At 39.7% G+C, this 55,000-nt stretch overlaps 1 protein-coding gene and 1 pseudogene across 3 annotated transcripts; both read right to left on the bottom strand.

Annotated features, from left to right (window-relative positions):
- Positions 1-13,222: 13,222 nt before the first annotated feature.
- Positions 13,223-36,835, bottom strand: LOC129096511 (bromodomain-containing protein 4-like; annotated as a pseudogene).
- A 2,864-nt stretch (positions 36,836-39,699) lies between these two features.
- Positions 39,700-51,628, bottom strand: akap8l (A kinase (PRKA) anchor protein 8-like). Of its 3 annotated transcripts, none has more exons than XM_054605315.1 (13): positions 51,537-51,628; positions 49,144-49,182; positions 48,468-48,717; positions 45,913-46,540; positions 45,339-45,450; positions 45,160-45,200; positions 44,438-44,468; positions 44,231-44,360; positions 43,404-43,545; positions 42,531-42,636; positions 42,312-42,442; positions 41,300-41,395; positions 39,700-40,983 (listed from the first exon to the last, which is right to left on the bottom strand). In XM_054605315.1, the coding sequence occupies exons 1-13, from the start codon at positions 51,559-51,561 to the stop codon at positions 40,561-40,563; spliced, it is 2,154 nt and encodes a 717-aa protein (XP_054461290.1). In that variant the 5' UTR covers positions 51,562-51,628; the 3' UTR covers positions 39,700-40,560. The 3 variants fall into 3 exon arrangements, with proteins under 3 accessions (XP_054461290.1, XP_054461291.1, XP_054461289.1); XM_054605316.1 differs by having other exon boundaries at positions 44,231-44,339; positions 45,339-45,453; XM_054605314.1 differs by having other exon boundaries at positions 45,339-45,453.
- Positions 51,629-55,000: the final 3,372 nt, after the last annotated feature.

The following is a 55,000-nucleotide window of genomic DNA, read 5'->3' on the forward strand; positions in this document are numbered from 1 at the left end:
TCAGGATAATTTTTAGTTGTAATATTCATGTTGGCCACTAGAGCACGTTCCAAATAGAACTAAGAGCATTGTTAACACACTTTATACCCAGAAGACCGTTGATCAACACTGTGGTCGGGTTCTACGGTCGGGGTTCTGTGGTCGGGGTTCTGTGGTGAGGGGGTTCTGTGGTGAGGGTTCTGTGGTCGGGGTTCTGTGGTGAGGGTTCTGTGGTGAGGGTTCTGTGGTGAGGGTTCTACGGTCGGGGTTCTGTGGTCGGGGTTCTGTGGTGGGGTTCTGTGGTGAGGGTTCTGTGGTGGGGTTCTGTGGTGAGGGTTCTGTGGTGAGGGTTCTGTGGTGGGGGTTCTATGGTGGGGGTTCTGTGGTGGGGTTCTGTGGTGAGGGTTCTGTGGTCGGGGTTCTGTGGTGAGGGTTCTGTGGTGAGGGTTCTACGGTCGGGGTTCTGTGGTGGGGGTTCTGTGGTGGGGTTCTGTGGTGAGGGTTCTGTGGTGGGGTTCTGTGGTCGGGGTTCTGTGGTGGGGGTTCTGTGGTGGGGGTTCTGTGGTGGGGGTTCTGTGGTCGGGGTTCTGTGGTGGGGTTCTGTGGTGGGGGTTCTGTGGTGAGGGTTCTACGGTCGGGGTTCTTCTGTGGTGGGGGTTCTGTGGTGAGGGTTCTGTGGTGAGGGTTCTACGGTCGGGGTTCTGTGGTGGGGGTTCTATGGTGAGGGTTCTGTGGTGAGGGTTCTACGGTCGGGGTTCGTGGTGGGGTTCTGTGGTGGGGGTTCTGTGGTGGGGGTTCTACGGTCGGGGTTCTGGTGGGGTTCTGTGGTCTGTGGTGAGGGTTCTGTGGTGTTCTGGGGGTTCTGTGGTGAGGGTTCTGTGGTGAGGGTTCTACGGTCGGGGTTCTGTGGTGGGGTTCTGTGGTGGGGTTCTGTGGTGGGGTTCTGTGGTGAGGGTTCTGTGGTCGGGGTTCTGTGGTGAGGGTTCTGTGGTGGGGTTCTGTGGTGGGGTTCTGTGGGGGGTTCTGTGGTGGGGGTTCTACGGTCGGGGTTCTGTGGTGGGGGTTCTGTGGTCGGGGTTCTGTGGTGAGGGTTCTGTGGTGAGGGTTCTACGGTCGGGGTTCTGTGGTGGGGGTTCTGTGGTGGGGTTCTGTGGTGAGGGTTCTACGGTCGGGGTTCTGTGGTGGGGGTTCTATGGTGAGGGTTCTGTGGTGGGGTTCTACGGTGGGGTTCTGTGGTTTCTGTGGTGGGGTTCTGTGGTGAGGGTTCTGTGGTGAGGGTTCTACGGTCGGGGTTCTGTGGTGGGGGTTCTGTGGTCTGTGGTCGGGGTTCTGTGGTGGGGTTCTGTGGTGAGGGTTCTGTGGTGGGGTTCTGTGGTCGGGGTTCTGTGGTGGGGGTTCTATGGTGAGGGTTCTACGGTCGGGGTTCTGTGGTCTGTTGCCTTAATTTAACATTTGTTTTAAAAGTTAGTTCCAGAGAGAACAGTCTGTGTTCTAAAGAGTTTAGAGAACATGAATGATTTTAGTCCTTTTAAAAACGGGGGTGCTGCCTCGTGTGGCTGAAACGAGTATTACAACAACAAACAGTTTTTACTGAAATAACAGGAAGGAAAAGATGTAGAAGCTTCATCTTCATCATCTCCTCCATATGAAAGGATCATCTTCATCATCTCCTCCGTATGAAAGGATCATCTTCATCATCTCCTCCGTATGAAAGGATCATCTTCATCATCTCCTCCGTATGAAAGGATCATCTTCATCATCTCCTCCGTATGAAAGGATCATCTTCATCATCTCCTCCGTATGAAAGGATCATCTTCATCATCTCCTCCGTATGAAAGGATCATCTTCATCATCTCCTCCGTATGAAAGGATCATCTTCATCATCTCCTCCGTATGAAAGGATCATCTTCATCATCTCCTCCGTATGAAAGGATCATCTTCATCATCTCCTCCGTATGAAAGGATCATCTTCATCATCTCCTCCGTATGAAAGGATCATCTTCATCATCTCCTCCGTATGAAAGGATCATCTTCATCATCTCCTCCGTATGAAAGGATCATCTTCATCATCTCCTCCGTATGAAAGGAGTCTGTTGTTGTTTGTATTTGTTCAGCGGTTGTTTTAAATCTACCAACGTTTAAAAAAAAATCAAATCAAACAAGAATCTCAGTTTTTGGTGGACATGTTTTCTCTCTCTGCTGTGTAATCTCACCTGAAGAGGAGTGTGTATTCCCTCGTCTTCATGTCGGCCTCCTCCTCTTCCTCACCTGATAGACTCAGAGGCCTGCTGAGTTGACCTTTGACCTCCATCTGAACACAAAGCAGCTTTCTGAGGATTCGTTTTAATGCAAAACCACAGAGAGGCTCATTTGAAAGTCAAAGCTTTCTGCAGCTTTCATCAGCGTGTGTGTGTGTGTGTGTGTGTGTGTGTGTGTGTGTGTGTGTGTGTGTGTGTGTCTGTGTGTGTGTGTGTGTGTGTGTGTGTGTGTGTGTGTGTGTGTGTGTGTTGAGTCCTAAAGCAGTGATGTCTGAACTTGCTCTCGATCTGTTTCAGTCATGTGACCTGTTGCTCGTTTGAACTGGTCTCAACCACAACATCCTCTGTTGTAAAGAACATCCTGCAGACTCCTCCTCCTCCTCCTCCACCTCCTGCTCCCTCTCTTCCTCCCTCTCTTCCTCTTCCTCCTCCTCATATCTTCCTCCTCCTCCTCCTCTTCCTCCTCCTCTTCTTCCTCCCTTCGCTGGAGTTCATCGTTCCTCCAACATTTATTGTCTAATATTAATAAAAGCACGCTGAAAAAGGTACTCACATCCTTTACTGCAGTAAAAGTACTAATACACAACGTGGAAATACTCACCTTACTGAAGTATATAGATATAAAAGTATTGATTGATCAGTGAAATGTTATATCTGATGTTTCTGCTGCATTAATGTTTATGTTGCATGTTGACTGTTTACTAGTTTAATCTACAGCAATGCAGTACAAGTACAATATGTACCTCTGAGATGTAGTGGAGAAGATGAAATTACTCAAGTAAAGTACAAGTATCTACAAATTGTACAGTATTTGTGCAGTACTTTAGTAAATATATTTAGTTACTTTCCACAACTGATTATTCAATTCAATTCAATTCAGTTTATTTTGTATCCTCTGTCCTTACTCCCTCACATCCTCTGTCCTTACACCCTCACCTCCTCTGTCCTTACACCCTCACATCCTCTGTCCTTAGACCCTCACATCCTCTGTCCTTAGACCCTCACATCCTCTGTCCTTACCTCACATCCTCTGTCCTTCCCTCACATCGGCACAGGAAAAACTCCCCTAAAAAACCCCTTTAACAGGGAGAAAAAAGGAGGAAACGACAGAGGAGGGATCCTTCTCCCAGGATGGACAGAATGCAATAGATGTCATGTGACCAGAATGAGCAGCATAACAGATACAACACATTCAATGTATATGACATAAATGATTCATATAATAAGACTACTTATAATAACAGCAGCAATTATTACAGTAGAATTATAGCCATGAAAATAGGGATAGTAATGTGACTAATAATAATAATGGAAGTAGCAGTGGGTGTCAGTCGGCTCACAGCAGGAGGCACGACTACGGTCCAGGTACCACAACGATTCATGGAAACCTGCAGAGCGAGAAAGCAAAAGGGCTTCAGGGTGGAAGTAAAGCTAAAATGCTTAATGGTACAGGTAATAGTAATAGTAATGTGACTAGTAATAATAATAATGGTGGTAGCAGTCGGTGTCAGCAGGGCCGTAGCAGTCTATAGTTAGAAGGTCTATAGTTAGATATAGGTCTATAGTTAGATATAAGTCTATAGTTAGATATAGTCTATAGTTAGATATAGGTCTATAGTTAGATATAGTCTATAGTTAGATATAGTCTATAGTTAGATATAGTCTATAGTTAGATATAGGTCTATAGTTAGATATAGTCTATAGTTAGATATAGGTCTATAGTTAGATATAGTCTATAGTTAGATATAGGTCTATAGTTAGATATAGGTCTATAGTTAGATATAGTCTATAGTTAGATATAGGTCTATAGTTAGATATAGTCTATAGTTAGATATAGGTCTATAGTTAGATATAGTCTATAGTTAGATATAGTCTATAGTTAGATATAGTCTATAGTTAGATATAGGTCTATAGTTAGATATAGGTCTATAGTTAGATATAGTCTATAGTTAGATATAGGTCTATAGTTAGATATAGGTCTATAGTTAGATATAGGTCTATAGTTAGATATAGTCTATAGTTAGATATAGGTCTATAGTTAGATATAGGTCTATAGTTAGATATAGTCTATAGTTAGATATAGTCTATAGTTAGATATAGTCTATAGTTAGATATAGGTCTATAGTTAGATATAGGTCTATAGTTAGATATAGTCTATAGTTAGATATAGTCTATAGTTAGATATAGTCTATAGTTAGATATAGTTCTATAGTTAGATAGTCTATAGTTAGATATAGTCTATAGTTAGATATAGGTCTATAGTTAGATATAGGTCTATAGTTAGATATAGTCTATAGTTAGATATAGTCTATAGTTAGATATAGGTCTATAGTTAGATATAGTCTATAGTTAGATATAGTCTATAGTTAGATATAGTCTATAGTTAGATATAGTCTATAGTTAGATATAGGTCTATAGTTAGATATAGTCTATAGTTAGATATAGGTCTATAGTTAGATATAGTCTATAGTTAGATATAGGTCTAAGGTTAGATATAGGTCTATAGTTAGATATAGTCTATAGTTAGATATAGGTCTATAGTTAGATATAGGTCTATAGTTAGATATAGTCTATAGTTAGATATAGTCTATAGTTAGATATAGTCTATAGTTAGATATAGTCTATAGTTAGATATAGGTCTATAGTTAGATATAGTCTATAGTTAGATATAGGTCTATAGTTAGATATAGGTCTATAGTTAGATATAGGTCTATAGTTATATATAGTCTATAGTTAGATATAGGTCTATAGTTAGATATAGGTCTATAGTTAGATATAGTCTATAGTTATATATAGTCTATAGTTAGATATAGTCTATAGTTAGATATAGTCTATAGTTAGATATAGGTCTATAGTTAGATATAGTCTATAGTTAGATATAGTCTATAGTTAGATATAGTCTATAGTTAGATATAGTCTATAGTTAGATATAGGTCTATAGTTAGATATAGTCTATAGTTAGATATAGTCTATAGTTAGATATAGGTCTATAGTTAGATATAGGTCTATAGTTAGATATAGTCTATAGTTAGATATAGTCTATAGTTAGATATAGGTCTATAGTTAGATATAGTCTATAGTTAGATATAGTCTATAGTTAGATATAGGTCTATAGTTAGATATAGTCTATAGTTAGATATAGTCTATAGTTAGATATAGGTCTATAGTTAGATATAGTCTATAGTTAGATATAGGTCTATAGTTAGATATAGGTCTATAGTTAGATATAGTCTATAGTTAGATATAGGTCTATAGTTAGATATAGTCTATAGTTAGATATAGTCTATAGTTAGATATAGTCTATAGTTAGATATAGGTCTATAGTTAGATATAGTCTATAGTTAGATATAGTCTATAGTTAGATATAGGTCTATAGTTAGATATAGTCTATAGTTAGATATAGTCTATAGTTAGATATAGGTCTATAGTTAGATATAGTCTATAGTTAGATATAGTCTATAGTTAGCCAACACCTCTGGATCTAGAGTAGGTTTCTTAAGAAGAGGTTTAATTACAGCTAGTTTGAAGGCCTGTGCTACATGGCCCGTTAGTAAAGACAGATTGATCATTTCTAATAAAGAATTGCTAATTAAAGGTAAAACTTCCTTAAGCAGCCTAGTCGGAATCGGGTCTAAGAGACAGGTGGAAGGTTTAGACTTAGAAATAGTTAAAGTCAATTGTTGAAGGTCGATGGGAGAAAAGCCATCTAAATATATTTCAGGTTCTACAGCTGTGGATCGATGGGTACTGGTTGAGGGCAGTAGATTATACATTTTTTCTCTAATAGTTAGAATCTTATCATTAAAGAAGTTCATGAAGTCACTACTACTGAGGTTTATAAAATGATTTAATTTATAATCAGTAAGAATAATTGAAAGTTTTCTCTCATCTCTGATTATAAATGTTATGAAACTGTCAAATATCTTCATCACAATATTAGAAAAACAAACTTTATTCTGTATTTTATTTTCCTGCGTTTGAATTATTTTTTATAATATGAATTATTGTTACACTGAATTCTCTTATTTTTATTCCTGTGGAAGTTTTAAAAAAGACTACTAAACACTTTTACTATCATTATTATCAATATTATGATGATTATTGTAATTTCTGTATTATTACTAATATTGTTCATCGTATTATTATTTTATAATCAATATTATTATTTTTATTATAATTATCATCATCTTCATTATTTGTTATCATAGTTATTATTTTATTTTTTTTATTACTAATATTACCAGCCTGCTTCTACCAGCTTCCTTTCTTTGTAGATCACTCCGATGACGACTCTTTAGAACTATTCATGTGTACTCTACTCTGTGGCCACATCCGGCCGTGAATGAATTATCTTTGGCCCGCATGATAAAATCTATTGACTATTAGAGCTGGCCCGCCGGTATATCGCATGCACCACCAAAATACTACAAATCCCACAATGCACTGTCTGTGTGTCGGCACGTCAACGCGCCTCACAGTCTGTATTACAAACCAACTTTAACTATCACTATCCCCCAAACAATGGCTAAACCAAAGGGGAATTTGAAAACAGGAGTTTTCAAGACAGGTGGGAGGCACAGTATATATATATTGTCACAAACTGGCTCAGCATATGTGACAAGGAGGGAGACAAGTCAGGTTGAAAGTGATAAATGAAAGGATTTATTATCACTTAAACAATCATATTTACCAATAGCATGAGGTGTGGAGAGTAGTGGCATCAGTGGTGAATGTAGTGCATGGATGAGTTGAGATGTGTGTGTTGCTGTTGAGTGTAAAAGGAAGCCATCAAAAGAACCAAGAACCAACAACCTGTAGCAGCGTGGAGCCTAGGGGAGAGAGAGAGAGACAATGAGACCAGGCTGGCTTATATCACCTTGGGTAGAGGCCTAGCCAGGTGTGAGCAACTTGCCCTAACGACCCTCGCTTTCAGCCAACTCCTGCAGGAAGTAATCAGCTGCCGAAAGGGAGGGGTCGTAACACCCCCCTCCATAAGAACGAGGTTCCACCTCGTGTTATACATCAAACAAAGTGTCAATATGTCCCAAACTGTCATGGTTCATACGTTACCAATAACTGACAGTCAGTACCGCACTCCTCCAGGCTGCATCCTCCAACACATCCCTCCATCCTCACCAACCCAGCAGCCTTGGTACCAAAGGAGCATTTTAAGGGAATGAAGAGCCGAGAGATGAGCAGAGGAGAGCATGGAAATGAGAGACAGCATGAATAAATAGACTAAGGGTCCACAGGTGCCCGAGACAGGGCATCTGCAATTACATTGTCAGTCCCCTTAATGTGTCGGATGTCTAGGTTATATGGCTGCAACCACTAACATAATCCTTAAGTTTTGGAGGTGGATCCTCTGGCAAACAACCATCTTGCAAAACTGCAAGTGGGCCACGCACTTTATGGCCAAACACCAGCTCATTCGGGCTGAATCCAGTACTTTCCTGGATAACCGCACCTGAGCTGCTAACAGCAACCAGGGCAGCCCACCCCCAGTCACCCGACAGTTCTGTACAATAAGCTCGCAACAGTGATTTCAACGTTTGGTGGAAACGTTCAAGTGCACCCTGACTTTGCGCATGGTAGGCTGTTGATTTGTTATGCTTGATGTGTAATTGTTTAAGCACCTGAGCAAACAGATGGGATGTGAAGTTGGAACCTTGGTCAGACTGTATGACTTTGGGGATACCAAACACTGAAATGAACTGAGTCAAAGCGCCAACCACAGCTTTTGCTGTAATGCTGCGAAGTGGGTAAGCAGCAGGATACCTGGTAACCTGACACATTACAGTCAGCAAATATGTGTGTCCAGATTTGGACCGAGGTAGGGGCCCCACACAATCAATAATCAAATGCTCAAATGGCTGTCCAATGGCGGGGATCGGCTGTAGAGGAGCAGGTTTAACAACCTGGTTTGGCTTGCCAGTGATCTGACAGGTATGACACGTCTTAACGAAAAGAGCAACGTCTCTCTTTAAGCGTGGCCAGAAGAAATGTTGCAATATACGGTGGTAAGTTTTACGGACGCCAAGATGACCTGCCACGTCACCATGTGACGTCTGGAGCACTTTATTGCGACTTTTTGTAGGGACAACAACTTGGAAGATTGGCTCTCCTACAGATGCATCACCATGTGACAGCCACTTCCGAACCAATAGCCCATTTAGGAGGAAATAGCACTGGGCAGTATCCCTCACCTCTGATGCTGGCACAACTTGGTCAAACAGCTCCATTAAAGAGGAATCAGCCTTCTGTTCTGCCACTAGCTCAGCCTGAGAACCCGCTAACTGGTCAACCAGCAAAGAATCTGGCAACTCCAAACACTCTGGCTCCACCATCCTCTGGGCATCACGACTGGCAGCACGAGTGACGGCACAGGCTGGGAAAATGTCACCTAAGGGCAGTGGTGTCACAGAGGGCTCTACTGCAGTGGGGAACGTAGGGGGCTGCACTACATTAGGCTGACCATCGGCCCACACCTTGTCACCAGCCAAATCATTCCCCAGAATCATATGCAAACCCTCAATAGGCAACTGGGGACGAATACCCACTGACACCTCCCCCTGAACAAGACCACAATTTAGAGCCAACCGATGCAATGGGACCGAGAATGGAACCATACCCATCCCCTGTGTGATTACACATCCACCAGTATCAGTCCTGGATGAAAATGGTAACACAGACTCAAGAATGAAAGAATCTAGTGCTCCAGTATCTCTTAGTATTTTAATGGGAACCTGCACCCCACCTCCTACCAAAGAGACCCATCCATCTGAAATGAAAGCAGAGTAGTCAACCTGAGGAGCTACCGGCTTAGTACAAGCCTGCACTTGACCTAACGCCCTGCTCTCAGATGTTATAACTGGAGCAGCCATAACAGCAGGTTTCACCTGACCAAAGGACCTCCTGGCTTTCAGCGCTGGACACTCCTTTTTCCAGTGCCCCCGTGCCTGACAGTACCTACAAGTGTCAGAATTTACTACTGAACTCCTCCCACCCTGAGTAAACTTTTGCCGATCTGCCTCGTTAGCTGTTTTTATCTTAACTGGCCTAGAATAAATGTCACTTCTATGACCAGCTGCTCCCGTTGTGTCACAGAAACTTCTGTGTGTTAGAACATACTCATCAGCCAAGACTGCAGCATCTCTCGGGGTTTTTACCTTATGTTCAGTAATGTAGGTAGCCACCCGCTCAGGTACAGAGTTTTTAAGTTGTTCCAGTACCACCAGGTTGCAGAGATCATCAAATGTAACAACTTCAGATGCTGCACACCAGCGGCTAAACTGGGAAGTCAAATCACGGGCCAATTCAGTGTAGGTTTGATTATCCCGCCTCTTCCTAGATCTAAAATGCTGGCGATATGCTTCTGGCACAAGTTCATACACTTTTAACACTGCTGCCTTCACTGTGTCATAAACCTTACTTTCTGATACACTTAAAGCAGAGTAAGCCTCCTGGGCCTTTCCAGTCAGAACACACTGTAACAGCATCGTTCTGTCTATGTCTGGCCAGTCTCGAGCATCTGCTATCCTCTCAAACAGAGAAAAAAATGAATCTGGATCAGACTCACTAAACCTGGGAAGCAGGCGGAGATTATTAACCAGGTCACCCTGGGAAGACTTGCCCCTGAGGCCTCAAAACTATCCGCTCTCCCCATATCTGAAAGTTTACCCTCTCTTACCAGCTGTAGTTGATGCTGTTGCATTTCCAACTTGGCACACTCAGTTTTATGCTTTATAGTTTCCAACTCTACTTCCTTTTCAAATTTCAACCTCTCCAACTCTAACTGCTGTTTTAACTGCAACTGCAGCAACTCCTTCTGTTGTTCAAATGTTAGAGCTCCAGGATTAGGCACTACACTAGTCACTGGACTGCTAACTGGCTGCCAGCACAAAACTCCAGCCTCAAACAGACCATCCCTTAAGCAGGTCTTCACACTCTCCTTTAACTTCTTATCTGGAATGTCAACTTCATAGTGCTCTGCTAACCTAAGAAGTTGTTCTTTAGTGCACTGCTCTAGCAAAGCCTAAAATGATTTAATTTATAATCAGTAAGAATAATTGAAAGTTTTCTCTCATCTCTGATTATAAATGTTATGAAACTGTCAAATATCTTCATCACAATATTAGAAAAACAAACTTTATTCTGTATTTTATTTTCCTGCGTTTGAATTATTTTTTATAATATGAATTATTGTTACACTGAATTCTCTTATTTTTATTCCTGTGGAAGTTTTAAAAAGACTACTAAACACTTTTACTATCATTATTATCAATATTATGATGATTATTGTAATTTCTGTATTATTACTAATATTGTTCATCGTATTATTATTTTATAATCAATATTATTATTTTTATTATAATTATCATCATCTTCATTATTTGTTATCATAGTTATTATTTTATTTTTTTATTACTAATATTACCAGCCTGCTTCTACCAGCTTCCTTTCTTTGTAGATCACTCCGATGACGACTCTTTAGAACTATTCATGTGTACTCTACTCTGTGGCCACATCCGGCCGTGAATGAATTATCTTTGGCCCGCATGATAAAATCTATTGACTATTAGAGCTGGCCCGCCGGTATATCGCATGCACCACCAAAATACTACAAATCCCACAATGCACTGTCTGTGTGTCGGCACGTCAACGCCCTCACAGTCTGTATTACATACCAACTTTAACTATCACTATCCCCAAACAATGGCTAAACCAAAGGTGGAATTTGAAAACAGGAGTTTTCAAGACAGGTGGGAGGCACAGTATATGTATATATATATATGTATATATATGTATATATATATATGTATACACATATACATATATATGTCTTCTGTGCGGAGACAGTGTGGCTGTAATGAAAGAATACAACATAAGAAGACACTATGAAATGAAGCACCAAGACAGATACAAGCATCTGGACACGACACCAAGGCTCCAGAAGGTAGAGGAGCTAAAGAGAAGTCTGGTGTCAGCAGGCTATGTTCACTAAAGCCACATCACAAAGCGAGGCTGCTGTTAAGGACAGGTTTATTGTGGCAGCAGAGGTCAACCCGGCCCTTTACCGAGGGGGGGTAAGTCAAAAACTGCATGATTAAAGTTTGCGACGCCGTGAGCATTTTAAATGTGAGCCTAAGCAGAAACACCTGCTGACCGTGTGCGTCACCTGCTGACAATCTCAACAACAGCTTGTGGAAAGGAACAGACTCCATCCATCCTCCCTGCTGCGGATGAGAGACAGACACTTCTGATACTGCCCAGCTGTCAATCATCCGTGGAGTGGACTCAAGCCTGTGCGTAACAGAAGAGTTGTTGGGATTACACTAATGCATGGCAGAACTACGGGAAAGATCTCTTTGAAGAGGGGTCCAGATGTGTAGATAACACGGGGCTGCCGTGGGATGAACCTGAGGGACTGACCACAGATGGAGCGCCTGTGATGTGCGGTCAGAAGAGTGGATTGGTGGGGAGGATCCGAGAAAAGATGAAGGAGGAAAACGTCACAAGTGAGTTGACAGCTTATCACTGCGTCATACAGCAGGAGTCGTTGTGTGGCAAAGCCTTGACAATGGAACATGTGATGAGCATCGTAACTTTATCAGAGCCAAAGGTTTAAATCACCGCCAGTTCAAGTCTTTTCTGGAGGAGTTCAGTACAGAATGTGGTGACTTGCCCTGTCACACAGAGGAGCGATGGCTAAGCCAGGGAAAGGTGCTGGAAAGATTGTTCCAGTTGCGTGAGGAGATCTGTGAGTTCATGGAAAGGGAAAGGCACAACAGAGCTCCCAAATAAAATGGGTGTCACCGGGAGGAAATGACAAGACCAGCTGGGTGTCATCGGCATAACAATGGTAAGAGAAGTCATGCGAGCGAATAACAGAACCCTCAATTTTAAGAAAGCAAAAAACAATATACTTAGTCTATCCTAGCAGAATCAAGTAGTTCAGTATCCCTCCAGAGTCAAAATACACTGGAGAAAGGTTTGTGTGGTCTGAGTATATATATCCTTGAGATGTGTAAGCCACTCCCCCTAGCAGTTAAGAGGACAATTGACCTATTGAAGCTAAAGCACACCTCTCAGAGCAGTTCCTGATTACAGGGACAGCAGAACAACAGAATCAGCATCAGACACTAACCCTTTTAAGCAGGCTTGGTACAGTTTAAGATCAATTTTAAGAAAGCAAAAAACCATATACTTAGTCTATCCTAGCAGAATCAAGTAGTTCAGTATCCCTCCAGAAGTCAAATACACGTCGTTCATCCCGACACAACGCCCCAGCTGCTCCCAGGCTGCTCACACGCTCTCTATGTTTGGCAGCACATACTTGTGTGAACAACTGTTCTCTCTGATGAAGATAAACAGAAGTTCACACAGGACTCGTCTCACTGAGGAGCACCTTCACTCAGTCCTGAGGATGTCCTCGCTCAGAGCCTGACCAGACACTGATGAACTTGTATCCAAGATGAGACACCGAGTGTCATCACAGAGCAGCAAACGGTGCTTTGACGCATTTTCAGTTTTTAATGTAGTTTCATTTTCTTTCTCTTGCTACTACAGGACATTTTACTTTTCTTTGAAGTAAATTATTTTTGGCTGTTGTTTGCCTGTAGAAAATGTTTTCACTTGAAATTACTCTGGAAAAATTGCAGATAGAGCCATAAGCAATTAATGAAACTGATTCTATTACTTATTTATAATCTTTATTTCATAATTAATGTTGTTTTATAGGCAATACTCTATAGGCCTTGTTAGTTCCAGGTTCAATATGTGCACTAAGGTTCTTTCAATAAGTTTTCAATAAACCTTGAACCCATCTGGCCCTTGACTTGTATCAGTTTCTTTATTTCGGCCCACTGTGTGTTTGAGTTTGACAGCCCTGCTGTGGAGAGATGAGGACGGGTACAGCAGCGCCCCCTCTGGTTGAAACTGGAGCTGCAACATTTAGAACTCAGACACAAACACAAAGTATTTTTTAAATATTATTTTAATACTTTTCTTAAAAAACGATGTACTCCATAATCTGAACAGGATGAATCTATTGACCTCGCTCACCGACAGACCGACAGCTTGTTCTGGTAAAATGAATCAAGAGGGGAAAGAAAAACAAAAGAAACTCATAAAGGAAAAGAAATAAAAGAAATGAAACATTTAAAAAGAATCAAACACTCACAGATCTCTGAAAAACCGGTAAAACCTCAATGGCACACGACATCCCAAAAAAACAGTTACCATGACGATGAGAACTCTAGAAATGAAAACTTAAAAGACAGGAAGACGAGGATAAGATGACGACGTGTTTTCTACACCAACATGATGAGAGGAAACAAAAAACATGATAAAAAAAGAACGCTTCTTCAAACTATCAGAGCTTTAAAACGCAGATAAAGGGAAATTAAATAGCAATAAAAACATAGCCTTTAATATAAAGTGAAAAGAAGATGCATTTTACATGTAAAAAAAAAAATGTGAATGAACCATCAGCACTCAATAGATTTGTTTTGGCATCGAGTCGAGAAGAAAGAGAACGGATCGAGAACCAATCATAAAAAAGGAGCTTTTCTTCTTTACAGTAAATTCTACAAAATCAAACCAGAGACGAACACAAACCACATCCCTCTCGTGTTCTTTATCGTTGACTTCTTGGTCGTATATAATATATATATAGATATATATATATTCATGTATCTATTTCTGTATATAATATGTATAATTTGCGGGGTACGATTGTTAGTTTACAGCGCTAAGGCAGAGGACTCACTCTGAGGAGAGACGAGTGGAGGAGGACAGACGTCTTATAGAACCGTGTGGATGAGTCCGGAGGAAAACACCCGCTGGAACCCCCCCCCCCACCCCACACACACACACACACACACACACACACACACACTTTAAATCCACTTAAAGGGATAGTTCACCACCAAAATAAAACACACTCCTCTCACCTGCAGTGTTTTTGATCACTCTGGGTGGTTTTGATGGAGGCATGAAGACAGTTACTGCACAGATGTCTGTCTTTTCTTTAACATAATGGAACTAGAAATATATATTTTCAATAAATATACTTTTGTTTGTATTGTTATGCCGTCTTGAATAAAAGTTGTTCAACAGTTGTTCTAGATGCAGATCGTGTTTGGAGACTATTTCCTGACGTTACACTTTGTTGTAAACGCAGCTCCTTTTAGAGACTTTAAAATCCATCTGCACTTGCAAGCTGTAAACTCCTGAATGAGCTTCTTCCTGTGAAGAACGACGGCCGACATGAACCCAGGTCAGTACTCAAGTTTGGTCTTTTCTCTCTGGGTTGAAGGGTAGAATATTTATAAACCAAGTATTCTGTGGCTTTAATACAACAGTGTGACATTGGTCAGCATGTTAATGACTTCAGTAGAGCCGAATCGATGCAGAGAGGATTTGTATAACCGGTTACGTTTTAGGAGTGCCAGCTTCTCAAAGTGAATATTTTCTAACTACATTTGAAGACGAACCACTTTGGACTCTGGGAACTTGGGTCAAGATGAGAGTCTTTCTTAAAAACGTTTAAGAGAAGACAGACATCCGTACAGTAAATATCTCAGAAAACAACCAAAACCATCTACACCAATAAATAACATTAAAGCTGAGAGGAGGAATGTGTGTTTCTGATTTTTGGACAAACTGTCCCTTCAAAATAAAAGTACAAATAGAGACGAGATCAGAAGAAAAAAAAAAAAAAAAAGAACTGATCTGTCCGTTTGTGATTTGTTCAACTGATCCTTTCCGGAAAAAAAGGTTAATTTCTTAAATTAAATCTTCACCGTCATTATTTCTTTAAATGTTCATGTCTCTCTGTCTCACCATGGTTCATGTCTCTGTCTCACCATGGTTCATGTCTCTGTCTCACCATGGTCCATGTCTCTGTCTCACCATGGTTCATGTCTCTCTGTCTCACCATGGTCCATGTCTCTGTCTCACCATGGTTCATGTCTGTGTTTCACCATGATCCATGTCTCTGTCTCACCATGGTCCATGTCTCTGTCTCACCATGGTTCATGTCTCTCTGTCTCACCATGGTTCATGTCTGTGTTTCACCATGATCCATGTCTCTGTCTCACCATGGTTCATGTCTCTCTGTCTCACCATGGTTCATGTCTCTTTGTCTCACCATGTTCATGTCTCTTTGTCTCACCATGGTTCATGTCTCTGTCTCACCATGGTTCATGTCTCTTTGTCTCACCATGTTCATGTCTCTTTGTCTCACCATGGTTCATGTCTCTGTCTCACCATGGTTCATGTCTCTTTGTCTCACCATGGTTCATGTCTCTGTCTCACCATGAACAAAGACACCAAAACGTTTCCACCGTCGGAGAAAAAACATGGTTGCCTTTTTTGTTTTTCCACTTCTCTCGTTCACATGACACAAGCCAGCTGTTTCAACTACTGAGAGACAGGGACAGTTACTATCAACAGTGTGTGTGTGTGTGTGTGTGTGTGTGTGTGTGTGTGTGTGTGTGTGTGTGTGTGTGTGTGTGTGTGTGTCAGAGCATTGTGGGTAATATATCTGTGTCCAGAGGTCCTTCTCTCACTCCCTTCAGAACAGATTCTCCTCAAAAATGGCCATCAGGTCGCTCTGGAAGTTGATGTCGATGGTGTCGGCCATCTGCAGAGGAGAAGAGGCGTTAAAGGGACAGTGATGGTGACGTAGAGTATGTGTGTTTTATGAGGTACTTCTGTGTATTACTACAGTAGAGACAGACAGGAGTACCAGCAACGTAATGTACTGTATTTTAGACATTTAAAGAATCAATATTTTTGGGTGAATCAAAACCAAAATTAAAGCGGTGGTTCCAAACCTTTTCATCTTGTATCTAAGAAAAGCTGAGTCTGATTTTATTGAATAAACTTCCTTTAATGAGTATAATTCGTCAGTTTCATCAACATAAATAAAGTGATTTTACTTCTGCACTACAACTCTGTAATTATTGGAAATGTTTGGATTCCACGAGTCAGAAACAAACAGCCACCTCTGTAATCTAACTCTAGACATCATAAAATACTGATTTTGCACAAATCCGACACTGTGCACAAATAGCAGGTTTAAACACAACATGGACTATTGTTTTTCACTGAGGACGAATAAAAGATGAATTTTAAAATAGTTTTATGTACTGACTTTTTGTTTAAATTATCCGGCAGGAGACCAGAAACTGTTTTTGTAGAGAGCATAAATAACAGCTTCTGTTCACTGTCATAAACATAAAGAGGTGAGTATATATTCTAAATATAGCTGATATTGATTCTTTTAGGCGTCTTAAATACGTCCACAGCAGTACTTTGCTGGTACTCCTGTCCGTTTCTACTGCAGTAATACACAGACTATGGAGAAGTACCACATACAAACACTAAATCTGTGTATTTGAACATTTGACACTTATTTTATTGGTATTGCGTACCGCCTCTCTCCGGCGCCTCTCCTGCTCACGGCGGCGCGCCATCTCCCGCTGGTCGATCGCGGCTGCAGAGGATGGGGGCGTGGCCTGTGGCTGTGTGGGCGGGGCCTGTGGGGAGTGAGTGGGCGGGGTGGAAGCTGGAGGTGTTGGGGCCAGCGGTGGCTGTTGCTCCTGGCGACGGCGGGCGTCTTCTTGCAATCGGCGAGCCTGCTCCACGGTGTCATCGTCGTCACGGTTACTGAATAAATACAAAAAGTGGGCATAGTCTCCTGTGATATTTTTCTATAACTCTGATAAAACGTATATAAACACTTAAAATATTATTTCATATATCAGCTGACAAAAACACAAACTTTTCAATGTTGAATGTTTATATTCCAGATACTTAATACAATACTTGCGTCACGATACGATGTTATCACGATACTTAAGTCACGATACGATGTTATCACGATACGATGTTATCACGATACGATGTTATCACGATACGATAGTCACGATACGATGTTATCACGATACGATGTTATCACGATACGATGTTATCACGATACGATGTTATCACGATACGATGTTATCACGATACTTAAGTCACGATACGATGTTATCACGATACGATAGTCACGATACGATGTTATCACGATACGATGTTATCACGATACGATAGTCACGATACGATGTTATCACGATACGATGTTATCACGATACGATGTTATCACGATACTTAAGTCACGATACGATGTTATCACGATACGATGTTATCACGCTACTTAAGTCACGATAAGATGTTATCACGATACGATGTTATCACGATACTTAAGTCACGATAAGATGTTATCACGATACGATGTTATCACGATACTTAAGTCACGATAAGATCTTATCACGTTATTTAGGTCACAATACGATATTAGCACAATACTTAGGACAGGATACGATATGATCCTGATATGATGTTATCACGATACTAGGGTCAAAATAAGATATCACAATAATTAAGCCATGATAAGATATCATCATGATACTTTGGTCGCGATACGATATTATCACGATACCCAATAGTATCGTATTATGTCACAATACGATATTATTCCCATCCTACCGTAGCTTCTCCTGCTCCCTCCTGATCTGCTCGGCCTGAGCTTTCAGCTGCTTCTCTCTCTCCTCCTTCTCCCTGGCGGCTCGTCTGAACTGTTCGAAGCTGTCGCTGGAGGAGCGAACGGAGGAGGCCGGCGTGGACTGTGACCTCTGAGCCAGGCTGGCCCAGGAACCCATGTTCTTTAACTTCACATCCTGGGACAAGACGGACAGTTGGATTGGAAGGAGATAAAAAAAACAATACTGAAGCTGTAATGTGATCGCACACGCACGCGCACGCGCACGCGCACGCACACGCACACGCACACACACGCACACGCACACGCACACACACACACCTGTGTCTTCTTGGGCGCAATGGGAGTTTTGGGCTCTTGCTTGATTTTGATGTCTTGCTGGGAGCAAAGTGGTGCTGGGGAGTCTGGGAGGCGATGACCAGGGCGAGAGCCGTCCAACAGCTTCAGGTCTAATCCTGAGGGGGAAATAATGAGGGTTAACTTAAGATATATGAACCTTAAAGGGCCGGTGTGTTCGATCTGACACCAATTTAGTGGTGAGGTTGAAGATTACAACCAACTGAAACTCCTCCTGTTTGCCAACCGTGTAGGAGAGCTACAGTGGCCAACGGGAAAACATGAAAACATTAGTGTTCCTCTCTGGAGACAGAGTTCGGTTTGTCCTTTCTGGGCTACGGTAGAAACATGACGGTCGGCTCCTTATGTAGATATAACCGGCTCATTCTAAGGTAACGAAAACACTTCCCTTTTTCAGGTGATTAAACATTAAAGAAAACATACTTATTATTATTATATAACGTTTTAGTCAGTAGATCCTCCTAAATGCTACAAACGGTTCCTTTAATCAGACACGGGGTTACATAAGAAGTGGACTCACTGTGTTTGCTGTCGTGTTTGTGTGCGTCTTGGCGTGTGGCGGGGCTGAAGGGCGGCAGAACTGGCGACTGGGAAGGTTTCTCTTCTTTGACCGACACCGGGAGTGACCTCTGGTCCTAGAGGACACAGGAGGACACACACACACACACACACACAACACACACACACACACACACACACACACACACACACACACACACACACACACACACACACACACACACACACACACACTGAGTCCAATACCAAGAATCAGAAGCAACGTTGTTCTAAAATAATGTCATCAGCATGCAAATAAATAGACTTTTATGTTAAATAATTGGCTAAAATTAACTTGTTTTTTGTTTTGCTAACAATTGATGCGGTCCAGAGTTAGAGGTTCTGCTATCAGTACTTCTGGAGTGAGGTGTCCTCGTCTCAAACTCAATAAAACCCTCACTATTTAAGGAGGAAACAGCAGCAGTTTATCTCAACATCTGGACAACAAGCAGAACATCAGTCTGCACAAATGATCAGTGTTCTAGTGTTTGGAGATCAGCCGTCCATCCTCGTCCACCAAGGTAACGTTAGTCTGATCAGAAGAACAGGGTCATCAATCAAAGATCATCAATGAGATAATTGATTAGCTGAGAATGGATTTGAAAGATTTAGGAACTTCTTGTATAGTTGCTCAAGAAAGACCATTTGTTTACATACAAGAATGTACCCAGATCTTTTCTGTAGACTATTTTCCAGTGATGATCTTTCTGCTGTGACAGACGGATCACTTCACTAATATGTTCCTCTCTGTGGACGTCTGATTCAAAAGGATGTGGAGGCTTTAGCTCATCTGTGAAACCATCCTTAAGTGCTTAGAAGTAAAGACAGATTGATCAGAGAATAAAATAAGAATAAAAACTACCACATTTATCAGCACTGACTATGTTTTCTGTTGTTATCAGTTCTGGGAGCTCTTATAGATGGATAGTCTTGTAGCTTATTGTAAGCTAAAAGGTCAAAAGGAGAACGTTGACCTTTTCTCTGGTTTTCCGTGTGTTTCCCAGCAGCCATGTGAGATACGTGGTGTACTCACATGTTTCTTGGTCTGAGAGGGTGAGTGCTGTCCCACCGAGTGGAACTGAGGCATCTGAGGAGAATGTATCATCAGAGGAGACGGACTCTCACGCAGGCAACCTGGACAACAAAATACATTATTCAATTCAATGTAAAACGCAATTACATGTGACCTCTAAAATATCTTTACGTCTGCTGGTTCTAAGGGTCAGGTTTACAAATGAAAACAAAAGGACCGATTACGATAAGCGTGGTGCTTTTATTATGAAGTTTTTATTGTTTTCTGCTTTGCATTCATTTGTATCTTGTGCTTGTTCTTTGTCAAATGTGGTTGTTTCTAGATAAAGTTTGACTTGACTTGTAGTGCTTTGATATTGAATCATAAATAATGAATATTGGATACTTGGTTTTTACTTTAACTGAAAAAAAACTCACTGCGTTTTAACGACCACAAAGAGACGCAAAAAACTACAAAGAGAAGTAATACAAGCAGAAAAATATGCAAAACAACCACAGACACTAAACGACTACAAAAGAGACAACATAACCAAAAAAAGAAGCAAAGCATCTTCGAAGGGATGCACACAACTACAAGGAAATGCAAAACAACCACATAGTGATGCAAAAACTACTACAAAGTGAAGAAAACGACCACAGAGAGAAGAAAACTACTACAAAGAGAAGAAAACTACCATAGAGACAAGTAAAACTACTACAAAGAGAAGAAAACTACTACAAAGAGAAGAAAACTACCACAAAGAGAAGAAAACTACCATAGAGACAAGTAAAACTACTACAAAGAGAAGAAAACTACCACAAAGAGAAGAAAACTACCATAGAGACAAGTAAAACTACTACAAAGAGAAGAAAACTACTACAAAGAAAAAACTACTACCATAGAGACAAGTAAAACTACTACAAAGAGAAGAAAACTACTACAAAGAGAAGAAAACTACCACAAAGAGAAGAAAACTACCATAGAGACAAGTAAAACTACTACAAAGAGAAGAAAACTACTACAAAGACTACCACAAAGAGAAGAAAACTACCATAGAGACAAGTAAAACTACTACAAAGAGAAGAAAACGACCACAGAGATGCAAAAAACTATAAAAAGAGAAGTAATACAAGCAGGAAAAGATGGAAAACAACCATAAAAACACAAAACGGCTACAAAGAGACGTCTAACAACCACAAAGAGACACAAAACAGCTACAAAGATGCAAGATGCGAGTTAAAAAGAGACAACATAACCGAAAAAGGCGCAAAACAACTTCAAAGAGATGCAAAACAACCACATAGTGACGCAAAACTACTACAAGGAGAAGAAACCACCACAGCGACAAGTTACCTGTTGAGAAAGGCTCAGCTTTGCTGCGAGGCGATGGCTGCTGTTGATGTTGCTGCTGCATCTGTTGAACCTTCTGCTGCAGAGCAACGCCCTTCTGCTGCTGCGACGGCGCCGTGTGAGGGAACGGCTGCCGCATGTGGGCGTGGCCTGGGCCGTGTCTCTGAGTCAGGGCGGGGCTGGATGTGGTCACAGCCTGCATGTGCATCGACGGCATCAGCTGCGGGGCGCCCTGCGCAGGCAGGTGAGCGTGCACGTGTGGCGGCTGCGGCTGCAGCTGCGGCTGCAGCTGCGGGGTCGGCCGAGCCTGCAGCGACTGCAAGAAGGTGTGAACTTGACTGAGGGGCGGAGTTTGAGAGCCGGCGGGCGTCGGCTCCTCGTCGTCTTCCAGCAGGGCTTGGGGAGGTTGTGCCGAGAGGGTTCCCAGGATGCCGTGCGACGGCGGCGAAGGGACGAGGGGGCGGGGGACGGGCTGGGGGAGAGCGAGGGGGAGCGAGGGCTGGAGTTGGGGGAGGGCGGCGGAGGCAGGGAGGGCAGGGAGGGTGGGGGAGGAGCCTGCTGGGGGGTTTGGGAGGAAGTGGCGCCGCTCGGTTGCTAGGTCTCGCCGGTTGCTGGGGAAGAGCGTTGTGGATCGCTGCGGCAACACGAGAGAGAGAACAGAAGACAAAATGAAAAACAACAGTGTTTGATCTTTAAAGAAAACATCAACAGCAGAGATCAAATAAATGAATGTTTATACCAACAATGACAGAAACGTCATTTCTCTTTGAGTGATTGATCAAAATTGTCAACAAGTGTTTCTTACAGCTCCTCACATGTGAGGCTACTTTTATCTGTTGAAAATCATAAAAGCTGAGTAGCAAACAAAACAAGCTTTCTGAAGACGTCACAGACTAATCAATCAATTAACCTGATTAATAGTCAACAGATTAATTGACAACCAAATCATTATTTATATTATCATATTATAAAGTGCCTCTGAAGCGTGCTCACCTGGAGAGGGTATGATGGGATGTTGGTTTAGGAACGGGTGCGTCTCGGTGGGCGTGTTGGCGTTGAGGAGGCCCGGCACTACGGCGGCTCCGGCAGCATGAACGGCTGGATGGGGCTCAGCGTTGGACCGCTGCAGGTGAGGGTTCATGAACTGAGCCAGAGGATCAAATCCAGAGCCAATCAGCTGGGACGAGTCCAGAACCGGGACAGGGGGAGGTTTGGACTGGACCACCTGAGGCTGAGGCTGAGGCTGAGGCTGGGTCTGGGTCTGGGTCTGGGGCGGAGGAGGGACCGGACCGGCTCCGGTACTGAGGGACAGGTGGTGCAGCCTCTTGGGGTCTTTGATGGTCGGGATCTTCTTCTGCAGCTTGGGAACCAGCCCTGTAAGACAGAGAGGTTTATGAAATATATTATATATTATATATATATATAACTACAGTCATGACTTTGATGTGATACCCGTCCTAAATATCTCGATATAGATACTGAAACCGCGGCTTAAACAAAAGGGAAAGTACTAAAATAGCAGAAGAAGGAACTTCAAAATCCTTTCTTTTCTTTGTAGTAATATATCAAAAGAAACTGAAAATATTTTGACATTGTCAAAGGAAGATGGAGGAGGATGTGAACAAGAACCCATAAAACAACTGAATGAATTATCATAGCAGAGTTATTGTTCATGCTCTGAGTGAATGTTTAGTATATGTCTAGGGCTTTTATTGTGAAAGGGAAAAACAAGCTGTAATGTGGCGCCACTGCTGTTATAATGAGTTTTGCCGTCTTGGTTTATTATTTTACTACCTTCATAAATATAAACCTGTAGACGGTCTGCAGGAGAACAGCTTGTTTTATACGAGAGAACAACCTTTGTTTATTTATAATATATTTAATACTTGACTTCTTAATTTACAGGGTTTGTTTAAAGGCAATAAAGTATTCTATGAATATGAGATACGAGTTTACAGATGATTACAACCTGGACTAACGGAGCCGAGGATCGAACCGCCAATCATCTTTGCTTTTTTTTTTAACAATAAACACTTGCAAATGACGAGGGCGGACAAAATGTAAACCATACTTTGGTGTTTAATTGTTACCTCTTGACTTATTTTTCTTTAAATCTTTTTACAAAATGAACCAAAACACTGGAAACGAGGAAGAACGAAGGACGACCCGCTCTACCACAGCTCATGACTACAGCCCTTATTAAACACACCATCATTCATAAAACGTGTGTATCGTACCGTATTTAACGGTAAGGTACAGTGAGAACTTTCTATTTATCCGTTACCATTCTCAGAGTCTTCACTGTCGGAGGAGTCGCTGCTGCCTGAAGACGAGGATCCCGTCTTCATCTTCGTCACATTTGTCATCTCCAGAGGCTTCTCTCCTGCAACCAATCACAGACACAACGCTCAGAGACGGACAGCTTCCAGTTCTCTTGTAGAGCTGATCCTCTAATCACATCAATATAAAGATATTAAAGCAAAGCATTACATTACATTACAGTCATTTAGCAGACGCTTTTCTCCAAAGCGACTTACAGTCAGTAGTATGTTACATATCATTCACCCATTCACACACTGATGACAGGCTACCATCAAGGTGCCACCATCAGACTCTAACTAACATTCATCATCCAGTCCACACCGATGGCCTTCAGGAGCAACTTGGGGTTAAGTGTCTTGCCCAAGGACACATCGACTGCTGCAGCCGGGTATCGAACCACCGATCCTCTGATTGGAGAACTACCTTGCTCTCCACTACGCCCCAAGCACCACGCCAAAGCACTGATTGGCTGTCTGGTGGAGAGTTAGATGAGAGATATATCTGTCTGTGCATTGGACAGAGCCAGGCTAGCCGTCTCACATCTCTATGCTAAGCTAACCAGATGCTAGCTGAGGTCTTAGTCAGATATTTTGATGACTGGTGGAGGCTGCAGGTATTGGCTTCAATCAATCATTTTTAAACCTCCTTATTCAGGGAAAAATTCAAAGTCGATCGACACCTAAAAATTTGTATTTGGAAGGAAAATTTAAACGCTATCATGATGTGTTCAAATGTAGTCTCGTAAAATGTAGTTTTTGTTGAGAAACTTGAATAAAGTTCAACATAAAATAAATATTAGATGTTATGAGCTGTTTAACTTCCCACCATTAGCGCTTAACAGCTTATTGTCCATCATTAAAGCAAATATTCTAATAAAACTACAGTTTCATAATAATTTGGATTGTGTGTTTTTAATGCACACTACTACTATATTTAATAACAACTTAAAAGTTTAAGATTTAGAATATTTATATACTTTTTTATTGTCCAATTGTTCAAATCCCTGTTGTCATTATCAACATCATCATCACCATGAGTTAATAAGTTTGTGTTATTGTGTGACTTTAATAAATCTGAAGTAACCCTTTAAAACACAAAAGTCACACAACAACACACAATAACTGATAAACTTCAGAGGTTAAAATGTTTTTGTCAATGGAGTCTGGTGTCTTTGAAGAGAACACAGATAACAGCTTCAGTTCCTGTCAGAAAAGTAAAAATATTCTAAATATATTGATCACTTGAACTGATATTGATTCTTTAAGGTATATTGCTTTGCTCCATCTACTGTAGTACTACTCTACACATCACTACTGTCCCTTTAATGTGATCGGGGAGGGTTGTTTTTGAACGTTGACATTTTAACTGACATGTCGTCATTCATTTTGTCTAGAAGCAGTGAAACAGGATTAACGAGTCTTTATAAGACATGTGAGAAGCTTCACTGGTCATCAGTTATAAAGCATTTAATTACGAGTGGTTGAACAAGACATTCAGTGATATGACTCAGGTGAAGAGGAGCAAATATCACTTTTAGATCTCTGATCACATTTTTTTGCCGCTGATACTAATGATTGATCACTGATGATCCATATTGTCAGATACAGATCCCTTTGTTGTTTGATTATAGCAGCTGGTCTACAAGGATCCAGAATCATTCCAATGCTCTGAAGTCAGTAAACCATCAAAAATACTGAATGATATACTTTTACTTTGTTTTAGTATGTGTATTTGTTCTCTCATAAAAACACATAATTCAAATAAGGAAATAAAAGATTATATTTTAATGTATTAAAACAGATCTAATCATTATTAGTTTTAATGACGTGTTATAATCTTAGAGCTAGTGTTAGGAAGTTAAACCATCATAATTCATCTCTAATATCTATTTTATATTAATGTGAAAACGTCTCCTTCAAACTACTGGATTTATTCTAGTTTATCACCAACACTACATTTTACAGATTAAATTGAACACATCATGATAACGTTATAATTTACCTTCAACCAATACTCATTTTACCTGAGCAGAGCCTGAACGCATCATAATGTAACTGAACTGAACCTCCGTTCATTAGCCGTGAGCAGTGCTGCTAACGTTACTAGCTCTCCTCCTGTTAGCGGTGCTGCTAACGTTACTAGCTCTCCTCCTGTTAGCCATTAACGGTGCTGCTAACGTTACTAGCTCTCCTCCTGTTAGCCATTAGCGGTGCTGCTAACGTTACTAGCTCTCCTCCTGTTAGCGGTGCTGCTAAACACAGCTCTCCTCCTGTTAGCGGTGCTGCTAACGTTACTAGCTCTCCTGTTGGTTTAAACACAGATTGGTTGTTTACAATGTAACATTATCAGAGACTAGAAGCATAAATGACATCCTGATCTCATATTTTACTGAATATTGGAGGATAACAATCGTCAGTAGAACTTTATTTACACTGAGATGGTTAGCGGTAAACTGTGTCATTAATGCGTGAGGGGGATCAGAACGGCTCACGGCTCTATAACGGTCCGTTACACCACTAACAAACAGCCTACCTGACGTCTTCTTCTTCTTCTTGAGGCAGCTGGAGACGTATTTCTCCAGCTCTCTCAGCGTGGAGGGCTTCAGCGTCTCGAAGTCGATCTCGATCTCGTCCGGGTTGGAGTTCTTCAGCGACGGCTCTCGCGTTTGGATGATGTGCACGACGCGGCCCAGCTTGTCGCCGGGCAGCTTGTTGATGTCCAGGCTCAGCTGGCGCTTCTCCTCGTACGACATGGGCTTGCCCCTGTCGGCGGACACACCCCCAAACACATCTGGGCGGAGAAGGAGAGCATATACTTAGAGAATGTTGGAGGACATAAACAAATAAATAATCTCAACATCTTCTCTCATTTACATACCCGGCTCATCTTCTGCCTCCAGCGAGGCCGAGGGGACGAGCGGCGTCGGCCCAGGCTGAGGGGGAACGACGGGCCGACTGTTTTTTAATCCTTCTTTCTTACTGCGAGTGACAAAAAAAATAAATCAGATTAGCTCCGGTCACTAACTCAGCTCCATCACCTATCCCATCTCCGTCACACCTACCTGGGCTTTTTCCTTTCCTTCTTCACGACGATCGGCTCCTTGCTGCTCTTCATCTTCTTGGCGTTCTGAAGCGTCACAGAGGGAGGAGCCTCCACGGGTTCCTCGGCTACCATCTTCTTCTTGTGCTTCTCTTTCTTCTTCTCCTTCTCCTTTTCCTTTTCCTTCTTCTCCTTCTCCTTCTCCTTCTCCCTCTCTTTCTTCTTGGGTTTGCTGGCCGGAGGCTGGGAGAGTGCTGCCAGCTGTTCGTGGACAGCTTTAAGCTGGAGGACACAAACACACACACAAACACAGTGGTGGTCTTAAGAGGGGGAAAACAGAGCCGGCGTGCTGCACATTGTCTCGTCAGTGTCTCAGCATTCACCCACGGGTCGGTAAAGCTGCTCTGCGTGGCCCACCCACCTGTTGAGTCTCATAAGCCTCCCTCCCCCTTCATTTTCCATCCTCTAACCTGTTCCTGTAACTCGGCCAATCGGTGTTGCCTTTCGTGCTCCGAGTCGCCCCCCGAGGACTCCGATTCGGAGGAACTGGAGCTGTCGTCTTCCGAGACAGCGGGAGGAGGCGGGGCTTGTCGAGTGGAGGGGGCAGGGTGGAGGGCCGATGACGGGGTGGGAACAGGGGCGGGCTCCTCGGGCTCGTCGGGCATTTTGGCGAAACGCATCTCGAACACGTCCTGTTAGGAAGGATTACAACAGAATCTACGGTGAGCAACACTTGAACCAAAACCAACAGGTACAATAAAAAGAGTAGTTTGGAACTGGATCTAAAATGGAACCAGGAGAGAGTGTCCAACCATGTGACCATGTGGAACAGTACATCTAAATGTTTATTCTAGTTCAATCTTTGACAGTTTGATGAGCAACTCGAGACACAAACAACGGAGTTGGAGTAGCTAATAAAAGATAGCCAGTAGGTTCCCAGATTTCAAATACTGCTCAAACGTGATCAGTCAACACTATGAATCTGTTTTTAGATATGCCTTCATGGAAACCGACCTGGAGTAGAAGGGACAGTGGCTTCAAAATAGCTAGAAGGCCATAATGATAGTGGGCTATGTGACAACTTTGTTGAGGTGGAATAAACAAGCTAGCTAGATAAATAATGTAAGTTAGGTATTTAGCTAGATAGCCAATTCCACCATGCTTTAATGCTACACTTTTTAAAATTAGCTGAACAGCAGGCTGGCGACCAGCGACATGCTAGCTAACTAACTAGCCAGACAACCGTCTCCAGAGCTACTAACTACTAATATATATATATATATATATATATATATATATATATATATATATATATATATATATATATATATATATATATATATATATATACACACACACACACACACACACACACACACGCAGTTGTAACAGTTTGTGTATTCGTTCCAATCTGACGAATACACAGTATGAAGAAAGGAGTAGATAATGCAGACCCAAATTTTCAGGTCTTTTTTGAGTTCAGCCCAAAAGTATTCGGCTGAACTCAAACCAAACTGAACCCGGATATGAACCGAACCCCAACTCCTTAACTTTGGTATGAACCGAACCATTACTGCTGTGTACCAACACCCCTAACATACGATGCATATGGAGTGGTCTAGACAGAGGGGGGCGTTAATCTGACTGTGATTATATAGTGTACATAATATACATTATGGATTTCTTGACTGTTGATTACCTGTAGTTTGCGTGCCATGCCAACCACATCATGGTCTGGGGGATTGTACTTGTAACAGTTCGAGAACATCAACCGGACGTCCGCTGCAAATTCTTGAGCGTCTCTGTACTGTCTGTTGTCCAGCTTTTTCTGAGGGAGACACACAAACGCGGCGACGTGAACAAAACCGATCGAAATACTTAAATAAAAGCTGCATGTTTCTTAAGGAATAAAGGACAACCTGAATGTTTACATTGTACCAACTGGACTGTATCTATAAAACCAAATATTGACTGATGAGGGCTTCATTTTAATATTAACTAGCCTTAAACTCAATAAATCCAAATAAAGAATCCTCTTTTCCACCATATATAACCTGTTTTAATGCTGATCATTCCTTGTATTCTTGTTATTCTAGGTACTGCATTATTACATGTTGGGTCACCTATCCCGATCAATCACCTTGATGTTGCTGAGATCCATGGGGTGTTTGATGATGTCGTGGTAGTCGTGGAGGCTGAGAGCCTTCACGTCGACTGGTTTGTAGAAGGGCCAGGCGTATCCTACGTGTTTCTTGGACAGCATCTCTCTGACGAGCCGTGCGCAGTAACGCAGCTGCTCCTGACGCTTCTGCGTGACCGTCCCCGCCGCCTCAGAACCACCTCCCGGGTGATGCTGAGAGTCCGGCTGCAACGTGTCCTTTTTGGGCGTCTTAGACGGGCGAATGCTGTCCCGCCGCGGCCGAGTGTCAGCGGAGACGGGAGACGACTCACTCAGCTGGTCGTTGGCTGTGGGTGTGGTGGTGTCCGCTTTCCTCTTCTGGCTCTTCCTTTGCTATTGGAACAGCAGAGATCAGATTAGAAAACCAGATTGTGATGAGAGATGCACTCCTGAAACCTTGTTATAAACAGAAACCAGTCCTAAAGAGTAAAAACTCATTAAAGAGTATTAATGTTGTCGGTTCTTTAAAAGTTACGGAGTGAGATGTCCTCGTCTCAAACCTCTCTCTTTGTATTTATTCGAGGGGCGGAGTTTTGCTTGGTTTTAGATGTTCTTCATGTTCTGGCTGGTTTAGTGGATTTGGAGCTTGTCGTGGTCAAACGTTACATAATAGAGATACTCGTTAACTGGAGAGGTTTAAGGAGATATAGGTTCCTAAAACATGAGTGAAGCTAGCATTAGCAGAGTACGTTAGCATATCATTAACAAGCACTTTGAACACGTCCTCCCTTTAATAAAGTGATGTTGTTCTGTTCGCTCAGTGTCTCCTGGAGCTGAGCCAAGTAGTTGGCAACAACCAATAGCGCTGAGTCGTCTGCATAAAAGGAGCATTTATCTGCAGTTCGTCATGATTAAAACCCACACAAGAGAAGTTTACTGCTCCTCAAACATTCTCAGATTTAATTAAGAGGCAGAACGCCAGAACTCCATGTGAGTTAAATAGATAAATAGAATTACTGCACACGACGGCTGTGAGGTGATCGGCGGGGGGGAAAGAAGTCGTTTGTTTATTCATTTCCATTTACAACAATAGAGATCAACTGTATAAAAATAAATGAGGTAAAGTCTTTAGCTCATCATGATGTAACACTAAACATTAGGGACGGTTCTAAATGAGTAAAAACTGGAGTACTGATGGCGTCTGTAGTTACCGGTTCTGCTAACTGTACTTTAAAGATTAAGGAACTTCTTACCTTGATGAGGGTGGGGGGGCTCTGCAGCATCGGAGCAGGATGGAGGCCCGGGTGTGTCGGGGCCGGAGGGGGAACAGACGTCATGCACTGGGCCAGGACGTCAGGTGTGGAGAGGGGGAACGGAGGGCCCAGGTGGGGAGCGTGGGAGGCGGGTGTGGGGGGAACACGTGGGGGCTGAGGCTGGGACAGGGACAGGGCGGGGGGCCTTGAGGGGGGGACGGCACGGATCTGCGGCGTGGTTGAGGGGGGGAGAAGCCCCGTGTGTGGGGGGTGGTGGAGGGGGACGATGAGTCCTGGCCCGAGTCCGACTTGGTGATCAGACCTGGAGGGAAGAAGGTGGAACGAAAACATGAACAAGGACCGACTTAAGAAAAGTTCAGCCTGAGGCAACCAAGGTTTGATGGAACAAAACATCAGGTTAACCATCATTCTGTAAGCTGCCATCGTGAAATACAGCCGTCGCCATGTTGTTGTTTTTTGCAACCAGTGAACAGGAAGTGACCATATCTGGACTGAGGAGGAGTGACGTAGAGACGCCGTATACGTCTCTGGTGTCGACCTGTCAATCAGTGTGTAGCCCCGCCCTAAAGCATCCCCTGCTTTATGGTCTGTTTGACTCTAAATGGAGCATCATTTACTAAATGAACATCATGCTGTATTGAAGAAGACTTGAAACTAGAGATTGAGACCATAAACTCATGTTTACAATGTTTACTGAGGGAATAAATCAAGAGAGAAGTAGAGTCATTTTCTCATAGACTTCTATACAACCAGAGGAGTCGCCCCCTGGTGGACAGCAGAGAGAATGCAGCTTTAACACATGAAGCAATGACTTCACTTTTCAGAGCCTTTGGTTGCCGCCTGGCTTTGACATGAAAAGTGAGCAGACTCTGCCTTCAAATACGCCTTAAGCCTTCAGTATTACAATTAAAACAATTAAAATGACCAATAAGAGATTATGACAGACTTTTTACAACCCTGTCTCTCAAAATGACAGAACAAGAAAGCCTAGCTTTGTGTAGCCTACCACTGTGTAGCCCAGAAGAACTGGGCACACAAGCTTGTCTCGTTAGTTCACTGACTTTTTAAAATCCTAAACTGGTACCTGGTTCCCGTCTCCCCCCGCGGCGTCCCTTAGTGACCACGGCGATCTCCGTCTCCTCCTGCGGCATCTCCGTGATCTTGTGGAGAAAGACCTTTTCCAGAGCCTCGGCCATCAGGACGATGTCATCGCCGGGCTAAACACACACAAAAAAGAAAACCACGTGTTAACTTTGAGCAGACTGTTGTCACCTGGAGGTCACATGGAGGTCACCTGGAGGTCACATGGAGGTCACATGTCAGCTGACCTTGTTGTAGATGTAGCAGTTGGTGAACATCGTGTTGAAGTCCTGGATGCACTCCTGAGCGTTCCAGTAGTAGTTGTTCTCCAGACGTTTCTTTATGGTGCCCATGTCCATCGGGATCTTGATGATCTTGTAGTAGTCCTTCAGGGAGAGCAGGTCCACAGGATTAGAAATGTTATTTAAAACTCTCCTCCTCTTTCATTACTTCAAAACACACCATTCATGTGTCACCTGCAGCATTAGAGGCAAAATGTGTGTATAGTTTATTGCTCTTTAGACCTCCATTGTTGCCACGCCGTTACGCTGGCAGACGTGTTGGTGAGCATGGGTCGAATCTAATTAAATACTTAATTAGTCCCAATACTAACACACTAATTAGTTTGAGTTTGATAAAAAAAAAACTGCAGCGCTCTGCTGTTTTATGAATCTATCCAGCCTTATTTTTAAATTGACTCTGGGTTATTCAAGAGCAACGCACGTTTGCTTTGGGTTTTTTCATTTGTCGACAACTAAATTCCCAAATATGAATAAATCCTTTGACCCATTAAAAACAGACCTCGTTGTTTAAATGGAACTTAAATAAAAACCATGACAGTTACAGATTTAATTCTCCGGTAGCAGAAAGCTAATGCTCGCTAAGAAAAATGTGAAAAACGAATGACTGTACATCGACAAATAAATAGTTGTGTTGAGACATAATACGTTCATGTGTCTACATTTATAATTGTTTAGGAAAAATATGTTTTCTGTGTTTATTTAATCAAATTTGATGAAAACCTGTGTCCGAATGTTGTAGTTGTTTTTAAATTTATGACATAATTTCAAAACTTTTCATGCATAATTGTGGTTTATTGTTTTATAAAACCTTTCAACTTGTACAAATAGAAATGTCGTCACGATAAACAGGGCTAACGTTTAGCTCAAAGGGTTAATAAGATCTCACAGTATATGAAGTTTAACAGAGAGCATGTGAAGTGAATTTGAAGTTCTGAGTTCTGTTATTTCTCTTTTACATTCTTCTTCTACTTAAAAGTCAAACTCTGCAGCAACAGACTGCAGGAGGAGAAGCTAGTGCGATGCTAACAGCTAATAACAGCTAACAGGAAACAGACTGACTGCAGCCTCTACAGCTCCAGGAAGTTCCCCCTTTTTTTAGACTGACCACAGAAGAAGTAGTCAGCCGTGAACCATGCACTGAGCTGATTTAAATGCTGCTTTTTTTTCTCGATTCAAATATGAATACTGCAACTTGTTTTGGGCTTTGATTAGGAACACGTGACTCACAGGTAAACCGAGCTTTATGGCGTCTACGGGGCTTGGAAGGGCCACGCAAAGTGGTGTTTCCACAACGTCTTCAACACTTCTTTGAGCAGGAACTGGAAAAAAGAAAAAGAGCAGAAATACACAGAAATCTATCAAAGTCAAAGTCCAAACAGAAAGCAGAGTTTACACAACGTGAACACACACAAGCAGGGAGCTGGTACCTGCAGCTGGTTGGTCTGTCGTTTGGGTCGGGAGGGGTTCCATATTTCGGGGGCGGGGCGTTGAAGGCCAGGGGCGGGGGGCAGAGGGGAGGTTCTGGCTGCTGCCGGCCTCGCCTCCGTCTCCCATCGCCGCCGCCGCCGAGGGGTGCAGTGACTGAGCAGACAGTTTGAGCGGACTGGACCTGGCAGGGGCAGGTGGGAGCGGGGGGGCCCCCCTCAGGCCATTACTCTCCTCACTGGACTCTCTGGAGGGCCCAACAACAGAACAACACACTTCAGCATCTTCACAATCAGTTTACAGAAAATTCATAATGAACCCTCTGAACCCCGAGCTGTTTCTGGGCGTTCTTTGCTCCCGTCACATTTTTCTCTCTGTGCTCTAGATTTTCACTGTAATATAAAATATAATATTACTACAAAATAAAAGTCCTGCTCCTCTATAGAAACAGAACAATCATGACTAGAAGTAGAGAGAACTTAAACTTATAATGACATAAATCATAATAAAGAATAACACGTTGTATTTCTTTGATGTGTTTTAAAATCCGGAAAACAATGGAATCTTTATATCCAACATTTATCCAAGCGTCCACAAGTGTTACCAATGTTGGAAAAAACGAGGCTCTAGGTATTATAAATATTGAACTATTCATTTTTACAACTTCTACTTCCCGCCTCTCCTCTGAAGTTCAGTCAAAGTTTCACATATTTTTTTGTCACATGTCTGTTTTATTCTATATTCATTTATCAATCATCAGGACCTCAGTAGAGGAAATATTGATTTTCTGCAGACTCACATGTTTGTTGCTATGCAGCTGTGATCTAATCCAGATGTGTGATCATATCTCAGCTGAAGAGGCGGTGATTTTGTGAAGCAACACCGGAGGTGGGAGGCAAGAACCACAACACCCAGATGGAAGACCGGGTGTCACACCTGAGAGAGACAGACAGGAGAGGCTCAGTGAGACATCTGACACACAGCAGCAGGTAGACGTCAGGTGTTCCAGAGCTGGAGGACTTGTTGGACCGTGTGAGCTCAGCCTCCCTCTTTCATTCCTTCAAACACCTTCTCCAAAAGGTCGACTTTGAGATGTTCGTTCAGATCCAAAAACCTGTTGATCTCCTCGTCCTTCATGATGTTTAACAGTAGGAGTGTTTCTCCTTCTGTTCTTCTGGACATGCATCTCTACTCCAGCTTTACAACCTGTTGGCTAGTACAACTTTTTTAACCATAACGAGCTCCAAGTCCACTAAACCAGCCTGAACATGAAGACGAGAACAGCAGCCATGTTGGTTGTTTACGTTCACTATGATCGTTGTATGGACCGTCTGTGGAGGCCTAAAGGGACGAACTGACAGTGAAGAAGACTTGGAGACTTTTGGAGCTAATGACACTAATGACACTAATGATGCTTTAGCTGTAGAAGAGTTTGAAAAGCTGGTCCGGGTTTTTAGGTGGGATGATGTTTACAGTCTTGCGTACTCTTTTTTTTTTTTTTTTTTTTCAATAATCATTTCAACGCTCTGAAGTCAGTAAACCATCAAAAATACTAAATTATATACTTTTACTTTGTTTTAGTAATATATAGTTTTACTCAAGTAAAGTAAATAGTTTTTTCTCTCATAAAACCACACAATTCAAATAAGGAAATAAAAGATTATATTTGTATTGATTAAAACAAATCTAGTCATTAGTAGTTTTAACGATGTGTTATAATCTTAGAGCTAGTGTTAGGAAGTTAAACATCATAATTCATCTCTAATATCTATTTTATATTAATGTGAAAACATCTTCAAACTACTGGATTTATTCTAGTTCATCACCAACACTACATTTTACAGATTACATGTGAACACATCATGATAACGTTAAAATGTACCTTCAGACAATACTCATTTAACTGAGCAGAGCCTGAAGACGTCCTGATCTCATATTTGACTGAATATTGGAGAACGATCGTCAGTAAAACTTTATTTACACTGTGATGGTTAACGGTGACCTGTGTGATGAATCCACGGCTACACTCTCTATGGTTTTATGGATGAATGCTCTGAACCCTGACCTTGAGTCCTTACAGTATCTAGATGTCTTTTTGATAAAGACTGTCACGGAGATCAAAGGTCTGTGTTTGAAATTTCTCTGAGACAATATGTCAAAGCACAAACAAAGTCTTCAGTCTGTGAGCTGACTCCATCCTCCATTAATGCTGAGCTTCTTCCACCAAAGATCTAAACGTACATATGAAAGATTGACTTCACTTCAATGTGAGTTATTTAGACGTTTCTGTCTCCGAGTCTAAACAATAACAACAGACGTAGTTTGGTGACGTGGTAAAGCAGCGTCTCAATCGCCCATCAGAGGTACATGTTGTACTTCCACTGTACTACACCTCAGAGGTACATATTGTACTTTCACTGTACTACACCTCAGAGGTACATGTTGTACTTTCACTGTACTACACCTCAGAGGTACATATTGTACTTTCACTGTACTACACCTCAGAGGTACATATTGTACTTTCACTGTACTACACCTGCAACATACGCATTAATGCAGCAGTAATATTAATCCAGAAACTTGTATTCAAAAATGATATTCAACATTTAACTGATCAATCAATACTTTTACTTCAGTACATTTTTTAAACCAGGACTTCCAGATGTAAAGGAACATGTCACGGTGTGATATTTGTACTTTACTGTAGTAAAGCATCTGAATACTTTAACCAGACTGTAGTAAAGTATCTGAATACTTTAACCAGACTGTAAAGCATCTGAATACTTTAACCAGACTGTAGTAAAGCATCTGAATACTTTAACCAGACTGTAACTGAATACTTTAACCAGACTGTAGTAAAGACTATCTGAATACTTTAACCAGACTGTAAAGCATCTGAATACTTTAACCAGACTGTAAAGCATCTGAATACTTTAACCAGACTGTAGTAAAGTATCTGAATACTTTAACCAGACTGTAAAGCATCTGAATACTTTAACCAGACTGTAGTAAAGCATCTGAATACTTTAACCAGACTGTAAAGCATCTGAATACTTTAACCAGACTGTAGTAAAGTATCTGAATACTTTAACCAGACTGTAAAGTATCTGAATACTTTAACCAGACTGTAGTAAAGCATCTGAATACTTTAACCAGACTGTAAAGCATCTGAATACTTTAACCAGACTGTAGTAAAGTATCTGAATACTTTAACCAGACTGTAAAGTATCTGAATACTTTAACCAGACTGTAGTAAAGCATCTGAATACTTTAACCAGACTGTAAAGCATCTGAATACTTTAACCAGACTGTAAAGTATCTGAATACTTTAACCAGACTGTAAAGCATCTGAATACTTTAACCAGACTGTAAAGCATCTGAATACTTTAACCAGACTGTAAAGCATCTGAATACTTTAACCAGACTGTAGTAAAGTATCTGAATACTTTAACCAGACTGTAAAGCATCTGAATACTTTAACCAGACTGTAAAGCATCTGAATACTTTAACCAGACTGTAAAGCATCTGAACCCTTCACAGCCGCGTCACAGCTCATTTGCATAAAGCCACCAGTCGTCACGTGATTCTTCCCTCCACCACATTTATCAGCCATTTTGCTGCCGTTTCGCATCACGTGGTCCCCGGTGACGTCCGCAGGGTGACGCGGTGACGCAGAGTCCCGTGAGCAGCGTCACAGACAGGTTCACTCAGAGGACTACTTCTCCTCCTGAGGTAACCTTCCGCGTCCGTCCGCCATGACAGCTGGCTCCTCCGCTGCGTAACCTACGTAACCTGCGTAACCTACGTGCGTAACTTACGTAACCTACGCAGCCGACACGACGGCCTGCGGGGCTACAAACAAACCTCAGCTACATGCTAGCAGCTAACAGCGAGCAGCTAGCATGTAGCAGCTAGCGTGTAGCGTGTAGCATGTAGCATGTAGCGACACCCACTCCCGCCATTTTAGAGGATGACATGTGTGGTGAGCCGGCGGGAGGCCTGTCAGTGTGTCCGCAGAGACCACGGCACCGCGGCACAGCGGCACAGCGGCACACAGCCCCGGGACCAGAGCCCCGGGGCTGTGTGCCGTGTGTCGGTGTCTGTGTGTGTCGGTGGTCTGTGTCTGTGTCTCTGTCTGTACCTGCTGGTCGGTTGTCAGCCTCGCGGACCTCCCTCGCCCCAAAATCCAGAACAAACAGTCCCGTTCGACGTCGGGCGGTGACGTCAGACGCACGGAGGAGAGCACGCAGGCTGTCAGCCCGAGTGACGTCACCACCACGCACATCACGCACACATCACGCAACATCTCGTCATGGTTTCACACATGAAACTCTTTATTATTATTATTATTATTATTATTATTATTATTATTATTATACAAGTTATTATTATTATTATACAAGTTATTATTATTATTATACAAGTTATTATTATTATTATACAAGTTATTATTATTATTATACAAGTTATTATTATTATACAAGTTATTATTATTATACAAGTTATATTATTATACAAGTTATTATTATTATTATACAAGTTATTATTATTATACAAGTTATTATTATTATTATTATACAAGTTATTATTATTATTATACAAGTTATTATTATTATTATACAAGTTATTATTATTATTATTATACAAGTTATTATTATTATTATACAAGTTATTATTATTATTATACAAGTTATTATTATTATTATACAAGTTATTATTATTATTATTATTATTATAAGTTATTATTATTATTATACAAGTTATTATTATTATTATACAAGTTATTATTATTATTATTATACAAGTTATTATTATTATTATACAAGTTATTATTATTATTATACAAGTTATTATTATTATTATACAAGTTATTATTATTATTATTATACAAGTTATTATTATTATTATACAAGTTATTATACAAGTTATTATTATTATACAAGTTATTATTATTATTATTATACAAGTTATTATTATTATTATTATTATTATTAATAAAGTTATTATTATTATTATTATTGTTATTATTATTATTATTATTATTATATTGTTATTATTATTATTATACAAGTTATTATTATAATAATAATTATTAATAATATTATTATATATTTTGTTATTATTATTATTTATATTTAATATTATTATTATTATTGTTTTTAAGTTATTATTATTATTATTACTAATATTATGTTTATATTATTTTATTATTACTATTTGTATTATTATTATTATTTATTATTTTTATTATTTATTATTTTATTATTATTATTATTATTATTTTATTATTATTTTATTATTATTTTATTATTATTATTATTATTACTATTATTTTTATTATTATTATTATTATTTTGATCTATTTGTTAAAATAAATAAACCGGAAGTAAATAAGTGAGTGACGTACACGAGGATTAAAAGAATGTTGTTATTAAAGTTGTTCTTAAATAAACCTTCAAAGGGAATTATTGTTTTATTTTATGTTGTACTTATTACATATTATTGTTTTATTATACAACCTCAGTTATTTTATTATTCAGAGGTACATATTTTACTGTATATCTATTAAGTCCAACTAACATCCGGGTATTCAGGGGGTAAAAGTGAAATAGTTAACATTTTAAAATGTCCGCTATTTAACTAAACACTTTCAATAAATGTCTTAACATTTCATTTCACAGAGAGTATTAGTCTGTTCTTTAATTAAGGTAACCATGATTAAGAATATATTATAATCATTTGGTAATAACAAAATAACCTGCTCATTTTTTAAATCTTTTTTTATTACAATACCCTCGTTTTAGAGTTTTATTTGCAAAATTTATTTTTTGTTAAATTAAATAAATAATAGAAACAAAAACTAAAATCTTAAGTTATTTTGTTTATTAATTTATATTATTACAAAACAACATATTCCCAAACTGACATCTATTAAGATACATATTAGTGCACTCTAGTGTGAATTTAAAACATGAAATATGGCGAATTATTAGTAAATATGATTCAATTATGGCCATTGGCATCAAACTAAATTAAACTTATTATGGTACATTTAGCCAAACATTAATGTTTAATGCATCAGAAATGTCAGAAGCTACGGAGTAATCAGAGGAGTTAGTTTAACGTTAAAACTTCTACATAGAAACTAGAGTCCACGTCTCAAAGACATGAAACCATATTATTTACATTAAACCATATTATTTACATTATTAAACCATATTATTTACATTATTAAACCATATTATTTACTTTATTAAACCATATTATTTACATTATTAAACCATATTATTTACTTTATTAAACCATATTATTTACTTTATTAAACCATATTATAAACATTATTAAACCATCGGTTTCACCATAAATAAGTTATTATTAGTCAGTCGGGACATTTTATTACATTAAAGGGTTTTAGTACTTTTTCAATCAGGTTAAGGACAAATGTTATATTATTTAATTTAGTAAATGATAATATTATTTAATTTAGTTAATGATTATATTATTTCATTTGGTAAATGATTATATTATTTCATTTAGTAGATGATTATATTATTTCATTTAGTAAATTATTATATTATTTCATTTAGTAGATGTTATATTATTTCATTTAGTAGATGATTATATTATTTCATTTAGTAAATGTTATATTATTGGATCTACAGGGAGTTAAAATGAGTTGGTTAACCTCAGTGAGGTCAGGTGACAGAGCATTTAGTGTGATGTCATTTATTGTTTATTATTATTTTCTCTCTTCAATAACTGTTTATGAAATTAAATGTCAGAACATCAAGAGGAAACAGGAATAATGTTAAAATGTCAAAATAAAGAACCGGTATATAAACACTCATTTATGGCGTTCTTAGTAGTTTGATTTTTAAAAATATATTTATATAAATAAATAAATATATAAAAAAAATAAATATAATAAATAAATAAATAATATAAATAAATATAACAAATAAATAAATGTATGTGTATATATATAAATATAAATAAATCAGTCATTAAACTCCACAGTTTGATTGTAGCACGATGCCACTATGTGAAATAAATAACAACTCAATAGATTTTTTAAGTTTATTATTTAATGGACAGGTTTGTAAATGACAGCAGTGACATAATTACCCTCTATGGATTATGTCATAACGTACATGATACCATCATTACGTAATAAGAGAACTCTATTCTCTAATAATTATTTAGTGTTAAAACAATCTCAGGTAGAGTTCTTTGTACATTAAGTGAGTTCCCTGCAAATAAATCATGATATTTAATTTAAAGCGATTCTAGATTTAGTCTTAAACTCGTCCAACATCGACAGAAGATCTAAATGTCTCTCAGCTTTACGTGATTTCATGAACAACTCAAACAAAGAAATCAAAATGAAGAATACTTTGAACAAAAAGGCACAAAAATAATAATTCAGAGGAATAGTTTGACATTCTGTGAAATACTCTAAAGTCTATCAACGAGGGGGACAAGTAACGTTGTGATTTACCTTCAGCCTTTTACCTAATGGAGCCTGAACGCATCGTACTTTAACCGTTAGCGGTGCTGCTAACGTTACTAGCTCTCCTGCTGATGATTTGTTTACAGTGAAACATGCTGATCTCACATTTGACTGAATAGTCACAGATAAAGAAAGTCAATAAAACTTTATTTCACACTGTGCTGGTTAACGATTAATCCAAAGCATTCGGATCAACGACGGCCTGTCGAGTCATCAAACTCCACACGACACCGTGAAGAAGAGGATTTCACAAAACTGTGGATCTATTCCTTCAACAACAAATAAAAAGGAGGCGAGTCAGACGGGGAAACGCTGGACTGGATGTTTCTTAATAAGCCTGGTAATGACACTGGGTTTAATGGGGACTGTGGGGGGGGGGGTCACCGACCGGTTCGTACTGAGGAGTCACACTCGCGGTGCAAAAGTCATTCATCTTTCTTGTCTTCTTCCTCCTCTCCCTCTGCTGCCTCTACTCCTTCCTCTTCCTCTTCCTTCTGCTCCTCCTCGCCCAGTAATCCCTCCTCCCCGATCTCGTCGTGCACCACGTATCCCTCGTCTTCCTCTTCAACCTCAAAACCTTCCTCCTCTTCCTCCTGTTTTGCCTTCTCCTCCTCTCCCTCCTCCATCTTTTCCTCCTCTGTTGTTGTTGTTGTTGTTGCTGCTGCTTCGTCTCCATCCTTGACCGCCTCCTGAATCGTCTCCTCCTCCTCCTCCTCCTCAGCCACTGGCTCCTCCTCCTCCGTCTGGCCGTCCGCCGCCTCGCTGGTCAACTCCAGCTCGGACACGTCCATCACCATGGAGTCCTCTGGATCCTGGTCGTCATGGTTACCGGTGAAGGGGTTTTCTCCCTGGTGATGAGCAAACTTTAGTCGGTACATTCTCTCTAAACCTCAATGACAGTGAACGCACCTTGAGGTAGCTCTAAACCTCAATGACAGTGAACGCCTCAAACCTCAATGACAGTGAACGCACCTTGAGGTAGCTCTAAACCTCAATGACAGTGAACGCACCTTGAGCTAGCTCTAAAGCCTCAATGACAGTGAACGCACCTTGAGGTAGCTCTAAACCTCAATGACAGTGAACGCACCTTGAGGTAGCTCTAAACCTCAATGACAGTGAACGCACCTTGAGGTAGCTCTAAAGCCTCAATGACAGTGAACGCACCTTGAGGTAGCTCTCCAGCTTCTTTCCGATGAGTTTGTGGTTGAGGATGCTGCGTGCGACGGACAGACTGGCCCTCTTGGACTGCTCCATCATCCCCTGTGATCACAGACAACATTCATCACGTTGTCAAACAGAAATCTTTTGTGCGATTTCATTCTCACAGAAAGATTCATGTTTTTTTCAGGATTAAAACTGATTTCTATTATTTAACCCCCAAATCACATGATTAAAACAAATCTCCATAACTTCAGTTTATCACAGCTGTAAAAACATCAGATTTTCATCTTTCCAACTGTCCTTAAACACATCATTTGCGACAGTTGCTTCCATCAGAGAAAGCAGCCAAATTGAAGCATATAATTGTTATATTTAAATCAAAAACTTTTTATTCTATACGTCTCATTTAAAAATGAACCGTTTGCTTTAAACAGATTCTGTAAAAAACATTAAAGTTAAACTATGAAGTCATGATTGATTCATCTGAGACCAACAGTCATGTGACAACAAATCTGTTAACTTCAGACTACTGAACACAGAGAGGAGAGGACGAGAGCCTTTAAGTAGAGGGTGTTAAAATGTAAATAGTTTAAAATAATATATATATATATATATATATATATATATATATCCCAACATTGTCTATCATTTGTATACATGTTGTATATATACATACAAATTTTTGTAAAATAAATAATCAAAGAAATATAACTTGCATATTTCTTCAACGTTTTATGTCATCATAACTGTTACTCTGCACTAAAGACAGGTTTGAGTTCTCTACTTCTAGACATGATTGTTTTGTTTCCATAGAGGAGCAGGACTTTTATTTTGAAGTTAAAATGAAGGCCAGGATCAGCAAAAAAAACAACAGAGGGTTAAACCCTGTGGTAATATTGAGTCTGTTTTGGCAAACTTGAACTTGTCAAACAGAATGAAAAATGTCTCCATGAAAAAGAGAAGGTCAGGCCTCTTTGTTGAGCTAAACAAAGCAGTGATGGAGGACGTTCCTTACCTTCCTGTTGTAGTTGTGGTCTGGAGACTTGATGTGTTTCTGGATCAGGTGAGGCTGCATGGGAATGAACAGGTCACATGCTGCACAGTGGGCGGCTTCCACCTTCCTCATGAAGTGCTCCATGCCGAGATCTGAAATGACGGGAGACATACGTGGAGTGAGCCAACACTTTAAATACCCCCCCTCCAGAGACAGACAGACAGACAGACAGACACTTACCCCGGGTGAGGTCCTGCTCCTTGTACACCTGGCAGATCGCAGCACTGTGGTTTTCCAACTGGCTGACTCTCTGATCCGTCTTCTTGAACTTGTTCTGCAGATACTCCTTCAAAACAAAACAAAGTCTTTATTAGTTTACGCTCCAACGTCTCTGCTCCGCTGAAAAAAGAATCACCCCCGAGTTCTGCAAGCATCAAGCAGGGCTATAAAACCACAGCATGCTTACTGTTCCTTTAATACTAACAAGGGCTACATACGATAAATGAATTATTCAATTAGGTTGGTTTTTTCAACAATAAATTCCTTTTTTAGGATAAATATGTTTAAATCTAACTTTCAACAAACTTAACTTTTGTTTTTGTAAAATAATATATGAAAGAAATTCAACTTTTTCTTCTTCTTAATGATTTATGTCATTAAAACTGTTATTCTGCACTAAAGACATGCTTGAGTTCTCTCTACATCCAGTCATGATTGTTATGTTTCCATAGAGGAGCAGGACTTTTATTTTGAAGTGAAAAAATTATGCCAGGAGCAAAGAAACGCCCAAAACAGCTCGGTGTTCAGAGGGTTAATAGTGCAGCTGGAGAATGAGAGGAAAGCGGGGAGATAAAGAGGATCAGGGCTCGAGCTGAAGGATGTACCATCGTCCTCGGGACAAAAAAAAAAAAAAAAAAAAAAAAAAAAAAAAAAGGATCCAGAAGGACGAATATAAATTTTGAGACGAGTTTGGTTTACGATACAATTCTTCCTCGGGGGCGTTAGCTTTAAAATCGCTTCATCAGAGATCCATTTAACCCCAAAACGCTAAAATAAACCGTCCAAAGGCGTCCATTGGAAGGTAAAGGTCAAAGTGTGATGAAGCTCAGTCACCTCGAGGAAGTCCGTGGTGGGTTTGGACAGCTGGCCTGAGAGGAACTTGAAGTGGTCCTTGTGGAAGCGACTGTCCAGATGAGTCTCCATCTCCTCCTTGTAGAAGGAACGGAACTTGCACACCGAGCAGGCGAACATCACCCTGAAGGGAAAACACGGTCATGAAAAGGTCTGGTGAATTCATTTCATATCTTTTATTCATTTAATATTAGTAAGAATTAGAGGAGAGCATTGCAAAGAGAACCAAGAGGAAAATAAATCTATTCTGTCCTCGTAGTAAAAACACATACTTCATCATGTTCTCAATCATTTGATACAACAAGCTGCTCTTATTCACATATAAATAATACAGACAAATCCTCCTGTTATAGGCTCTCTGGTTCATGTGGTGAAACTAAACATACAGAGATGAAGACTCCATGACTTTAGCTCTGGTTCTGTTCTAGAGGATCTCTGTGTCCAGAAATACGTGGAGATTAATGTTGTATCTCGGTTCCAAAGTGTCCAACACACCTCCAAAGCTCTGATCAAAAAGACTGAGTAGGGGCGCAAATCCTCTTCCAAAAAAGTTGCAATCTACTTGTATATATAAAGGGCAGAAGAAGAAGCTCTAGCTCAGCGTATGTAACCAAAACTCTGCTAGCACTTAGCTTAGAACGTAAACGAGACGAATGCCTATTCGCTATGTTGCGTTGCGTTCAGGGGCAGCGGTAAAGAACAGACATACCGGTGTCTCAGAACTGTTACAGGGGATCATAACGTTGAGAATCGAGTTATCATTCGAGAGGATCGTGATGCATCTTAGAATCAAGTCGTAGATCTCTCACCTCTCCAGGAAGCCCCTCCTCTTCCTCATCTTCGGGTGCTTGTCCTGACTTTGTGTCGGGGACTGTTTGTCTCCGATCAAACTCTTCTTCTCCTCCTGTTTGGGTGAATCTGAGCAGAAAACAACGAGAGCTGAAGAGAGGCCTGATGTCTAAGAGAGAAGAGGATGCAGACAGACACAAACAGAACTGCTGTGGAGTTGAGCTCACCTTTATCTCCGTCTGCAGCAGGACTCAGCTCCTGTAAAGAAAAACATCTTATTACTCATTTTCTATAGAAGCATGTGTTGATAACTTCAAACAGAATCCTAAAAAAATCCTCAAATTTAATTATTATTATTAGTGTTTAATCAGCTTTCTTTAATAAAAGTAACTCGTCAGCGATGCCTCCGTTTGTGTGTTGTTGGAAATGTTTGAATCACCCGAGTCTGAATCTTATTTTACATATAATAATAATAATAATGATAGAATCACTTTACCATTTTATCCTTTTAGTAAATCATCATAATAAATGTGTTTTATGAGGTCACACTGACTTCTAATCAGTTGTTATTGGAGTCCAGGTGGACGTTGGTGCCAAAGTATTAAAAAACAAAAAGTTGTGCAACTTTCAAATGTTGATTTAGAATTTGAATTATTAGTTATGAATGAAGCGTAGAACCATTTATTGAATGTAGCCCTAAACAGGTTACATTCTTTAAACCTAGAAATCAAATTGTTAATAAAGAAATAAATTTAATAAACATCTCCTCTACTAATGCGTCTTAAATGTGAGCGGTCTGATAATGAAAAAGTCTCTTTAACAGAACAGTGTTTCATTTGGTCACTGAGCCTTAATAGAACAATCTAACCTCTTCCTCATTTGAAGAGATATTGTGTAAATAAATATATATCACAATAAAAGTACATTGAGGCGCCGTAGATCTACTCACCGTCTTTGGTTCACTGTCGTCACCGTTCTTCTCTGCTTTCACTATTTAAAACAGAGCACATCCTCATGAGGCAGGCAGGCAGGCAGGCACGCACGCACGCACACACACACACACACACACGCACACACACACACACGGCATTGTGTTTTTAAACGTAGACGAGGTATTTGTTGAAGTACCTGGAGTAGCTTCTGCCTCTGCACTCTCCGTCCTGTTCATCTTGGACTCCGGCTCATCGGCTGCTGTGAGCGTCTGCTTCCTCTTCTTCTGGACGTCCCGCTGAGGCTTCACCTGCTACAGTCACCACCATCAGTGTAAACTCAACCACACGTACTGATAATGAACTAACAAACAGTCTATTCTTAATGCTGCTCAAAGCCAATTAGCCGTGTTGTATGTGTCCCGTTCCCATCAGTAGTGTTAGCCTCGTCTTAACAACGCCCAGGATCGGGGCAAAGGAAAGGAAATCCAAAATCAAACCCACAAAGGGAACTCATTCATCACCTCTGGGCAGGGAGGGCTGTCACATGCTCTTACTGTACAAAAAGGGGGCGGTTCCATGAGGCGTTTCTGACCACATTAAATAAAGGGCTGGACGCAGTGATGTGTCAAATGTGTCGGGGATTATCTGTGACAGACTGCTCTGCATGGCTCGTGGCGGTGGTAGACCCTTTTGGGCTGACAGGAGGGATCAGAGAGGGCTTAACTTCTGCCCAGAGTCTGAGGAGCTCTTATTTGGCTGGAGGTACTTACTTTGTTGAGGGGTCTCTTGCGGCCCCGCTGCCGGCCGGCCCGCGGGCCCCCTCCAAAGTGCCTCCCAGGGAAGTCGTGAGGCCCTCGAGTGGAACCCTGCTGGAAGCCCCCGCTCTCAGGGTACATGCGGTTGGACAGGAGGGATGGGAGCTTTCCTCTACCACCTCCAGGAGAGCGGCCGCGGTGGGACTGGCCACCGCTGACACTGCCCCGCCCACCTCCGCCTAGAGGAGTGGGGTCGGACCTGCGGCTTCCAAACCCTCCTCCTCCCCCTCCTCCTCCTCCACCACCAGCTCCTCGACCCCCAGCACTTCCACCCCTTCTGGGGGACCGTCGGCCTGCTCCAGGCCATCCTCCGCCTCCAGAGCCTCCTCCCTGGCCACTGTTGAAGGACTCCCTCATATTCTGTCGCACTTTGGCGACTCCATAGGAAGAGGAGGGGCTGTCAAAGCCTCCTCCCCCGCCTAGCCCAATTCCCCCTCCGAAGCCGGAGCCTCCGCGCTGACTCAGCAGCATGCTGTCCTCACGGCCATCGCCATAACCATAGCTCCCGCCGCCAGATCTGTAGAGATCTCGGGAGGAGGTGAGAGCGGGGGCGCGCGAGTCGAATGACTCGTAGTGGTCATACCTGCGGGGAGGGAGGGAGAGGGTTGATAGAGACGAGCAGAGAGCAAAGGAGGCAGTCAGGGTCTGGATTTCTCCACCTGCTGCTCCTTCTCCTCCGTGGTCTCGCTTCCTCCGGTTGCTTTTCTTGGTCACTCCCAGCTTTGTTTCAGAAACCACATCAGATCAGACATTGATGATCCAAAACAAGTTTACACTCTGCTCGTGGTCTTTCATAAACACAGTAATGATTTTCTCTTATTGTTTAGTTTACAGAAGCTCATCAACCACGTTCTCTGGTGGAGGTCAAACTGGATCCTGCAGATTAAAGGAAATGCAGTTTCTTAGGCTGTGAACCTTGAACAGACACGAGCGTGGTCCATCAGAACCAGGGGCGACTTGAGACAGATGCAAGAGGAGAAATAACCTGGGACGTGACATATCTTTGGTCACTACATTAACTGGGGCCTTTGTTTTTGTTGGTACAGGATGAAACTCATCTCTCTGGCGTAACCTAAAGCCAGAACTCAGGGTCAGGTCACATGGAGGATGAGAGAAACAAAAGTGTGGGGACAAATAAAGACAGAAAGGTAGAGATGGACTGGCTTCAGGTTCAAAGATGTCATCGGTTTCTAAATGGAAAAGTTGGTCTGTAATTTGCACTTCCAACCAGGGGGGTCATGCGTTTAACACGTCTGAGGTTCTAAAGGATTCACAACAACATTTTCTTCCCAGCAATGAGACGAACCACAACATGGTGAATGTGGAGTCACTGATCATTCACCTGCAGCCTGTGAGCCACTCACACCCGCTTTCATCCCAAACAGGAACTGAGGCTTCTTCACCAAAGTGTGTAAAGTGCATGGAAAGGTCTTCAAAGGCTAAAGACAAGTTTACTTTATGTCCCAAAACAATCAAAACTACGTTACCAACCCTCACCGTTAACCATCTCAGTGTAAATAAAGTTTTACTGACGATCGTTATCCTCCAATATTCAGTAAAATATGACATCAGGACGTCATTTATGTTTTTCTAGTCTCTGATCTCTGATAATGTTACATTGTAAACAACCAACCTGTGTTTAAACCAACAGGAGAGCTAGTAACGTTAGCAGCACCTCTAACGGCTAACAGGAGGAGAGCTAGTAACGTTAGCAGCACCTCTAACGGCTAACAGGAGGAGAGCTAGTAACGTTAGCAGCACCGCTAACAGGAGGAGAGCTAGTAACGTTAGCAGCACCGCTGACGGCTAACAGGAGGAGAGCTAGTAACGTTAGCAGCACCGCTAACAGCTAACGGAGGTTCAGTTCAGTTACATTATGATGCGTTCAGGCTCTGTTTAGTTAAATGTTTATTGGTTGAAGGTAAATTATAACGTTATCATGATGTGTTCACATGTAATCTGTAAAATGTAGTGTTGGTGATAAACTAGAATAAATCCAGTAGTTTGAAGGAGACGTTTTCACATTAATATAAAATAGATATTAGAGATGAATTATGATGTTTAACTTCCTAACACTAGCTCTAAGATTATAACACATCATTAACACTAATAATGAAGAGATCTGTTTTAATCAATAAAAAATCTTTTAAATTTTGTGTTTTTATGACATAAAATTACTTTAACAAAGTAGAAGTACATTTTTTGATAGTTTACTGTCTGGATCCTTGTAGACCAGCTGCTACAATCAAACAACAAAGGGATCTGTATCTGACAATATGGATCACTAATGATCGGTTATTAGCATCGACGGAAAAAAACAACGTGATCAGAGATCTGTTAAAGTTATTTGCTCCCTTTTTTTGTTTTATGATCGTTTGCACCTCGACATAATATGTTGTGTTTTATAACATGTAAGACACTACTGGAAATGAATCTCACAGACATGTATGAGTGGTCGTGGTATCGTACCGCTGAAGACAGTCCGAAGGAAGAAGGTAAAGCGGTATTACCTGTCACCTCGGGTCCCTTTCAGCCCCCCCTCCAGCTGAGTAAGCATGTCCAGACGCTGGTTGATCTTGGCAATGACGGCGTCTGCGTTTGTGCCGGTGGACGAGAGCAGAGACCCTCCGGAGAGACCTCTCTTCATGTGGCCTCCGCCTCCTCCTCCTCCTCCGCCTCCTCCTCCTCCCCCCCCATAGCCCCCGAGCCCGGACATGGAGTCCTTGTAGCCTCCCCCATACAGGTCAAAGCCACCAGAACCTGACAGAGAGAAGAGACAAACGGTGTCAATACGACCAACATGTTTGGGTGTCATTGATCGACTTTATTAAGACAAGATTAGATAGAAACTTTATTAATCCAGAAGGAAATTCTTGTGCCAGAGTTCAAAGATTACAACACAAGTGATAATAAAAGAAAAAACAATAAAAATATGTGAACAAAAGAGAAACAATTAATAGGTGTAAAAGAAGTAAAACTGGCACCAGTGCAAAATAGAATAAAATAGAAATAAGTAATATAGTAAAACTAAAAGTAAATAACAAGAATAAAAATATAAAGTGTAGTAGAAGTAACACCGAGCCCAGTGTCTGATGATGTAGTAAAAAGTGATTTAGCACATAGTACATTGTAGTAATATATCGTAGTAGTATATAGCGTGTTATAGTTTATTCACTCATTCCTCACCTCTGCTGCCTGAACTGCCACCTCCCCAACTGGAGTAACCTGTAGGAAGAGAGTGGAAAGGTAATTACAAACTTCACAAACAGCTTTAATACGGATTAAACGACTTTATACAGCCGTGAAGGAGAGGGTGTGGAATTCAACGGAGGAACAAAGAGAACATAGTGAGGGATGAAGAGAGGAGACGGGTCAGAGAGTCCAGAGTTTCAGGACGAAGCGTCTGTAAACAGAACTGTCCGACCACAAAACCACAACACTGACGCCTCTGAGCAGGAAGCGTCCAGAGGACCGGAGCTGGGATTGGTTAAAAGTTGTGCTTCTGATGGATAAGTTGCAAAACACAAAACACAACTTCTTTATGGATCATTATTATTATTATTATTATCATATTAATGTATGCCTTAGTTTTAGCTTGAGTATATCTTATTAAAGTATCTTGAAATTATTTTTGATTGACTTTTTATTTGTATTGCAGCAAATGTTTTGTGATATGGCACTTATGCTAAATGCACTAAATAGATTGAGTTATTCTTTGAAATCTAAGCAATACACATGTTGACAAACAACGAGTAATAAGAGACGTGCGTCATTGCCTCCTTTGTCTTTTTCATATTTAATGAAGGTTTTCTGATTTACTTGATTAATCGATGGAATAAGTGGGATAAATACTGACGACAGTACTGAGTTAAAGCATTCCTTATGTGTTCATAAGTGAAAGCAGTCCAGCAGCGTTCAGTAGATATATCAGACTGGTCTGTAGACTCCAGTCTGTAGTCTCTAGTCTGTAAGACTCTGGTCTGTAGACTCTAGTCTGTAGACTAGTCTGTAGACTCTGGTCTCTAGACTCTCTGGTCTCTAGACTCTGGACTCTCTGGTCTGTTAGACTCTCTAGTCTGTAGTCTCTAGTCTGTAAGACTCTGGTCTGTAGTCTCTAGTCTGTAAGACTCTGGTCTGAAAGACTCTGGTCTGTAGACTCTAGTCTGTAGTCTCTAGACTCTGGTCTGTAGTCTCTAGTCTGTAAGACTCTGGTCTGTAAACTCTAGTCTGTAGTCTCTAGACTCTAGTCTGTAAGTCTCTGGTCTGTAGTCTCTGGTCTCTCTAGACTCTATACTCTCTGGTCTCTCTAGTCTGTAGACTCTAGACTCTCTAGTCTCTCTGGTCTGTAGTCTCTCTGTAGACTCTCTGTAGACTCTCTGGTCTGTAGACTCTCTAGTCTGTAGACTCTAGTCTCTCTGGTCTCTCTAGACCCTCTAGTCTCTTAGTCTCTCTGGTCTGTAGACTCTCTGGTCCCTAGTCTGTTAGTCTCTCTGGTCTCTAGTCTCTCTAGTCTCTCTGGTCTCTAGTATCTCTGGTCTCTAGTCTCTAGTATCTCTGGTCTCTCTAGTCTGTAGTCTCTCTGGTCTCTAGTATCTCTAGGGTCTCTAGTCTCTCTGGTCTGTTAGTCTCTCTGGTCTCTAGTCTATCTAGTCTCTCTGGTCTCTAGTCTATCTAGTCTCTCTGGTCTGTTAGTCTCTCTGGTCTCTCTAGTCTGTTAGTCTCTCTGGTCTAGTCTGTTAGTCTGGTCTCTAGTCTCTCTGGTCTCTAGTCTCTCTGGTCTCTAGTCTCTCTGGTCTCTAGTCTCTCTGGTCTCTAGTCTCTCTGGTCTCTAGTCTCTCTGGTCTCTAGTCTCTCTGGTCTCTCTAGTCTCTCTAGTATCTAGTCTCTCTGGTCTCTAGTCTCTCTGGTCTCTAGTATCTAGTCTCTCTGGTCTCTAGTCTCTCTGGTATCTAGTCTCTCTGGTATCTAGTCTCTCTGGTATCTAGTATCTAGTCTCTCTGGTCTCTAGTATCTAGTCTCTCTGGTCTCTAGTCTCTCTAGTATCTAGTCTCTCTAGTCTCTCTGGTCTCTAGTCTCTCTAGTATCTAGTCTCTCTAGTCTCTCTGAACACGTGATGATGTTAAACTTGTTATTGAATGTTTTTCATCAGGCGGCCATTTTATCACTTAACCTGTAAAAAGGTGTTTTTTTCACACAGACTCCATTTTAACAGAATTAGCTTCCTAGCTTTAGCAGGTATCCCCTACGCTAGCATAGCATAGCTAGCATAGCACAGCGCGGGGCTAGCGGCTAACCTAGCTACTCTCCGTTAATGCTACCTAAGCCTGTTACGACGGATTAATTACCGACATCCTGTCACTAAAGAACGACACAGACATGTGAAACAGCAGCCAGCTAGCAGCTAACAGCTAGCGGCTAACAGCTAGCAGCTAGCCGTTAGCTGTTAGCTGCTAGCTGTTATCTGTTAGCTGTTAGCACACCGCGTCTCACGGCTCACTGGTAACACACGGAGCTCCGGTGAGGGAGAGGGTGGGTACGGGAGTGTCGGTGCTCGGTGCTCGGTGTCGGTGGTCGGTTACCTGGACCGTAGCTCCTGCCGTCCATCGCGTCGGTGTCGCTGCTCCGGAGCAACGTCAGAGACAAAGAGAGCGTCACGTGACCGCCAGACCTGGTGACGTCACTCATTCAAAACCCCCGTGGGAAATATATTAAATATATTAAATATATTAAATATATATTATATCTAACCAGGGTTTATAAATATATTAAATATATATTATATATTTATAAATATATATATATATATATATATATCTAACCAGGGTTTATAAATATATTAAATATATATATATTATATCTAACCAGGGTTTATAAATATATTAAATATATATATATTATATCTAACCAGGGTTTATAAATATATTAAATATATATATATAATATCTAACCAGTGTTTATAAATATATTAAATATATAAATATATAAATATTATATCTAACCAGGGTTTATAAATATATTAAATATATATATATTATATCTAACCAGGGTTTATAAATATATTAAATATATATATATTATATCTAACCAGGGTTTATAAATATATTAAATATATATATATTATATCTAACCAGGGTTTATAAATATATTAAATATATATATATTATATAAATAACCAGGGTTTATAAATATATTAAATATATATATATTATATCTAACCAGGGTTTATAAATATATTAAATATATAAATATATATATATATATATTATATCTAACCAGGGTTTATATATATTAAATATATATATATTATATCTAACCAGGGTTTATAAATATATTAAATATATATATATTATATCTAACCAGGGTTTATAAATATATTAAATATATATATATTATATCTAACCAGGGTTTATAAATATATTAAATATATATATATTATATCTAACCAGGGTTTATAAATATATTAAATATATATATATTATATCTAACTAACCAGGGTTTATAAATATATTAAATATATATATATATATATCTAACCAGGGTTTATAAATATATTAAATATATATATATATATCTAACCAGGGTTTATATATAAATATTATATATATATATTATATCTAACCAGGGTTTATAAATATATTAAATATATAACCATATTATATCTAACCAGGGTTTATAAATATATTAAATATATATATATTATATCTAACCAGGGTTTATAAATATATTAAATATATATATATATATATATCTAACCAGGGTTTATAAATATATTAAATATATATATATTATATCTAACCAGGGTTTATAAATATATTAAATATATATATATATATATCTAACCAGGGTTTATAAATATATTAAATATATATATATTATATCTAACAGGGTTTATAAATATATTAAATATATATATATTATATCTAACCAGGGTTTATAAATATATTAAATATATATATATTATATCTAACCAGGGTTTATAAATATATTAAATATATATATATTATATCTAACCAGGGTTTATAAATATATTAAATATATAACCAGGGTATATATTATATCTAACCAGGGTTTATATAATATTAAATATATAAATATATATATATATCTAACCAGGGTTTATAAATATATTAAATATATATATATATATCTAACCAGGGTTTATAAATATATTAAATATATATATATATATATCTAACCAGGGTTTATAAATATATTAAATATATATATATTATATCTAACCAGGGTTTATAAATATATTAAATATATATATATATATATCTAACCAGGGTTTATAAATATATTAAATATATATATATTATATCTAACCAGGGTTTATAAATATATTAAATATATATATATTATATCTAACCAGGGTTTATAAATATATTAAATATATAATATATATCTAACCATATATATATTAAATATATATATATATTATATCTAACCAGGGTTTATAAATATATTAAATATATATATATATATCTATATTTATAAATATATTAAATATATATATATTATATCTATTTATAAATATATTAAATATATATATATATATATATCTAACCAGGGTTTATAAATATATTAAATATATATATATATATATCTAACCAGGGTTTATAAATATATTAAATATATATATATATATATCTAACCAGGGTTTATAAATATATTAAATTAAATATATATATATTATATCTAACCAGGGTTTATAAATATATTAAATATATATATATATATATCTAACCAGGGTTTATAAATATATTAAATATATTAAATATATATATAACCAGGGTTTATAAATATATTAAATATATATATATATATCTAACCAGGGTTTATAAATATATTAAATATATATATATTATATCTAACCAGGGTTTATAAATATATTAAATATATATATATTATATCTAACCAGGGTTTATAAATATATTAAATATATATATATTATATCTAACCAGGGTTTATAAATATATTAAATATATATATATTATATCTAACTAGGGTTTATAAATATATTAAATATATATATATATATCTAACCAGGGTTTATAAATATATTAAATATATAAATATTATATCTAACCAGGGTTTATAAATATATTAAATATATATATATATTATATCTAAACAGGGTTTATAAATATATTAAATATATAAATATTATATCTAACCAGGGTTTATAAATATATTAAATATATATATATATTATATCTAACCAGGGTTTATAAATATATTAAATATATAAATATATTATATCTAACCAGGGTTTATAAATATATTAAATATATATATATATTATATCTAAACGGGGTTTATAAATATATTAAATATATAAATATATTATATCTAAACAGGGTTTATAAATATATTAAATATATAAATATATATTATATCTAACCAGGGTTTATAAATATATTAAATATATATTTATTATATCTAAACAGGGTTTATAAATATATTAAATATATAAATATTATATCTAACCAGGGTTTAATATGATGTCAGCATATTTTCCATTAAGAGGGTGTAAAATCTGCTTGTGTTTCAAAAATAGTAACAGTGCACCAAATATATATATATATAACTTAATATATATTCAGTGAAATGCGGAAAAGGAAGCGTTTCATAGCACCGAATCCCTCTGAAGCAAATATTACAGTTGAATGGTGACTCCTTCTGCTAAGACTTATGAAACACCTCTGATAATTTCTTTTATAAAACATATTTTTGGGTCAATACGTCCCAAAAAATAATAATTAACCAACAACCATTGAATCCAGTTAATGTTTAAATGATTATTTTACTTTAAGTGATTCAATATTAACAAATGAGCTGAATAAAATGACATTTAACCGTTTCATCTAAATCACTTTGGCTGATGTAGAATTTTCACTTTATCAACTAATTCACCAAATGTCCTTTTTATAATTTCATTTCCACACATGTTGATCATTTATTACAGCTCTCTCTGACTCTCAATGTCACATTTAATGTAAGTTGTTCCATCTCACCTGTAACAGAGACCGTCACTCCTGCA

Source organism: Anoplopoma fimbria, chromosome 9 (assembly GCF_027596085.1).
Source record: "Anoplopoma fimbria isolate UVic2021 breed Golden Eagle Sablefish chromosome 9, Afim_UVic_2022, whole genome shotgun sequence".
Classification (NCBI taxonomy): Eukaryota; Metazoa; Chordata; class Actinopteri; order Perciformes; family Anoplopomatidae; genus Anoplopoma; species Anoplopoma fimbria.

Bases quoted from the DNA above. Each gene is read 5' to 3' on its own strand.
- akap8l (XM_054605314.1), bottom strand. From the start codon at position 51,561: ATGGACGGCAGGAGCTACGGTCCAG. The intron at 45,454-45,912 runs GTAAGTACCTCC...TGGTGACTGTAG, and splicing joins GCAAGAGACCCCTCAACAAA to CAGGTGAAGCCTCAGCGGGA. The intron at 42,443-42,530 runs GTAAGTGTCTGT...CCGTCATTTCAG, and splicing joins GGAGCAGGACCTCACCCGGG to ATCTCGGCATGGAGCACTTC.